General features: G+C 38.2%; 2 protein-coding genes and 1 long non-coding RNA gene across 4 annotated transcripts in view; 1 reads left to right on the plus strand and 2 right to left on the minus strand.

Annotated features, from left to right (window-relative positions):
• The first annotated feature begins 10,010 nt into the window (after nucleotides 1-10,010).
• LOC140157376 (something about silencing protein 10-like) lies at nucleotides 10,011-46,313 on the plus strand. Its single transcript, XM_072180552.1, is given in 15 exon segments — nucleotides 10,011-10,121; nucleotides 18,063-18,220; nucleotides 18,223-18,254; nucleotides 22,289-22,499; nucleotides 27,401-27,519; nucleotides 28,143-28,244; nucleotides 28,487-28,543; nucleotides 29,451-29,563; nucleotides 31,757-31,853; nucleotides 33,340-33,472; nucleotides 40,410-40,522; nucleotides 41,705-41,829; nucleotides 43,078-43,168; nucleotides 43,845-43,952; nucleotides 46,084-46,313. Coding segments are annotated over 15 exon segments (1,563 nt in total). The 5' UTR covers nucleotides 10,011-10,107; the 3' UTR covers nucleotides 46,174-46,313.
• A 4,938-nt stretch (nucleotides 46,314-51,251) lies between these two features.
• LOC140157377 (protein DDI1 homolog 2-like) overlaps nucleotides 51,252-72,089 on the minus strand; it is a 23,639-nt gene continuing 2,801 nt past the window's right edge. Inside the window, exons 2-7 of one of the 2 annotated variants that reach the window (XM_072180553.1) lie at nucleotides 68,294-68,527; nucleotides 67,767-67,893; nucleotides 65,402-65,658; nucleotides 54,694-54,797; nucleotides 53,954-54,149; nucleotides 51,252-51,598 (exon numbers count right to left, since the gene is read on the minus strand). In XM_072180553.1, the coding sequence (XP_072036654.1) occupies nucleotides 51,393-51,598; nucleotides 53,954-54,149; nucleotides 54,694-54,797; nucleotides 65,402-65,658; nucleotides 67,767-67,893; nucleotides 68,294-68,527 (1,124 nt within the window). In that variant the 3' untranslated portion in view covers nucleotides 51,252-51,392. Of the gene's footprint in view, nucleotides 51,599-53,905; nucleotides 54,150-54,693; nucleotides 54,798-65,401; nucleotides 65,659-67,766; nucleotides 67,894-68,293; nucleotides 68,528-72,089 lie in introns of both variants that reach the window. The other variant, XM_072180554.1, reaches the window with a different exon arrangement.
• On the minus strand, nucleotides 61,990-64,179 carry LOC140156407 (uncharacterized). Its single transcript, XR_011859555.1, has 2 exons — nucleotides 63,438-64,179; nucleotides 61,990-62,372 (listed from the first exon to the last, which is right to left on the minus strand). It is a non-coding gene; the product is annotated as an uncharacterized lncRNA (long non-coding RNA).

The following is a 72,089-nucleotide window of genomic DNA, read 5'->3' on the forward strand; positions in this document are numbered from 1 at the left end:
ATTCAGTTTCAGATTCGATATGTCTGATGTGCTCCCATATCCCACAAAAAATACTGTCGAAACGCTCAAAACGCTCATTCCAGATCCCTTAAAATTTAATATGAAAATTGGGGGAAAAAATATGGACTGATCCCAGAAATTGAGGAGTGGACGCAAAATGAATTGATTGAAGGGATCATTTGATGGGAGTCAGTTAATAAAATGGGGTCAACAAGTTGAAAACTTGGCCCAGAAGAGCAAGTGAGATATTTTGTTTTCAAAAGTTATTTCTTTCATCACACAAAAAGGAAATTTACATTTCATTTATAATATGCTCCAGTATTTACACATGTTACCATGGTTATGGTTACTCTAGCTCTGAAAATGCTATTAGCCTTTGACCCCTAGCCAGGTTCAGCACAAGGCCGGGTAATTCAAAACCGTCTATACATCTATGTAAGCTTATGTAGATCAAGATGAATCAAGTTATGACATCGGTTCTTACTTTATGCAGACTGGCAGACTCAAAATGATGGGAATTGTGAATTATAAATGTTTTGCCTTTTACTCTGTAACTTTTTTGTCACAGAGAAACGTCACTTACATGATAAATTTAATTATACCTGTTTTGGATGAATTATTTGATGAGAATTAAAATGTGTTAAAACATGAACAACTTGACTATTTCTAAAATTTATACATAAATTATTGCAAAACCAGTATTTGTCCAGGTATTTTTAATACCTTATGTACTTTTAATATATATATTCAGCCCATTTTTGGACCAAATTTTAACACTATTACAAGCTATTCCTATAGCATGTGTAAATAATTTTTCCAAATTGTTATGTTGAATCTTTGTTTTCCATATACCATGTATACATTTCTTAAAAGCTCTTTAGTTACTTTTGGATCCAAAACATAATAATGATAAAATTGGATACTTTATGCCCAATATTTATTGGTCGAGCTATGAGTTTTAACTCGAGTACGCCTCGTCCAATATTTTTAAAACTCATAGCTCGACCAATAAATGTGGGCTCAATCGATCCAATTTTATATCAAAGTTGCACAAAGTTCTGCAAAGTTACGTAAAATTTTGCAAAGTTGCACACAGTTCCTCAAAGTTGCCTAAACATTTTTCAAAGTTGCACAAAGTTCCGCAAAGTTGCATAAAATTTTGCAAAGTTGCGCAAAGTTTTGCAAAGTTACATAACATTTTGCAAAGTTGCTCAAAGTTGCGTAAAATTTTGCAAATTTTCACAAAATTGTACAAAGTTGCACAAAGTTGCACACAATTACTCAATGTTAATGCAAAGTTGCGCAAAGTTCCTCAATGTTAATGCAAAGTTGCATAAAGTTGCACAAAGTTGCTCAATGTTAATGCAAAGTTGCACAAAATTGTCAAAAATTTTGCTAAGTCAAATGACAACTTTGAGCAGTTTTGCACAATTTTGCGCAACTTTGGTCATTTTTGACAATTTTGGACGAATTTGGGCAACTTCCCCTGTGACATGGGGCCTTATATGGAACCCAGTGTTTAACTTTGCTTTAATTTAACTGCTATTGATGACATGAATCCACCTCGAGATAATTCCGTATTATAGTGTTTGTGACCAAAAATTTTCCTCTCGGCAAACGGCACTAAGCATACTAAGTAGGCCTATGCCTATAATAATTGTAGGCCTATTATAGTCAAACACTTCCGCCCATGGTGTCAAACGCTTCGCTTTAACATGTTTAATAAGTCCTCTTTTTGGTCAATCGAGTCAGGTGAACATGGTGAAAGCTGAAAATTTCTCACTTTGTGTAACTTGATAACTCTTTGCTTAATATCTTTGGAGAATAGGAGTCTTTCTTACACCCGTTTATGACCAAAATACACCAAATTAGAATTAGGCTAAGAATTTTAAGGCTTCATTAAGTCTTTTATAGTCGATATTATTATAATTGTTCCTATTCTGGACACTTCTTAGGTAACTTTTTTTTTACATGGAAAACTTTCCTGCGTAAACAGACAATTCCTTTTTTGTGGCCATATGCGTAAACGAACGCTGATCCGGCATCAGATCGCGCGTGTATACCAGGGCGTTGGTACGCACCAAAATATCCATGTACGCAATTAACTACGCATGGTGTCGCAGAAAAGTGCATTTTGACCTATTTTGGTCAATTTACGCGAAAACGAGGTCCGGTACCCCAATTTTTTTGCGCGATTTTAAAGAGCTTTTTGTTTTTCATAACATATATAAAATTAAAAATTTTGTCTCGACAATTTTTTTATACAACGCAAAAGGTGATATATTTTGGGCAAATTGCCGATTTTGCCATTGAAGTGTACAGAGATTTTTGGAAATGTACACCTCTTTTAAAACGGCTGTAGCTCAAAAGTGAGGTCCGGCACCCCCTGTTTTTTTTCCTGATTTATTATCTACACATATCAAAGTACAAAATATGTCAATTAAAAAAAAATTGGTCGATAGGTTTAGTTACGACGGTAAAACCTTAAACCATCGAGATTTATACACCTGTTTCGGTTCCGCACATTCACCGTGTATGCTGTGAGATGTATTATTTCGCGCGCGAAATCTGTGTGATGAAAGTGTATTTTAAAAAATCCCTTTAAAAGGGAGTAGGCCTAGGCCTAAGCCTAACTGACAGCGAAGATTCAAAGGCCACATGTGACATGTCACAGGAGCCGGCCGGGGGGTACTCAAGTTTTGTTTTGGTAGGGACGTGCCGCTGAGAATTTGAAAGTGGACCCATAAATATAGGCCTACCAATTTTTCAAGAAATTTGGACCCATTGATATACCAAAAGTGAAAATTTTCGGCCGAATTTAACCTAAATTGTCTTAGTTTTTACAAATTTTCCCAAAATTTGGGCTAGATTAGGGAAAAATTGGGCTATTTTCCGAAAAAATTAAGAAAATTTTGAAAAAAAAGGACCCATTCATATACCAAAATAGGCTGAAAAAGGGGTTATTGATATACCAAAAGACTGAAAATGCTACCCATATTTGCGGCACGTCCCCGTAGGCCTATGGTCATTTGTACTGAGTACCGGTACCGTACCCCCCGGGGCACAGGGCCGGGGGAAGTTGCCAAAAAGTTGTCCAAATTGTCCCAAAACGTCTGACATTTCACAACATTATATATATATATGGTTACAAAAAAGCCTATAGGCCTATTATAAAGCCCGGGGGGCACTCAGCTATATTGGTGTACACATGCGTGAACAACGGTTTTAAAAACACCCCCTAAACAGGTTCTACCCTGTTTTTCAAAATCACCCCCTAACAGGTTTTTAGCGCACTTCCCCCCCAAAAAAGTAGGCCTACCCCCTAAACAGGTTCTGGTCAAAATTAATATCAACAATACACTTTAATGGAGCTCTCACAATGGCTATAAAGAAAGGAATTACAATTTATTTCAACTAGAACGCAAAATATCAAACTATGAAATCTGGTAGGGCCTACTACTTATTTCCTAGAATTTCCGAAAATTTACCCGCGTTTTGCTGGTTACAAAAAAAAAAAACCTTTTGTTGAAAAACAGCGTTTTTAGACCCCTAAACACGGAACGCGCGTTACGTGTTCGTCGAAAAAAAAGACCCCTTTTTACATGTTTTTTTTTTTTTACGCATGTGTACACCAGCTCTGAGTGCCGCGGGGCCCCCTCGTGGACGCGTGTTATAAAGTGCGTAAAGCTGACATTGCCTGGCGATGAGTGGCCCGGGCCAGTGGCTACATTAAAAAAATCTGTTACTTTGTACAATCTGCGCTCAATTTAGGCGGCCATATGAAATTCATGTTTTGGTTCTCGTCCCCTCCCTCCTCAATTTCTGGGATTTGTCAGATTTTTTTTTAATTTTTCAAATTTTTTTTTAGAATACTTCAGAAGACATACATTTTGTGCACAGGGTGAAGCAATATTGAGTAATTTTGAAAACTTTTGAGCGTGTGTTCAGTAACTTCAGGAAATTTTGAAAAATAGCTTAAAATGTTAAGCAACTTTGTGAAACCTGCTATAATGTTTCAATGTACCAAAAATTCTTTTAGCAAAAATATCATCAAATTTGAATTTCGTTCTGGTAATACCAAAACGAAATTACAACACTGGCCTATGTAGCCCGAAACATCATGGCCCTGAGTTGTGGAGGCCAGCCCGGAGTGCGGGAAATCGTAGCCTGGGGTGTGAGCCACCTCGGGCTCGGGCTCGGGCTTGATGCCCGGCTTGATGGTCTATGGAGCAGTGTAATAATAATCATAATCATGCATAACTCGCAAACGCAAAATCAGAATCAACTACAATTTTGAGAATAAGCTTTTTTCGTGGATATCTAAGGATGCTAGGATCACGAAATTCTCCTTTAAAGGGACCATTGAAAGAAAATATGATTTGGTATCAAAATAAAGCCCATAAAATATAGAATCAATATCTAAAACAATTGAAGAACTAACTATTTTAGAAATAAAAATACAATGAAAACAACGTACTCGATTTACCCCCTTCCGACGCTACATCGCGCGTCATTTATCAAAGTAGAAAATTGGGCGCTTTCCTGATGACGTCATTGTGGTTACGCGTTTTGTGTTGCGTTGACATTTTTGCCGGGATAATTTGACAACAGCGATCGCGATCTAAATATCAGATGCAATAATCATGGTAATACAACCACTTATAATTATTTAAAGGTCAAGTAAAAACAAAATTCCAGTTGATTGTCCACATGTTATCAAAAAGAGGAAGTGGAGGGCCTTTTTATTTATCATTTATTAGTTATTTTTACAATGCAAATGGATCATTTAGGCCTATGTATTATTCCCGGACATTATTACTAGTTGTGTAATTTGTAGAGGAGGATGATAGGATTGAGGATCTTGTTATTTGATGGTTCTCTGAGAGGATGATTAAAACAAAGCCTCTAAATTGAAATGCTTATTGGACAGAAGCAAATCTAAACTATTGACAATATTATTAACTTTTGAAACATTTTAAAAAAGAAGTTTTCCCTTATAATAAAGAAAATATCATTAAACATTTCAGACTCCCTCAATGGCAATGCCATGCGAAAGGAAGTGGGCGGGGACGATCAATTGTTTTTTTTATCATCATCAAGCATATGCAGCTTCCTATTTTACTTATTCATAAATTCAACCCACCGGTCAACATGACCATGATTCCGATGACTTTATGTAGGCCCTACATGGCATATATAAAACCATAAAACTAATTATGAGTAGGCCTATAATAGGCCTATGACATAGTGACGTCGCAACACATAAATTGCAGATGATGTGCCGGCGCGAGCACCTCCCATGGGTATTATTATTATAGGCCTATGTATTTTTTCCGTAAGACCTACCTTAAAAATATTCAAGAGATGATTATTTTTTCCAAAACCTGACAATTGGTATAAAAAAGCTTTTTCTTCCATAAGTTAACTTTCAAAAGTGCTTATTTTCATACCCCAAACAATGCAAAGTAGGCCTAGGCCCTTTTATTTTACAAATGTATTCCCCTATAGGCCTACCATGTGTTATACGGGAGACTTGCCAATATTATTTGAGCCGTTGGCACTGGGGCAGTAGCTGAACGGCAGATGAAGAAGTTGGTTCAGAAGAACATGACATGCAAGCTGTTCTTGAAATAAATTACGAGGAGCGCCTATAAACATACATAGGCCTTCAAAAAGCCTATATGCTACAAACATCAAATGGGAAATATTATAGGCCTACACTTATTTTAATCCATGGATGGTTAGGACCGGGGTAGGCCTACATAGGCTATGCGAAATTGATGTCAGTCATTTCTAAAAACGAAATATCCAGCCAGGCGCGCTGTATTTTACAAGATTTACCCAATCAACATAAACTTTGTAACTGTAGGCCTACCTTTGATAAAACGCTCGGACACTTTGCATTTTCAAGTATCAGTGGGAGTTGAGATTGGATTAGGCCTATAAGCATTTCCATAACGTAAACTAAAGGCTGACAGTAAATATTGTTCATATGATTGTTTGGAGTGACCTTTATATGTTCCTCTCGTGGTTCTTTATCTTCAAAATTGTTTCTCATTTTTCATAGGCTTTTAAAAATAAATAAAAATAAATTTCGGCTTTTATATAATAACGCCTTTTCCCAGATCTCAGGGTTCAAAGCGCTGTAATTTCGCTGCCATGGTACTTATCACAATCAGATCGCATCATCTAGGCTGGATGCTGCCGAACCTGTTGCAAATCTAGCCGCACTTGGATTGTAACATCCACCAATTATCTTTTCAGCTCCCCAAATTTCATTGGGTGAAGGAAGTTTTTGATAACCAAACATTTTTGAGAAGCAGGAGGAAACTGGAGATCCCGAAGAAAACCCGCGAGATCGAGATAAACCAAGTTCACATGAGTCTTTGGGCCGCGCGCCAGGCGAGGAAACAACCGCGCCAACTCGCTCTCTCGAGCCTGACTTTTGTTTTGAACCTGTTCCCATAAGTGTGTCTCTACCACAGAATTAAAACCAATTGTTGGCCAATTTTGTAGGCCTAGCTAGAATTTATATATAGGCCTATCATTGAAGTCATTGTAGCTTTGTAATTTATATTATAATATCCTTTTTAATATATACTTGTTAGGCCTAAAAGGCACATAAAAGTTCATTGCTGTAAACACGTTCATGCGTTGGTTTAGGACCAAGTCTGGACTATGCAGTGTTGCCATGCAGCGGAAAGGATAACCACTTTGACGTCACAGGGGTTGCCACGTGTCTCTGCACATATGAATTGGGCGGAACGACGCGACATTGGGCGCTTTGTCTTTATTTGCTGATTTGGGGGGTAAAATAAAGTAAAATTGCGTTTATCATTTTAGAAATGGATTCTATATGTTATTAGCTTTATTTTGATACCAAATATGTTTTTCTTTCAATGGTCCCTTTAAAGTCATAATGTACGATCTTTTTTCAGAATTTACCTTTATTTTTTTCAAAACCGATTTTTTGGCATATTTGTAATACTTACACATGTTCTAACTTAAATCTATGAGCAAACTGTCAAATTCGTCCTATTTGTAGTAAAACGGACGATTTTCTGTTGGTCCGACATAAAGTCATAATTTTTTAGATTATGACTTTATGTCGGCCACGATCGCACACCGTAGTCTCCTACAAAACTAGCTTGGTTACGCTCCCTCCACATGTGGAGGGAGCGTAACCAAACTGGCCGCGTAGGCGACTAACTCTGAGGCCGCACTCGCTGTCCTAATCCAAATAGTGCGAGATGTTTCGAGTCGGATAGAGGTGAAGTTTATGATGTTGTTTCTTTGCAAATTCCCAATGTTTTTCGCGTCCAAATGTATTGGTAACTTTCATAATGATTGCATATTATCATTTTAGAAGAAAAAAAGAAAAATCTAAAAATTTAAAAAGATCGTACATTAAAGGGACCATTGAAAGAAAAACATATTTGGTATCAAAATAAAGCTAATAACATATAGAATCCATTTCTAAAATGATAAACGCAATTTTACTTTATTTTACCCCCAAATCAGCAAATAAAGACAAAGCGCCCAATGTCGCGTCGTTCCGCCCAATTCATATGTGCAGAGACACGTGGCAACCCCTGTGACGTCAAAGTGGTTATCCTTTCCGCTGCATGGCAACACTGCATAGTCCAGACTTGGTCCTAAACCAACGCATGAACGTGTTTACAGCAATGAACTTTTATGTGCCTTTTAGGCCTAACAAGTATATTAAAAAGGATTATAATATAAATTACAAAGCTACAATGACTTCAATGATAGGCCTATATATAAATTCTAGCTAGGCCTACAAAATTGGCCAACAATTGGTTTTAATTCTGTGGTAGAGACACACTTATGGGAACAGGTTCAAAACAAAAGTCAGGCTCGAGAGAGCGAGTTGGCGCGGTTGTTTCCTCGCCTGGCGCGCGGCCCAAAGACTCATGTGAACTTGGTTTATCTCGATCTCGCGGGTTTTCTTCGGGATCTCCAGTTTCCTCCTGCTTCTCAAAAATGTTTGGTTATCAAAAACTTCCTTCACCCAATGAAATTTGGGGAGCTGAAAAGATAATTGGTGGATGTTACAATCCAAGTGCGGCTAGATTTGCAACAGGTTCGGCAGCATCCAGCCTAGATGATGCGATCTGATTGTGATAAGTACCATGGCAGCGAAATTACAGCGCTTTGAACCCTGAGATCTGGGAAAAGGCGTTATTATATAAAAGCCGAAATTTATTTTTATTTATTTTTAAAAGCCTATGAAAAATGAGAAACAATTTTGAAGATAAAGAACCACGAGAGGAACATATAAAGGTCACTCCAAACAATCATATGAACAATATTTACTGTCAGCCTTTAGTTTACGTTATGGAAATGCTTATAGGCCTAATCCAATCTCAACTCCCACTGATACTTGAAAATGCAAAGTGTCCGAGCGTTTTATCAAAGGTAGGCCTACAGTTACAAAGTTTATGTTGATTGGGTAAATCTTGTAAAATACAGCGCGCCTGGCTGGATATTTCGTTTTTAGAAATGACTGACATCAATTTCGCATAGCCTATAGGCCTACCCCGGTCCTAACCATCCATGGATTAAAATAAGTGTAGGCCTATAATATTTCCCATTTGATGTTTGTAGCATATAGGCTTTTTGAAGGCCTATGTATGTTTATAGGCGCTCCTCGTAATTTATTTCAAGAACAGCTTGCATGTCATGTTCTTCTGAACCAACTTCTTCATCTGCCGTTCAGCTACTGCCCCAGTGCCAACGGCTCAAATAATATTGGCAAGTCTCCCGTATAACACATGGTAGGCCTATAGGGGAATACATTTGTAAAATAAAAGGGCCTAGGCCTACTTTGCATTGTTTGGGGTATGAAAATAAGCACTTTTGAAAGTTAACTTATGGAAGAAAAAGCTTTTTTATACCAATTGTCAGGTTTTGGAAAAAATAATCATCTCTTGAATATTTTTAAGGTAGGTCTTACGGAAAAAATACATAGGCCTATAATAATAATACCCATGGGAGGTGCTCGCGCCGGCACATCATCTGCAATTTATGTGTTGCGACGTCACTATGTCATAGGCCTATTATAGGCCTACTCATAATTAGTTTTATGGTTTTATATATGCCATGTAGGGCCTACATAAAGTCATCGGAATCATGGTCATGTTGACCGGTGGGTTGAATTTATGAATAAGTAAAATAGGAAGCTGCATATGCTTGATGATGATAAAAAAAACAATTGATCGTCCCCGCCCACTTCCTTTCGCATGGCATTGCCATTGAGGGAGTCTGAAATGTTTAATGATATTTTCTTTATTATAAGGGAAAACTTCTTTTTTAAAATGTTTCAAAAGTTAATAATATTGTCAATAGTTTAGATTTGCTTCTGTCCAATAAGCATTTCAATTTAGAGGCTTTGTTTTAATCATCCTCTCAGAGAACCATCAAATAACAAGATCCTCAATCCTATCATCCTCCTCTACAAATTACACAACTAGTAATAATGTCCGGGAATAATACATAGGCCTAAATGATCCATTTGCATTGTAAAAAATAACTAATAAATGATAAATAAAAAGGCCCTCCACTTCCTCTTTTTGATAACATGTGGACAATCAACTGGAATTTTGTTTTTACTTGACCTTTAAATAATTATAAGTGGTTGTATTACCATGATTATTGCATCTGATATTTAGATCGCGATCGCTGTTGTCAAATTATCCCGGCAAAAATGTCAACGCAACACAAAACGCGTAACCACAATGACGTCATCAGGAAAGCGCCCAATTTTCTACTTTGATAAATGACGCGCGATGTAGCGTCGGAAGGGGGTAAATCGAGTACGTTGTTTTCATTGTATTTTATTTCTAAAATAGTTAGTTCTTCAATTGTTTTAGATATTGATTCTATATTTTATGGGCTTTATTTTGATACCAAATCATATTTTCTTTCAATGGTCCCTTTAAGGCTTTAATTGTGAAATCACGGCCGGCGCTGCCTGATTATTTTAATTTATTTGACGGTGCTCCTTGCTAAAAAGAGAACCAATTCTATGATTCCCTACACAAGAAGTCTCGCGTGGAATCGTAGAAAAGAAAGAATTGATTTGAAATGGGTCGTAAAAGGTACATGTAGGCGTCGTATATTTTTATGTTTTTAAGAATTATTTGCAGGCAATGAATCATTCATTGCTGTAAACTTTGCCTGCTAAAAACTAATCAATTTGTAATATATACCGGCAGGCGGCACCCTTTCTCAAGCATGCAAGACAAGGGTGCCAAATTCAGCAGAACTTTGACGATAATGTTGCCTTTTTGGACACTACAATCAGACGTGGTCTAATTCTGCATAAAACCGGGCAGCCTTATTTCTGTAGATCTGCTGCGCATTCAAATTGCATTGTATTGCATCGTAACGTAATTTCATTTGTGTCTATTCTGTCGGTCGGACATCCGGGCTATCTCTAGTCTCGGGCCCAAACTGCATGTGGCTCACGGTTTGTTGTGAACAACAGAAACCGGCTGTGAAGGAGGCTACATAGCGATGTTGCTGGAGTGACCCTCAATTTCGGAGAAAACGACACTCGACCATTGAATTTAATTTTAAGTCTGTCAGTATATAAACGGTAAATCAAGTAAGTTTCTTCCACTCTGAAGACTTAGAAACGGTTGTTTGATTCCACTGACTATTTGCGATCGAAATTTACATAACACCAATGACAGAAATCATCAACAAAAATCAAATGTTTTCACTCGACCGTGAGTCGCATCATCAACCGGAAGTGACGTGGCACGGACCGACAGAATATATGCTAAATTATGTTGTTTACACAACATGAACTCACGTGTTTTCAATCAAATTCGCCGATAATAGGTGATCAAAAGCGATCGGAATGTCACAAAAGTACAGATCGCATTCAGCTTACTTCATATGAGATGATCTTTGGAAAAATACGGCACAATTTGTCTTGGTGCTTGCGGAATGCCATGCAGTAAAATATTAAAACGTTGCGGCAATTCATGATTGACAACTAACAATCGGCGTGTCCTTCGTATCCTCCACTGTCAATTTCTTATCCACTCACTAATCCTCACAAAAGCTTTGTGTTGATTACGTAATATATTGAGGCAAATTGCAATAAGTACAATGAAATAATGAGTAGGGCGGGCTCCGAGGCGGGTTTCTTCTTCATCTAACGTAACAGTAAAATACACAAAAAAAACCCGGCGGAAGCTCGTCGTCTGGCGCTCTAGCTGAAATACAGCAAGATAATGTAAGATAGTAAATGTAAACCTGTATTTTAGCTAGAGTATCTCGAGCTAACTACAATGTACATGTACTTCTTGATCTTGATGTTTAATTTGAATGCATTTTGAAATCATTAAGGGGGAATAATACCCTGATTTTCATCAGTACCCCTCTTCTTTTTTTTCTTGCAAATTTATAAAGTACATTTATATGTTCATCACCTCATGTCATGAACTTATAAAATATATCTACATACAAAGTGTTTTCAAACCATTTTAGTAAGTCATTTTGGCCCTATATATTTTTTGTTTACTGTATCCTGGTAACTGAGATGTGTGTTTCATAACAATCCATAATTTATTCTATTGAACATGTCCAAGTAGAATACATGAATAGAATACATTAAATCCTTTGTTATACTATCTACATGTATAGAAAATGTACTCACTGATTATAAGGCGCGTGAAAGTCGATTCCGAGTTTATCGTCCCCCGCCCGCGTCACTTTTTGGAAACCAAAAACACCCGCGTCAAATTTTCAAAAATGCCAATATAATTCATTATTTTCAAAGTATCAGTGTTTTCACCAGTTTTAGCAATTGGAAACATATATTTTTATTTGTAAAACATATAAATTCATAACTTGGAAGCAAAACCAGGCTCTTTTCTAAATTTTCTAGTCCCTACCCATATAAAAACCTGTTTATAAATAACATGTATGAGTGTGGCTTTAAATCAACATGCATTTTAGGTCAATAATGAAATCTGATGAAATAATGAAAAATGAAAAAGTCACCTCACCAACCCAGGGAAAAAAAGGGACGATAAACTCGAATTGACTTTCATGGGCCTAACACTGAATAAATTAAATACGCCTAATCTCTTCCACATAGACAATTTAATACTACACCATGTATGTATCTTCTATAATGTGTTGTTAGGAAAAGAGATTAAAAAAGGCTATAAGGTCATCAAAGGTCAGGTTATAGACGAATCCAAATAGCCAAGTCATGGTCAGGATTTGGTCGGACATCTTTGGGTAGCCGCTTGCACCAACCTGGTGCTTTGAGCGTCCAATTGTGCAAATAAAAGCCACCTAACACCTAGAGCAGATGCAAGGACGAGAAGTACATCAAAGCATAGATACCGCGTCCGCGTGTAGTTAATCCGATTATTATGTATTAAGGTGTAAAACGGGTGATGGAATGCAGTTTAAAATTTCGCTAAGGCCGAATCATTTCACATTTTGAGTGCATTAGAGCCAACGGCTAGTCGGCTACCCAACTAAAGGCTGCTAGTCAGGTGTAGGAATGCGTGAATTTAGGTTCGTCTATAGGTCAATTGGTTCAGGTCAAATTCAGGCATCAATTTTGAATACATGTGATAGTCTGTGATATCATACATGTCATAATGAGGCATCAATTTTGATAGTTTGTCTGTTACTGGATATATAACATTTGGAAATGTGTGAGGTAGATATACTAAAATACCTTGGGATGTAAATGGTGAGTACAATTTAGATTGCCTAGTTGAGATGGATTGGGCAAATAAATATAAAATAGTTACCAAAATCACAAAAATGAAGCTTACGGAAAACTACCTAATATGGTGGTATAAAAAAAAAAAAATACAATCTTTTTCAACATTGCTGTAATGTGGTTGTGGTAACCTGTTACCTATGGCTTAATTAAGTTTCAGTGAAATAGTGTCATAAGTTCAAAATACAAAATATAGCTCAACATTGAAAATGGAAGCATTTTAACCGGTTCGTTTTTTTCATAGTTGTGGAGCACCAAGTTCATGAAGTCATAAAAGAAATCAGGGACCACTTATATTCCCATTTTACATATCAACATTATTTCCCTAATGTGTTAGCAACACATATCCAAAATTTTAACGAAATCTGTTGATAGTAAGCTTTCCAAAATGAAGTGAATTTAAAACATCAGTGATGTACCACTTTTTGGCTTATACCATTAGAAGTATGTACGCATCATTGATACTGATGCCACCAATTGAACGAGAAGATTTGCCCCCTTCATTTTGCATACCACTTTGTCCAATTTCTTTTTCTCATTTCTTCACAAAATGCAAAAAAAATGCAATGGGTGTAGTACCCCCTTAATAAGAGTATGACATGAATAGGTATGATCATCAAATTTTTAAGTACCGGTACCGTATTTCGTCAAATAGTCGCCCCCCTCAAATAAACGTCCCCACCACTTTTTTCAACCAAGATGTTTCAAAATTCCGATATTTCCAATTTTCCATGCTATCTTGTGTAGTAAGCTTACATTGTACCAAGTTGCTCACATGGTCGGTAATAGCAGCAATAAATGGCGAAAATCTGCATCTGAAACCCGGAAGTGAACCAAAAGTCAGTGTCAAAAGTTCATAGTTCATCATTTTAGCGCGACTTTTAAGCTTACCTAATGATTTTAACGGGAATTGTCGTGCTAAAAATGACCTCTAATAAACGCCCCCCCCCCTTGGGAAAATGTAACGCCCCTGACGAAATACGGTAGTATATTTCACATGACATGGAAATTGTTTTATTTGGAAAGGTGATTATTTAACTTAAAAAATGAGGGGTCAACCATGTCTGTAGGACAACAATTAGCGTGACATCTGCTGTTACGTAACGAAATGTTGAAAATGATTTGCCAAAATATATTATACAGTTTTTTGGAAAACACTAAAAAAATGGAATACACGATGAATAACATGATCACAAGTCATTCTCGCTTAATTCTCGTATTGAGCCCACAGATAAGATTTGAAATATAAGTTTAAAGTAAACAGTAACATGTAAAAATTGAATTATTGCGGAAAAAATGAAATTTTTATAATTATATTGTGCCCGAAGTAGCCTAAAAAATGATAAAACATGCCTGTCACGATCACTAACATGCTAAAATTGTTATAATATCTACAACTCGTCGTATGCTTCATGCTTCTCTGTAGTCATCGACATTAACCAGCGTCAGCTTGTCATGCTTGTATTAAATTTTCAGCGAAAATGATTGGTGGAATACTTGAGGCGTAGGTTGAAAAGTTGCTTTCAGAAAGGCTTTGTGTCGAAATCGTGTGGAACCATTGGTGACTAGTGTCAATAGGAAAATCAACAGTCGGCTCTGTCCATATATCGATTAATAATAGCCAGAATCGTCCAAGTGATGTTTGTTTATTCGTGCAAAATATTATCTTGTTTTACAAAATATTGAGGTAATACAAAGTAATATGACCTCATTTTACTGAAGTACAAACATGTTTAAAAAGATTATTATTGAGTGAGACACTGAATGAGAAATAAGGATTGTAAAAAACACAAGTATTTTATAGCAGGTCGTATAGTCTAGTGGTTGAACAGTTTGCTTTTTGTGCCAGAGACTGAGGATGAAATGGCTCATTCGTGTATGTTTTTTTCTGGAATGAATATTAACATCATCCAAATAATTCAATATCAACTTTTATGCTGACTTTATTGTTTGTACATTGAAAGTATTTTTTACAAGGTAACTCAGTAACCAACAATGGACAATTGGGCCTAACAAAAATAACTTTTGGTTTCCGGTTACATTGCTGAAAAAACTGGGACGGTAGGAAGGAAAAAAAAATTATTTTGAAAAAAAAATTTGATCCATGATGCAATCTATTACCTACCCCAACCTTACGACATATAACTATACAAACCCACCCAAGCCCAACTAACCAAAGTTACCCTAACCCAAAACCCTTGCCCCTTATTAGGGGAGAAATTGATTTCACCTTGAAAATCTGACCTATATTCAATTTTTTATGTTTTTAAATGCATGATTGTGTTAATTACTTTAATTTGCCTCATTTCATCGAATTTGCTATTTTTATTGCTACATAAATAAAAGAGAAACCTTTTTGGAAATTTAAAACAAAAAAATTCTAAAATTCTGAAAACAAATACATTCGAGTGCACAAGTTTTTTTTCTTCAGTTTCTTTCTTGCAGGTTAGAAATTTGATAAATAGGTCATCATATACAAAATTCATGCATGGACCTATGTATCAAATTTCTAACCTGCAAGGAAAAATCTGTTGCACGTAAGAAAAAATTCTTACCCAGAAGAAAAAACTTGTGCACTTTCGAATGTATTTTCTTTGTATTTTCAGAATGTTAGATTTTTTTTTGAAATTTCCAAAAGTATGTGAAAGGTTTCTCCTTTAAAGGGGGGTAACCCTATTGGTTTTGGATATGGATTGTCTTTAAAATTACATATAATATCAGATATCGTCCCCTTTATGCAGCTTTGTGAAAAAAATGAGACATTTTCAGCGTAAATGTGAATAAATAGTAAAATTTGCAATCCAATACCTTGGTATGCGTGAACTGCATTCTGGGCAGGCAAGCAACAACATGTATTCCGTGCGTGTGTGTACATTCCAATACTATAAAGTTGTGACATTAGTTTTCATATACCACTCCCCACAGCCATTTTTTCATGTTCGTCTTTATATCGTTCTTGATAGATTTTTGTGTATAAATCAGCCAATATTGAAAGCAAAACAGAAATGCCCTGACGACAATGCTGCAACCCGGTGCTGCAAATGCCCGTGTTTATTAGCTCGTATTGAACAGAAAATTTTCATTTTAAAATCTTTTTCGTACCGATTCAAAAAAAAAAAAGGAAACAAAATATATTTGCCCTTGCAATATATACATTTCAAATGAACGTAAAAAAGTTTGGTTTAAAAATGGAAAGGAAAAAGAAACCTGCCGCTACCTGGTTTTGAACCGGGTACCACTTGTACAAAAGTATAATGCGCTAACTAACTGCGCCATTCCGCCCCGTTCCACCATCTTGGAATTTTTTAAGATATATACTATCGTCGTAGATCAAGTCTCCGCAGCAGTTAGTGTGGTTCGCTCTTTTCACACAATGTGAATGACGAGAAACCAAACTAGCTGTTGAGGAGACTATAATTATATACGATAAGCCTTCCCAGAATTCCAGAAATTGGTAGCCACCAAGCAAGCTATTTTGGGATGAATTCTCTGATTTCTCCGGAAATACATCAACTTGGTGCGTCAAATTTCAGGATAGTAATGAGAAAAATATGATCTATTTTGTGATACAGGTACCAAAAAGTCATTAACAATGACAAAAATCGGGGGGGGGGGGGAGGATGTTGTTGATCCGGTTATGGACCTTTAATATAATTAGCCCTTAAAATGGCCATTTTGATGAGATGAGGCTAAATAAGGTAATTGAAACTTAATTGACATACAGTGTTCGAATTTCATCTATTTTTTTGTGTAGCAAAAACTGCTACTCACTTTCAGATTTGAGTAGCAATTCCAAAATTGTGAGTAGCATTTTGCTACGTTAATCCAGGTAAATCGAACACTGATGACATATATTTAAATGCATTTTACACTAAACATGCCTAAGTGCGATTTTAGGTGAAATCAGTTACCTCCAATTCCCTCTTTGGGGTGGGGCAAGGGTGTTAGGTTAGTTGGGCTTGGGTGAGTTTGCATAGTTAAAGTAAGGTTTGGGAAAAGGGTTATAGTTTGTGTAAGGTCAGAAAAATATTTAAACAAAATACAATTTGAAAAAGAATAAAATATATATATAGGTCTGATTTTTAGGTGAAATCCATTTTACCCCTAATTCCCTTTTGGGGTTGGGGCAAGGGTTTTAGGTTAGTTGGGCTTGGGTGGGTTTGTATATGTAGTAAGGTTTGGGGTGGGTTAGAGTTTGTGTATGGGATGGGTAGGAAAAACATTAAAAACTTGAAAAAATTTGAAAAAAATGACAATGAAAATTTGTTTATAGGAAAAAATCAGCTGTATAATACGTCGTGTGACAGTAGCCACGCACAGAGATCAACATTTCAACATGTTCAATGTACGACTAGGAATATACCCCAACCAAATTTCATGAAATTTTCAGGCAAGCTAACTTTAGTTTAAATATTTAACATGACACCCATTTTTGAGTTTGGTGCTTTTTCTTGCTTGAGGATATGAACATTTTTGCGATTGTGACTTACAATTTTCCCATCTACTTTGGACGTGTTTATTAAGCTTCTTTATTTTCCATATAATTTAACTTTTACACATTATTTTTTGCTTACACAATTGTTTGATATCTTATCCGTTGTCATGGTACGAAATTTGAGCAAGAAATGACCTGTGTCTTCCATTTCTGGAGCTATTTTGCAAAAACGTGTTTGCTGGTTAAATTTTCATCATTGTGTTGCGTAACACCCTGCTCATCGACCCGTAAAAAATTTCTGTTGAACAAAAGAGGTCACAAAGTTGCCGTCGTACTGATGAATGATCCTAGCATTGAGGTCTAGGTCCTGGCACTGAGCAGGGTATTTCCTGCCCAGGTAGTGTAATCTCGGGCGGGTACCCGTGAGCCCGCCCGAAAATCCCTGGCTTAATGATGACGTAAAGTGAAATACTATGTATACTAATTATGTAAAAGCGTCATCATTCCGTCAACGAGCCAGAAGTTCAAACGTGTCAAATTACCAAAATAACTTGATGTAATGATGTAAGTGGTCTTGGTATGAAGGAATGTATTACGGATGGAAAGAGTATGGTTTGTTTACCCAAAAAATCGGTCAGCTCATTCCGGCGCCATACAGCAAGATAAATGTTGTTTACTTGTTGTTGTTGTTTACTTACAACAACATTTATTTTCAATGCGCACACATGTCTGAAAAGAAAGACTCGATCGTTTGCGTAATTCCCAAAATTCAGGGTGTTTTGTTGTTGTTGCTTACAATTTTGTAGTTTTGTTAACTTCAGAAATACCATTTTTCTTTCTTTTTAGGGGAAGAAGAAATCAGTCAAAGAAGGAGCCGGAATATGATAGTGATGACCCGGCTACATACAAATCTATGCCGACACCGGACCCGGAATCTAGCGAGTATTACAACGATGCTGTGGATGATTTCAACTCCAGGCGGGAAAAGATATCATTGGAAGGTGGATTGGAACCGCAGAAAGCTCGTCAGATAATGAGGTATATTCACATTTCATAGAAGATAGGCCTAGTATATATATTTGAGTTCTTTATAATAAAGAAAGCACTAAAAACTATACACCATTTAGGATAGTTTTTGCAGTATTAAGCCATTTAGGGCACAAAATTTGATTGTCTGCGTTACAACATTTAGGATACATTTCATAGGTTGTCAGATGCGGGTGGGTAGCACAAATGGGGGCCGGACCAGGTTCTAGCTAGAAATTTAGGTTTGCCCGACGCCCGTCATTTGAATAACATTGCCTATCCTAATTTGACCTTTCAAACCTTTCACCAGATTTCTACAGTCCATTGGGGTTTCAAAGAGTTCAAATATATGTTCTACTAAAAGGTCAATAGACTTTCTAAATACCTACAATTATAATGTAGTATCTGTCAAAGGCATTAATTTTTGCCTGTCTCAGGAGCAAACTCCCGGTCTAAAATGACAGGCAGACAGGAGGCTAGCTAAGACACTGAGCCAGACTAAACTTCAAGGGCCATTTATCAAATGTTTGTGTGTGTTCATTGTGCCCACTAAAGATTATTCTGATGGACTTTCATCGAAATCTGAGAGGTTCATCTGGGAACTTTGCATAAAATTGATTGAGATCACTGATGCTGATGCATTACCAACTGGGTCAAGCCTTCAGTTCATCACCCATTCTCTATCATCTTCTCATCCAAGAAGGGTTTATTATCATTGTAACCAGGGGTACATAGCCGTTTTCGCCAAACGTTTGACAAACATTTAGTGATCACAAACGTTTGCCAAACGTTTACGAAAATGTTTGACAAACGTTTGGCTCCTTATCCGTTTATAAACCGTTTGATTATAAATGTTTGACAAACATTGGTGATCGACAATTGTTTGACAAACGTTTTAGTAGCAATGTATATTAAATGAATTAAATAAATGTCTGGCAAACAATTAATAAATACGTCTTGTTAATGTTTTTCCATAAAATCATCAGATTGATGTTTGTCAATTTTCATCAAATAAACATTTCGAAACAAAAGCACATTTTAGATTGAAAATCACATTTTTATACAAAAATCACATTTTTTCTCCAAAATCAAATTTTTCCCCAAAAATCAAATTTTTTCCCAAAAATCACATTTTTTCCCAAAAAAGTAATTTTTTTCAAAAAATCACAATTTTTTCAAAAAATCAAATTTTTTCCCAAAAATGTGATTTTTTTTCAAAAATGTGATTTTTTTTCAAAAATGTGATTTTTTTCCAAAAATGTGATTTTTGGAAAAAAATTGATTTTTGGGAAAAAATTAGATTTTTGGGGAAAAATTTGATTTTTGGGAAAAAATTTGATTTTTGGACAAAAATGAGAGTTTTGGTAAAAAAATATGTGATTTTTGGTAAAAATGTGTTTTTTGTTTCAAAATGGATTTTTTTAATTGTTTGCCAAACATTTATTTAATTCATTTAATATACATAATAATAAAACGTTTGTCAAACAATTGCCGATCACAAACGTTTGTCAAACATTTATGATCAAACTGTTTATAAACGGATAAGGAGCCAAACGTTGTTAAACATTTTCATAAACGTTTGTCAAACGTTTGGCGAAAACGGCTGTGTAGCGCTAGAACTAAACACTCCAGTGTCCGCAGGGACCCCCGAACTTCCAGAAAATTAAAAAGTAGAGTTTGGTGAGTCCGAGTTGCACAAATGCAGCATAAATAGTATGTCTGCAATAGCGGCAGATTGAAAAACTGGGGGTCTGCAGGGACCCCTGAACTTGCAGAAAATTAAAAAACAGAGGGTCCGAACTCTATTTGGGTGGGTCCGGGACCCCAAAAAGCAACCTAGCGCTACCCCTGATTGTAACTAATGGGTGCCATCAGCCCTCGAATTAACCCACGGCACCGACGGCATATTGCCGTGGGTGCCCACCCCCATTGCCGCAATGCCCTCAAAATATGTCCTTTACCGACGGCAGTCACTTGCCGTGCCCCTAAATGAAGTTGCCGTGGGTGCCCTAGCCGGCCAGCCCTGTCCCTGCATTATAAAATCATTTTAAACAAGTACTGGTTAAATCCCCGCAAAATTGTGGAAAATTAAATCGAAAATCTTGAACACGATCGCTATTTTGAGCATCGTAACCCAGCTATCAATCACTGTATACACAATAGTTTGTTGTGAATTAATATTCATTACCCCTACGTAAGCTTACATATTCAGCCAATCACATCGGCTTTTATACATTATCTGGTTGCTAGAAATCTGACATTCTGACTTCATTTTCTCGATTGGTCAGAGAAATACCTTCAACGTACTATCGACCAATCAGAAACGCTGTTAGTAACTAAGACTCCTCGACCTCGTGTCGTGAACAAAATCTGAGCGCTGGGCAAATCAATTGTTCTCTCAATTATCAAACATTGACTTCCCATTGCAAACCGATGGCGATACCCTTCCGGTCTCGTCTTATCTTGTACTAGTCTACTGTAGTAGACCAGTTTAATTTATCATTCCCTAAATTAATCTCTCTGAACTGGAAAACTCATCATTCCTGTTCTGATTCAACAGCTCAGATATCCATGAGAAAACTGGTCTACTGTATTTCGAATATATAATGAACTATGCACTCTATAGTGGGTATGATGTTACCTCATTAAAAATGCAGTCTTGGCTGTTTATGCACATATCCTGTGGTTTTTACCAATTAAGCCGTTTGAATAGCCGTCCAGCGCGTATTATTTGCACAAGGTCCAATGTATACGCTTGACGTCAGCGCACATATACTGCCGATGGTTAAGCTGTCAAATGAAATCTGAATAAAAGTTTACCTGACGCAGATAGAGCTACCCCACGTGGGTTGGGTTCAGTGAACACAGTGGGTTGGGCTAATGCATAAACTTGTATGCTTGCCTATCTGTTATTGGTTAAGATTTACCACCCACATTGATTTTTACTTCATTAACATTCATCTCAGATTCGAGATGAAAGAGGTTGAGTCTATGTGTTAAGATATGGTGGGTCACACAGGTCATATCCAACTACCGCAGTCCTTTTTCTCTGGGCAGGGCAGTCACTGGAGATGTGATGTTTTTCGTCATAGATTTTAAATGGTTTCATGCATGGAAACGTATGAATTGTTTACCAAAAAAAAAAAGGAATGCAGCGCAGTCTAATCTTGTACATGTGAGCCCATCTCTAGATATGTTTTGCACGAAATAGTTTTTATCCCGGCAAATTTTATCAATATTATTACCAAAGTTCACAGCTGTTTCATCGCTGTTTTGAGTCAGTTTTGCAGCTCAGAACTAGGGATCGCAAAATTTAACTAAATTAAACTGTTGATTTCTGATTGCTTTGTATTGCAGTGTTTTAAGCAATCAGGTTAGTTTTAGTGTAAAGTTGAGAGTCGAATTTTACTTTGGTGTCGAATTCAGCTGACGGTATTAAATGCTTTTGCTTTTGAAAAATTGCCTTGGTGCCCTTCTCAAATTTTCAACAGTTGCCTTGATGCCCTTTTGAAATATTACAAATTGCCGTGCTGCCTTGCCTTTTCAGTGAAAATCCACGGCAATTATCAACTTGCCCTAAAAAAGTTGCCGTGCCCCTTCAGATCCTTAATTCGAGCCATGCCTGGCATCTTTAATGGCATTCACATCTTCTAATTATGTGTACCTATTCTATTTTAATTGTACCATGCAATGTGAGATGAAAGTATTTGATTGATTGATTGATTGATTGATTGATTGATTGATTGTTGATTGATTGTGGATGGATGGATTGATTGATTGTGGATTGATTGATTGATTGATTGTGGATGGATGGATGAATTGATTGATTGATTGATTGATTGATTGATTGAAGGTTAAAAAAGAGGTTTTGGAAATCATCTCAAAATCTCATTCACAACAAGCGTGTAAAGAAAGTTGTGGAAAATTAATTGTGAGAAATGGTTTTTTTTCCATACATATAAACATAGAAAAATAAGTAAGTAAATAAATATAGAAATTACTTCAATTATTTATTGTCTCCACATGCATTGAACTCCCTTTCACAGGAAGAAGTTCTCGGACTAGACGATTCCGATTCCGATGACTTGGAAGACAAGATGCGTATGATGAAGAGGAACAAGCACCTTGAAGAGATGGCTAGTGATTTGGAAGAGGAGGGTGAAGAAGGTGAAGATGAGGAGATGCCAGATGCAAAGGCTTGGGGTCAGAAGAAAAAGGATTTCTTTGACACTGACTACGTAGACGATGATTTACCTGGTAAGTCTATCTCGGTGTTGTGAACTAGGCAGTCTTGGGTCCAGTCACAAGTCACTTGAAGAAGGTGAAGATGAAGAGATGCCAGATGCAAAGGCCTGGGGTCAGAAAAAGAAGGAGTTCTTTGACACTGTACGTAGACGATGATATACCTGGTAAGTCTATCTCTGTGTGGTAAACTAGGCAATCTTCGGTCAAGTCACAAGTCACTTGAGGCAAGTCAACATATTAGTCAAGTCGAGTTGAGCCAAGATTTTCCGGTGCATTATCAATTCCGGTTGGTGAACTTATTTTGGTACTCAGTCAAAATAAAGATTTGAATCTCTTGTTTTGACTCAAATCTGTTACTTTGTGCCAAGTCAAGTCATGAAAGTCGAGTCCAAGTCAAGTCATTGTCAGTGATGACTCAAGTCAAGTCATTTTCAGTGGCAGATCGAGTCCAAGTCGAACCATTTTGGGTTCCCAAAATCACTGTTGTGTCTGTTGTGAACAATTCTGTATAGCACACTAACAATTAATTGATCAGTTTCAAATTTGCCGCCTTTGGCCCCCATGGACCAGATCGTGTCACATATATATAACATGTTCCTGAAATTTGAAACTGGTTTTAGGACATAACTAGACTACTCCGTAGTTCACTTGCCCATTGTGCATACTCTGGATATTGCATTTAAGTGTAAAACTCCGATTTAATTAATTTGTGCACAATTGATAGATTTTCACAATTGATCATCTTTTCAGTCACCGTACTCCCTCTGTTTGTTACCTTCCCAAGTGGACTTGCGGTTTACATGCTTAACACGGCCATCTATGAGCTTCTATGGATGAGATTGTCGGATTCCTGGCCTACTAAAATTGGCCATGATGTAATGCATCTTTAAATGGATCTGGCTTGTGATTGGTCGCACAGATCTCGTTATGGTTTAAATACTACGGGCACCTGCCATTACCATTAATAACTACATGGTACAGAACTATTCGTCTATTTGATGTCTCACAGCCTGGGGACGGGGCTGTTGAAGAATTCCTCCTGCGTAATCTCTGCGTGTCGTAAAAGCCGACTAAAAGAGGACCATGAAATCTTATGGGCCAGTTGATGTTGGATGGCACCAACAGGATCGGCAGGATCAATAACAGGCTTAACCCTGATACATGGTTAGCCCTGCATCGAGCAGCAGCGATGTAGTACGAGTTCTTGGCGCTCCTTAATATATATATTCAAGGATATCGGCAGTACTCGATTTAGTGATGGGCGTTTTGGCAACCCCAAACATGGCTGTCAATGCTGCAGTGAAGAAGGCAACGGGATACCACTTCACTTATTGCTTCCCAAGAATAATCATGGAAGGTCACAATTTGATGTTATTATAACGTTGTGAAGGGGGCTGTGGAACCTAATGTAGACGGCTCCTCGCCCGGTAGGGTGTCCCATGTAGAGCAGGTGGGCCCAGACCGTCAGCTAGCTACTGTTCGAAATAGTACGGTCATCTTGCGAAAAAGTAAGATCATCAGAGTTGGAACCTGGAATGTGCGAACTCTTAACCAGAGTGGGAAGCTCGAAAATGTTAAGCAAGAGATGACCCGACTTAAAATCAACATACTAGGAATAAATGAAACCAGGTGGACAAATAATGGAGACTTCAAAATCGATGACTTCAAGATGATTTATGCAGGTGGTGACAAGCATGAGAAAGGAGTTGGGCTAATGCTAGATGCAGATATGGCTAAATGTGTGCTGGGCTATTGGACTGTAAGTGAGAGAGTTTTGCTGGTCAAACTACAAGGACAACCTTTCAATATCTTTGTTATTGTAGTATATGCTCCCACAGCAGAGAGCACAGGAGAGGAGATTGATGCTTTTTATGATAAACTGGAGGAAGCAAAGTCTCAGTGCAAATCAGATGAAATACAACTGATCATGGGAGATTTGAATGCAAAGGTGGGGCAAGGACAAGATGGCAAAACAGTAGGCGAGTTTGGATGTGGAGAAAGAAATGGCGTGGTGATAGATGGGTGCAGTGGTGTGAAGCAAACAACATGGTAATCACAAACACTTGGTTTAAGGAGCACCCCAGAAGAATATATACATGGAAGAGCCCTGGGGATCGCACAAGGAACCAGATAGATTTCATAACCATTAATGACAGATTTAGAAGAGCAGTGAAACATGCGAAGACACATCCAGGGGCAGACTGCGGAAGTGATCATATTCCAGTAGTATGCACACTTCGTTGTAAGCTGAGAAAGTTGAAGAGAGCGAAGATCACGAAGAAGGTAGATTTTGAACAGCTGAAGAAACCAGAGATCCGAATGGAGTATTCCATCAAAGTGGAGAACAGGTTTGAGCAACTTACAGGCGAAGGAGAAGAGATGACATGGGAATCAATGAGGGATATCTTGGTTGAAACAGCAGAGGAATGCCTGCCAAAGAAGAAGAGAGAAAGTAAAAGCAAGTGGATGACAGAAGAAATTCTATCAATGATGAGAGACAGGCAAAAGATCATGGACAGGGATTCGAAAGAATATAGAGAGTTGGACAGGCAAATAAAGAAACGTTGCAAGGAGGCCAAAGAGACCTGGCTAGTGAATGTGCCAAAATTGAGAGTCAATTTGGAGAGAATCGGAATGTGTACCAGAGGATAAATGAGATCTCAGGCAGGAAATCAGGCTGTTCAAGCTCTGGGTGCATCAAGGCAAAGAATGGTAATATGCTGGTAGGGAAAGATGATGTAATGAAAAGATGGATTGAATATGTTGGGGAGTTATTTCACGATGTAAGGGACGGTTTGCCAAGCTTTCCGATTCTATTGAGGGTCCAAAGATATTGCAGTCAGAGGTTCGATCAGCTATAAAAATGATGAGCAGAAATAAGGCTGCTGGGCCAGATGGAATAGTTGTTGAAATGATTGAAGCATTAGAGGATTATGGAATTGAGAAACTGACAGGAGTCATCAACAGAATGTATGATGATGGGATATTTCCGGAAGACCTGAGCAAATCAATCTTTATTGCTCTTCCCAAGAAACCTGGCGCTGTGGATTGTGAACAACACCATACAATTAGCCTTATGAGCCATGTTACAAAGATAATTCTAAGAATCCTGTTACTCCGTGCAAGAAGTAGAATAAAACCTGAGATTGGTAAAAGAGCAGTTCGGCTTTGTAGAAGATGCTGGTACCAGGAATGCGATTTATGTCTTGAGAATGATAACAGAGAGAGCGGTAGAGATGCAGAAGGATGTTTTCATGTGTTTCATTGACTACTCAAAAGCCTTTGACAAGGTGAGACATGATCAGCTTTTTGAAGATCTTGGCAGGCTAGACCTGCATGGAAAGGATCTACGACTGTTGCAGAACCTTTATTGGAACCAAACAGCGTGCATAAGGGTGGATGGTGATTGTAGTGAATATACAAGCATTAAGAGAGGAGTCAGACAGGGATGTGTGATGTCACCAGATCTCTTTAATTATTACAGTGAGCTGATTCTAAGGGAGCTAGAAAAGGAAAATGGTCTCAGTATAGGTGGACATAACATCACGAACATAAGATATGCAGATGACACTGTCCTATTAGCTGAGTCTGAGGAGGATCTGCAAAGGCTTCTTGATGTGATGGTTCAGGAAAGTGAGAGGAAAGGTTTATCGTTAAAGTGCAAGAAGACAGAATGTATGGTGGTATCAAAGACTGAAAGCCCAACATGCATATTGAAGGTGAAAGATCAAAGAATTAAGCAAGTTTCCTCCTTCAACTACCTTGGCAGTCTAATCACAGAAGATGCCAGATGTATTAAGGAGATTAAGAGAAGGATTGCACTGGCTAAGTCTGCGTTCTCAAAATTAGACAAGATCCTAAAAACAGTGCCCTCAGTATAGAGACCAGAATTGGTACTCAACTGCTATATCGTCCCTGTATTAATGTATGGAAGTGAAGCATGGTCAATAACAACAGACATTAAAAGAAGATTGGAGAGCTGCGAGATGTGGTTCCTAAGAAGAATGATGAAGATCCCGTGGACTGATAAAGTGTCTAATGACGATGTCCTAAGTAGAGCAAATGTGAACAGGAAGCTGTTACGTGAAATCAGAGTTAAGCAGCTCAAATTCCTTGGTCATATCCTCAGAAAGGATGGTTTCGAGAACCTAGTATTGACAGGAAGAATAGAAGGAACAAGGAGCAGAGGCAGGAAGAGAGTGATGTGGTTATCAAATCTGAAAGACTGGCTAAAAGAAAGGGGAGCTGAACATAAAGCGACAGAGCTTCAGGAGATGGCTTATAACAGAGAATTGTGGCATGACATGATCGCCAACGTCTTAGGATATGGCACCTAGAGAGAGAGACAGAACTATGCGGCCTTTGTGTCGGCGGGAACATGAGCGCGTCTTGTACCATGCTTGTATTTCCAGGCTATGTGCGTGTGGTTAAATTGGATGATAAACAAGTATGATTGACAGTGTTTGTTTTAGGGATCAAAGTTCCTTTTAAAATTCAATGTCCATAGTCTATTTTTAACTGGACTAATATGCGATTAATAAACTGGTAGATTCTAAAATCAGAATTGTTCAGTATTCAGACTGAAGTGCTTATATAATGACATTATGATGTTGCATTCAATAATATAAGCCTCACGAGGCCTATACTTTACTTTACTTTTACTGTCACTAATATAATTATATAAACTTTTTCATAACAATTTTATACTAGTATTTTGATGTAATAAATATCAGTATAATTTCGAGTTCAACTGAATGCTTTCATCATGATTAATAACATGTTTTATTTATCAAAAATCGACTATGGCATAGTCTAGAACATAACTGCATGTGCAAGACACAACAGGTGCATTGGAAGTTATTGTGTGCCAGTCTCTGATAAGCATTAAGTTTATTTGCATGTTTGTTTTTTAGGTGTGGGTGACTCAGAGGAAGAGGCAGCTAGGGAAGAGGAAGAGAGAGAAGCTTTGGCTATACAACAACGCATGGCGGAGACATTGGATGAGGGAGACTTTGGATTAGACCTATTCAAAGTAAGTATATGGGAACAGTGGTGGTGCTACAGGATGGAGGGGGCAAATGCCTCTCATTGCCCACAGTCAGAACTTTTTCCCTATGTTGTCAATATGTCAAATATGTCAACTTTTTGCACCAATTTTAATATAAAATTGATCGGTTGAAACCCATATTTATTGAATCGAGCTATGAGTTTTAAAATATTGGGCGAGGCGTGAGTCGAGTCCAATATTTTACAACTCATAGCGAGACCAATAAATATTGAGCGTAAAGCATCCAATTTTATCATTATTATGTTTTGGATCCAATATTATCACAACTTGGATCCATCAAAACATAATAATTTGCAAAATTTGTTGATTTAGCCCCCAGCTGCCACTGTATGGGAAGAGAGCATGAGATGTCAAAAAGATAATGAGAGAGATGTGAGAATGAGAACAAGACAGGAGGAAATAAAAATCATGATGAGAGAGAGGAAATGAGATGCAGAAAGAGAGAACAAGAAATGGGATTTAGAAGAGGGAGAAATAAAACACCCTAGGAAATTAATTTATAGACCTAAAAATAAAACAACTTGTACCAAGCAACCAACCAATCACGGTTTCTAATCACTGGTCACATGATTTTTTTTAATTTGCAGGCGAAACCTATTCAGAAAGTACAAGAGAAACTTGAGGAGGATGAAGAGGAGGAAAAAGTGACCCTTGACCTTAGTAAACTGTCGAAAAGAGAAAAATTACAAGTGAGTATAAAACCATCTCAAAATGATTACATGGTATATTTATGTAAACGCAAGCACTGAGGACTCACGCACTGTGCAATAGTCTGCTTGCAAATGGTGCAATGATTACATGGTATATATGTAAACGCAAGCAAACTGGTGCAAAAATAGTCTTTGGAAGGAGGTGCCAGGATTCCCAATTGTCTCTAGACCTGGTTTACATTTTCCCAGTCATTGACTGTCTTACATCTCTCTTTTTTCAGATTCTAAAAAAGGAATCGCCTGAATTTCTTGGACTAGTTGAGGACTTCAAAACAAAGGTAGGTGACCAATGCATGTAGTAAATGTTCAAGAACTGATATTGTACAAGGTACTTGGTTAACTTTATAACTGGTCATTTGTAAGCCAAACTACACAAAATAAGCCCCTTTCTTTAATGAGTGTGCATTTAACCGAGTGCATTGTGGGTAATATGCACAAAATATGTAAACAATCCAATATCCTCAATTGAACTTTTCATTAACATGATTAATAACATTGGCAGTTCTGATCTGGCTCAGTAAATTGAATTTACTAGGTGTATGCAAGACCAAACAACCCAGCAAACAAAACATTTTACAGAAAACATTTAAATATCAGGTTATATCATCATCCTTAGGCTGCGGAGCAGGCGACTACAAATTTTCCTCCATCGGTCTTGAGCCATTGCTGATAGTTGACCTTGACTCCCCCAAAAGACACTGGATGTATTTAAAGAACAAGGTTCGTTGCCGTCTGGGTTTCCTCTTGCTATGAGTTGGGACATACAATGCATAATCTTTTACTGGCAATCGTTAGGCAAGCGGAGTATATGCCCTACAAATTTCAGTTGATGAGCCTTTTTAACGTTTTTCAGTTAAAATGTTATAATACTCAGAAAACGTTTTTGAAAACTTTTAAGTGCATAACATTAAGCGTTGACAAAATAGTTTCTAAAAATGTTTGTCAAAAAATATTTTCCTATTTCTTTTTAAAAATGTTTTTGCAGTGTTTTTTCATATAAAACTTTTTAAAAACGTATATAACCCGACATTTAAGTGTTTTAAAACATTTTGACCAAAATCAAATAACGTTTATAAATAACGTTTTTAAACACATTTCTGTGTTTGCTGGGAATATGCAAAACACAAATATTAAGCATTTTTTACAAATTGCTAAGCAACTGTTTCATTGTATGCATGTTTACAGATGCGTGAAGTCATTGATCAAGTAGAGCCATTACACAACATGGTAAAGGATGGACGCATTCCACCAGGGCCAGGAGCGGTGTACATCAAAACTAAACACAAATTGTGTCTAGGGTAAGGAAATATTGATCCTAATTTCACCTTCAAATCATTTCTTTATAGAGTCTATGCTCAAATTTGTAGTAGTGACTGCTGATGTAGTATTTTTGTTCATAATTATGTTCATCCAAATTTCAGATGTAAATGTTATGTATGTAACTAATGTTAATTCAATGCATTGAAATCGTATTGAATTGAAATGAATTTTGGGCGATTTTCATTTCAATGCATTGGAATTGAATTGGAATCGAAATGAGTGGGCTTGGGCATGAATTGAATTGGATTGGAATTGAAATCATCGTGAGCAATGAAGAATTGAATTGGATTGGAATTGAAATCATGTTGAGCGATGAAGAATGAAGTGGAATTGAAATGAAATTCAGCTTTGATTTCAATTCAGCATTTCAATTCACAAGCAGATGTCTGTGATTCCAGATCATTCCACCTGTAAAAAGTGCCCTTCCCCGTTTTGAATTCTGATACACTTCCAGGTAGCTCCAGGTCTAATCACACAAGAGACACACATTAAAAAATGTTGGCACTAATCACAAAGCCCCTATTTTTCTCAAACTCCTAAATTTTTATGCTCAAAAGTCATTGTACATTAATTGAACAAATTGTGAGAAAACCATTAAAGAAAATGCTTATTATCTTTGACAGCTTTTTTCACACTTTTTCAAAAGTACAAGGATTTTGGGTGAAAATCTTAGGAGGAGCAGGAGGCAAGTAGGGGCTATATAGTATCAAAACCTTGATTTTGGACATCTTTGAGGTCAGTGTGAGGACAGGGTCCCATTATCGATCGTACCACACACCTTAAAAGGGCATTTCGTGATCCACAGCCTCATCCCCCCCACAAGCTTTTTGCATGGATATCCACTGAAAAATGTCATAAAAAGAGGATGCTAGGATCACGAAATCCTCCTAAGTTTAGAAAATAATGTGCATGGTGGACAAGAAGTTAAGACAAATATTAGGAACTCAGTCACCTAAGAACTAAGAAGTTCTAAAGTTTCATAAAATAGGACCCAGAGGTCAAGGATCACTCACATTGTTTGAATGTGAAAAGTGAGTTAACATAACAATAAAGTATCTTCTGTTGAAATGCTTTTGTGACAAGTAGTGTATAATGTACTTGATTTTGACTTTGTGTTGTGACAAGTGTTATAAAATTGGTAGTAAAATTTAAAACATGCACTGCAAAAACAGTGTCTAGATATTAAACACCATTCTAGACACCATCTTGTCCTCGATTTGTAAACATGTCTAAATGCTAAACATGTTAAGTAATTATTTTGATGCCGTGTGTTTAGATATTAAACACTTGATATTTTGAAGCTTAACATTTTGTGTTTAGATTTTACATGTGTTTACAAATCGAGGACAAAAAGTGTTCAATCTCTAGACACAGTGTTTGCAGTGTGCCTTTGGTCAATTAACACAAACTGCAATTGTATTGGAATTGGAATTGAATTGGAATTGGAATTGAATTGGAATTGAAATGAATGGTCAGAATTGAATTGAAATTGATTAACTGTTAATTTCACTGCATTGAATTGGAATTGAAATGAAATGATTTTGAAATTGAAAAATTGAATTGGAATCAAATTGAATTAATTCTAAAGCAAGGTGGATTGAATTGGAATTGAATAGCAAGACTCCAGGTATAGAAAGAATTGAATTTGAATAGAATTGAAATCAATTTTCTGGAGTGAAATAACAATACTGGGATGTTAATATTTCTTAGTGTGCTATCAAATAGTATCGTGGCCAGTCTTCAAAATGAGCACTTTTTCTCTTGTCATCTTGTCCAAAAATCACTGGGGACAACCATGATTAGCTATCCCACGGACAATAGGCTTGCATGACTAAATCACGAGTAGTCAAGGTCACGAATATTTGGCGATAGTCGCGACTATGACTAATGATTGCCATTGCCGGCTATATTCTTGAAAATTCAACAAGCAACAAAACTGAAGGTCTAAACAGAGGATAAGGTGACTCATGTGAGTCTTCAGAAATCACCAGTATTAGGTTTCCACGACATTTTCAAAGATTCTCAAAATTCAAGAATAGACATGACATTCATAAAATGTTGTGCCTTTGTAGTTGGTGAGAAAATGAGCAGATTCTGATTCTTTCTTTACTGCAGTAAAGTGTCTCACAAGAAAACACTAAATTGAATGAATATAATGTTTTCTTCTACAGATACTGTCTCAATATTAGTTTCTACATGGTACTTAAAGCCAGACACACACCCATACACAATCACCCAGTTATCGGCAGAATATTGCAGTATAAAAAGGTATGTAACCGGTGACAACTCTCTAGTCCGAAGGTTCCCTAGTCTGAAGGCTCCTTAGTGCGAAGGTTTGCTAGTTCGAACACGTAATTTACCATTCGCTAGTCGGAATTCTGAAAAAGGTTCGCTAGTCCGAATATCGGGTTCCCTAGTCAGAGGGTTCTCTAGTCTGAATATAGAATAAGGCTCGCTAACCCTAAACCCTAACACTAACCCTTATTGTATATTCAGATTAGAGAAACTTCGGAATAGTGAACTTGAGAATATTACATTCAGTGTGGCAACAGATAGTCACACATTTTTCACAGAGTGCCTCCAGAGGTACCCCGCTACAGGGTAGCTCTTGCAGAGGTACACTGGTTTTACTTGTGTTACAGTACAATGCTTCGGAGTAGCCCTGGGGGTAATCCGGTGAAGCACCAGAGTAGATCCAGTGTACATAACAGAGATGTCACATTTCCGGATTTATCCGGATTTCCGGATTTTTCTCAAATCTCAGGTTGGTTGGGTGGGTGGGGGTGTGTAGGCCTATGTATTTCCCTTGGGATAGGCCTACTATTTTAGTCCCAATTTGAAGTGACATCACTCTGTATGTTTAACCTACCGAATTTTACAAATTACTCTTACAATGTATTCTTCATGCACATTAGTACCCCCCCCCCCATGTGGGCCTCCTCCCACATACCCAAAGGGGGGGGGTGTCAAAAATTTAATGAATCATTGTTTTTATATTGCCCATTATATACATCAATTTCAGTCATGTAGGCCATGTTATTAGGCAACAATAAAACTTTGAAGAATGTCTCTTATGTACAAAAGTATAGGAAACTGAACATTTAAAACCACTTTTTTAGGATGAAGGAAGCATTTTTTTTTTAAAAGTCTAAAACAGGTTTTTATGTCAAAAATGTTCTCTTTTGGGGGTGCTAAATCTGCTAAAATGTTTGTTGTCCTGAAATTGTAACTAAAAGCACACTGATCGTCAAGGCCCACGATGGGGTGCCGGATGGTGGGGGTGGGGTGGGGTGGTTTAGGCAGTGGATGCCAAGCACAAAAAATGATTAATTATTGCCTTAGTTTTTTGCTTCACATATATCAGCATCAGCCATATTGGTCATGTAATAAAGCTAAAAAACATTTTTTAAGAGAGTCTCTTGTGCATAAAAGTATAGGAAACTCAAAACTTTAAAGCATGTTTTCTGGTAGAAGGAAGAACTTTTTATTAAAAGTGTAGAACAAAGCCAAGAGCTTTGAAATGTTCTTTTTACCCTCTGAAATGGCCTTTCCTGTGGTGCTAAATGTGCAGAAACCATCTGGATTCAGGGGCGGGGCTTTGCCCCTCGACCCCACCCGGCCGTGTTGGGCCTCGGACCCCCCGGCCGTGTTGGGCGAGAGCTCCGCTCGCTTCGCTTCGCAAGTTCAGGATTTTTTTGGGTCAGCCTGTGACATCTCTGACATAACAACATGTCTTTCCATTACTGTTTCACAGTTGCTGAGTGAACTGGAACCTCTAGATGTGCAGTTTGCTGATGAAATCCACCAACTCCTAGATGAATGTAGAAAGGAAGATGAGGAGACTAATAGGCAAAGTAAAGATGACAAATCACTTCAACAAACTCTAGGTATATATGACAACAGAAGAGATTCTTACAAGTGGATTTATTCCCTCTACGCAGGTGTCGACTGCAGACGACAAGTTTCAATTTTTTTTATTCAAAAATTTCAAAAAAGCTCAAGCAAATGCTTTGTCCTTTCAAACATTAAAGATTGCATATTTATTGCACATGCTTTATGCAACGGCTGTGGACACACTGGTTTGTGCGCGTCATTAAGAGATTGTGATGGGCGTGATCGCATCATCGGTTAATCTGTGCGCATCCTTGTTAAATTGAGTAAAGAAAGCCATTAAAACGTAAATGCAGGACCAAATTGCATGGAAGAAAGAGAAAACGGAGATATATAAACAAAGAAAACATAGATAGTTACGGCAACAGACATAAACAAATTTACTATGGTCACGTCAGACATATTCATGATCCCCCCCTTTTCCAAAGAAATAATAGCCCTGGTAGATCACCGCTTCTGAGATTTTATTGAGCTTGTGCTTGTGCAAGAATGTGTATGGCCCAGGAAATAACCAGGTAGGCAAAGTGAATTTCAGTGGAGTGACAATTTCCCTGATTTCTTATTTTGATTGTGGTGGAGGAAGGTCAAGTAAGGGTAGATCCCAAGATTGTGGACATTCATCTTATCTCCCCGGTGCTGTCATTGGAAAAAAAGGTACATAGTGGCAAAATGGTCCACCCTGGGGGACACATTGCATAAGTACAAAACCTATTTAATTTGGCAAGTACCGTATTCGTTCCAATAAATGCCCATGCCCCAATAAGCGCCCACCCAGAGTATTTTTAATTAACTAAAGGGTACCATTAATGTTGAAGTGAAAGACAGATGTCGATACAGTGAAATAGCTGCAGGACTACAAGTCCTGCGTAAACTTGCAATACATTTTCTGCATCTGAAAAGCTACTAGAACGTCTCAGGACCATTTTATAACAAAAATGCCCCTCATGAAAAAATTAGGTAAATGAGGTAAAAAATAAGCACCCACTCAAAATGACTTTGTTAAGTGCCCTGGGCACTTATTGGAATAAATACGGTACTTCATTATGCAAATGAAGAGCTTATTTCCAAACCGTGTTAAGTCCACCCTCCTTCAAAATTGAGATTTTGATGAAAATGGGCAGTGAGTAACTAGGGCTATCCAGCAATGTGTTTCTTTTTTCCCAAAATTAGTCAAGTTCCGAAATATTGACACACAAAGTATCGATTTTTTTCCAAAACGTGTTAAGTCCAATCCAGTTTTGTAGCAAACTGTGTTAAGTCCACAAACACTGCCCTTGTGGGCAGCTTGTAGGCAAGTAGCACGGCATAGGGCTTCCAATAGTTAATCGCCAAAGTTCTTGTTTGGTCCTGAGACTAGTAGGCCAGCAGATTGAGACTCATTTTAGGGGTGAAGTGGCAACTACCGTCCTACCAGCTAATTTTGGTATTTTTGGAAAGTATGGGTCCTTACCATCTCCCAGATATAAAATTGCCCAAAATATCTGTGGGGGAACATGCTGAAATGACGTCATCAAAATGGCCGCCCAAATTTTAGCACACCATACTGGAAATTACCTTATTTCATTAGTTCATCAAACATTTTGAGTTACTTAAGGTCAGATATGTTATATATCCACTTCGTAAACATTATTTACTTACATACAGTTGATCTAGACACATTGGAACATTAGAAATGATAGAGGGCGCTTTCAATATGGCTGCCAATTAGCCAATTATTAATTTTACATGATTTATTTAGAACAAAACATGACAAAAAACGATCTTTTAAATTAAAATAACATTAATATATACTGCAGATGTTTGCCAAGTAGTATAATGCTCTATTTACCACAAACGAACTATTTTACTGGCCACGGATGTTGTTTTATAACAAATGACGTCATCAAAATGGCCGCCCTAAATTTCAAATTTTAGCACACCATACTGGAAATGACTTCATTTCATTAGTTTGTCAAACATTTTGAGTTACTTAAAGGACAAATATGTTATATATCAAATTCGTAAAATTATCTACTTATCTACAGTTGATCTAGACACATTGGAACATTAGAAATGATAGAGGGCGCCTTCAATATGGCCGCCAATTAGCAAATTATGAGCTTCCCCGTTCAATGCCTGTTGGTGCGCAGGGTCTGAATCTTGTTGTTTCAGTGTTTCTGTCTGCATCAGTTTCTTCTTGCCTATGCCAAAAAATGACGACACTGTGTCGTAGCCAGTGAGGGCGTGAACTACAGGTAGGGCCTAACACACCACAAACTGTTGACAATTTGACAATAGCAATATGAATGGGAATCATTCTCCGCTGGTCAATGATTTTAGTAATCCTTCCAGTCTGTATCCAAATTTCAAGAACCGCTCGCATCCGTGGCATGTAATGTAGAACCATTACATCATTGAATGATTATCCCTCCAGTTGCATTCTAGGAATTCATTTTCTTGTCAAAGTCTATTGAATGGAGCTCATGTGTGGAAAACAACTTTTAAACTTCAACCAAATCTGCAGATGTCACACATTTGGTTGTAAGACCAGATGTGTAGCATAACCATTTGCCATTTGTGACTTGCTTGTTGGATGACAATCCCATAAATGATTTCCATATGGAAGTGGCCGAGCCCCTTCAACCGGATACTTGTGTTTGCCGTTGTCCTTGTCTGCGGGCCCTCTTTCACCTTTTGCGATGTTTCCTCATCATATCGGTCAAAAACAACATGTACCTCTTGTGCAGTTTCAAGCAACTTTGTAATGTTCTTGCGGAAGGCTTCTGCAATGTCTTGGAAGTTCTGTATATTATGTTAAACATTCATGCGTCATAAGTCACCCATCATCATTCGCCCTTTATCCACAGCATTCAACAGGGAATTGCTGATTTCAAAAATAGCTACGAGACCACTGCCTAAATCAACTAGTAATTCAGGATGTGACTCTACGTCGAATGGATCAGTCCTGTTATCTCCCATATGCTCCATATGCTTAAGAATTTGCTGGGTATGAGCTTCATCCTTTGTCATCATTGCTGTTTGTTAGTTCATGTGACTCTGTTATGGTTGACTTTGTGCCACTGCGAATTTGCATTGTACCACTATATTGATCAAGAAGGTGGCATGTCCATCGAAGCACATCAGATCCCCTTCTTGTCAGGCCAATGATGGCACTATCACTCTTGGTATCCTTAATGATGGTGGATTACACTCCCATATCGCTCCATATGCCCTTAAATGTTCCTGGAGTTTGCTTGACTGAAAACCCTTGATTGGAAAACGCCTCTTGAACTGTGTCTGGTAGTGAATATAGCATCTCTGTTGCATTATAGTGATCGCCAACGAGAATAGTTCTGCCGATCAGCCACAAAAAAATAAAGAGAGCGTATTTAACTTGAGTTCTGGGATGCAGTTCCCAATTGCCTTCTATTTCAGCATTGACGTTGCCGAATGCCGATCCCATGTATGTACTCTGCTAAAATTTGTAAGAGGTTCTCTTCAATCAAAGATGTCAGGGGGCCAATGATTTCTGGTGGGACACTGTCATGCCCAATGAAGGTCTTCTCTACATCACTTATCACTCTATTCTCAAGATGCCTTTGATCTTCAAACCATTTTGGGAAGTTTGTGATAATATCTGAACAAGAGCTTCATATACCAGAGTAAGACCTCTTGCGGCTCGATAAAATTTCTTTCCAGGTAACAAAATTTCAACAGTGGCAGGAGCGTACATTTCAGAATCTGCCAACATATCTTTCAGACCAAATCGCCCCAAAGTCGTCCAATACATTAGAAGCGATGTGCCACTGCATACAACTGTTATAACCAAAACCAAAAGACATTATTGACCACACTTTTCATCCAAATCTTTTCTTCTCTTTAGTGTAAACTGTTCTCATGTCAGAAGGAGGTATCTCAATTATGAGTGGATATGTAACTACAGCAACAGCATTTGGATTGTATTGAGATACTGTTGCATTGTAGCCTGTCCGAAATGGAACGACCTGAGTGCACACAATGCACACCTTTCTGGATTGGTAAGTTTCCATGTGGTATTTGACGTAGGAATTCCTATCAAGCTGTTCTTAGGCATCCGCTTTGGTTCTGGTCGATTTATCAGTTTCGCGAAAAATGAAGTATCCAAGCACTTCTGCGTTCTGTACGCTGAAACTTTGTAGATTCTGTTTGTCTATCCGTCAAGGGATGTTCTTGGAATTCTGCTCTTGCCATTTAGTGGTAAAGTTTTTGTATCTACAGTGTCTCCATTGATATTTTCATTGTCATCACCCTCTTGTCTGAAGAGGCTGTCCTGGGCAGAAGTCCTGGTGGTACATACACATCATCTGCAGCATATGCTACATGCTGTCGCTGTTTAAAATCTGCGAAGCTCATCATAGATAGCACACATACCATAAGCATTAAGAGTTTTAATTAAGCTGCTGCTGCCATACTCATGAGGCAGTTGGGGCATGAGCCCAATGTGAAACGGTAGTATTACCTGCTTCTTACCGCGGCGACTGCAGTAGATAAGGCATTCAGCTAGTTTAATGTATCGACGTCTCACATCATCTGACGACTTACATTCTTGATCTGTTGATTCAAATGATTTCTTATCAAAAAGCCACTGCAGAACTGCCTGAAGTGAGACAGGAACAAATGCCGATGATGCGTCAAGATCAATTTCTTGTACATTATTGTACAACTTCTCCACTTCTGGACAAAGTATGCCAACTGCTTTATGAAGTATTTGATCTTTATTTTTTTTCTTGTCCTCCTCATGTTCGTTATTCTCCATCTGGTCAGTCTCAGCAATTTCATCCAGCTTTCTTAGCTAGAAAGATTTTACAACGCAACTGTAAAAAGCTGCACGCGGTGGTGTGTAGTGGTTGTGCATGGGGTGCATAGGTGTTTGCCAGCAAACGGGGACACACACACTCGCACTTCACATTCAAACCGCGGACCACTCTGCAATGTGAGACCGTCTTTGGTTTCTGGAGGTCTGCATACGACCCCAAATGCATGTACAGGGTGTCCCAAAAACAAAGAGGCCCCTCATTGCGCCCTCTTTTTCTCCCATTTCAGAAAAGTATATGTTGGTATATAATGCAGGCTTTACCCGTTAGTTTTAATAAACTGAAACAATTATTTCAATCGGCTCATAACTTTTGAAGATATGCCCTTTTAAAGAATTGTATCCGTTCCGTTTGGAGGCGATTATATGTGTATAGGGGATGGGAGTGAGTGGGGTGTGTGGGGGTGGGGTGTGGAGTGGGGGTGTGTCTGTCTGGCAACCTTGTTGAATTTTATTAGTTTGCCACATTAATTGTAAATAGTGTTTTTAAGTTAAAAAGTTTTTAAGTATGTATATTGCCGTTATCATCCAAATAATAGTTAAGCTAAACATTTTAATAATCCCGCAATCAATCAATCAATCGATATTGGTTAATAAATAATTAATGTAATGTGCAAATTGAAATAATTTATATGGGATAAATAGAGCATTATACCATATACCAAACATCTGCAAAGTATATAAATATCATATTAAGTAAAAGGGGGTAAGTTTTTTAATGTTTTATCTGTTTAAATCATGTAAACTTCATTATTGGCTAATTGGCGGCCATATTGAAAGCGCCCTCTATCATTTCTTATGTTACAATGTGTCTAGATTAACTCTAGATAAGTAAGGTATGTTTACAAATTGAATATATAACATATTGGAACTTTAGGTAACTCAAAATGTTTCAAAAACTGATGAAATAAAGCCATTTCCAGTATGGTGTGCTAGAATTTGTAATTTTGGTGCCATTTTGATGGCGTCATTCCAGCATGTTCCCCACAGATATTTTGGGCAATTTTATATCTGGGAGATGGTAAGGACCCATACTTTACAAAAATACCAAAATTAGCTGGTAGGACGGTAGTTGCCAGTTCCCCCTTTTTTAGAGCACTTTTTGGCCATTCTCTCTTCACCTATATAGTATACATGAATTTGGTCTGCATAAAAAGTTGTTGTTGTTGTTGTTTTTGTTTTATATTAGTAGGCTTAGTTTGTATGGGATTTCTGAAATATTTGATAGATACCTCTAGAAAGACATGAATAGGGTGGGAAGAGAGAGAGGGAGAGGCTGTGATAGTAAAATTAATGTTAGAGGATGGTGGTAGAGTTAGTTTTTGATATTATTATTTTGTATGATTATCAAAATGTGCTACTAAATTCAAGGTATAATTTTAAAGTTAAAGGTATAAAAAAACTTAGGACTTAAAAACTTACGACTGTCAATATGAGATTAAGGTGGCAGTATGGGGGAGGGGGAAATATTTGTGATAATGTGATAAAACAAGTGGATATTTCAGGTCATCACTTATTGTCAGTGAAATGATGTTTATTCAATTCTGAGAAATGCAATTCAACCAAGTTTGAATTTTGAACTATTTTGAACTATTTTAAACGTCAAATTTTGGTAAAAAAATGGGCAGCAGGAGGGGGTTCGAGATGCAAGGTGTTTTGTGGCAAGTTGTGTTTTATAGTAGAGAGAGTCACATTTTGTATGTTTTTGTTATCTTTTAAGACTAGTTTGAGAAAAATATGGTTAGTTCTGTGTTACAGATACTATGTTTTGTGTCAAAATGTGTTAAGTCCATGCCAGAAATTGCGTTTTGTGTCAAAACGTGTTAAGTCCATGCTATTTTTAAAACAAATTAATTCATTTAAAAAAATCAAAAGTCTCTAGATTTTAACTTAACATGTTTTTATGGTCCTATATATGTCACCTTCACTTCACTGTTATTTTATAGAAATCTAACTTTTTTTCATTGCCATAAAGAAAATTACTGATTTTCTTCACAGTGAATCTTGTGGACTTAACATGGTGTGGAAATAAGCTCTTCAAATACCCAATAACAAGCATTATGGCAGCGACTTAATTTTTTTTTTTTTTAACATTCAAACAGGTACTAAAGCAAAGCCTAAAAAAAGGAAAGGGTCAGCCTCTTTGGCAGATGGTGTCCAAGTTGATGGTGTTGATGTCAGTGAAGAACATGTCAAGAAAACAAAGAGGAAAAAGGTATTATGGTGGATGACAGGTCGATAGTCAAGTTCAGTCGGGGATAAGCCCACGATAGGGTGGCCTCACTCAACCAGGCGACCTCGCCGAACAGGGCGACAATGTATCACTGTATACGGCAATATAGAGATTTAACCCCCACTTCACAAAAGCAATTCGTTCTTCACAAAATATTTCTTTGCCTATTTACTTTTGATATAAATATCTAAAATCTCACCAGGTCAACAAAATGTTGGATGCAAAAGGTAAAAAGCAGTAACAATTCTGAAAGAAATTGCCCAATGAGATGCAATTACTGACCGTGTAATTCCTCGCTACATCATATGTGCCGTTGTGCTATTTCATCTAACGAGCAATTTGATTGGGATGCACATAGGGTGTAATATGCGGAGGTTGTAAATAGCATTTATTACCCACAACAGGCTTGCGGGCGAGTGTTAAAATACAGCCATGAATACACCTGGCTGTGTATTGTCCCTTCTATTGTGGTTCAGTGTAGTCATATGTAGTGAACAGTGTATGTTATACAGGCTACTACTACTACTACTACTACAAAGTTCTTAGGGCGCAATTAGCAAAGAAAGCATCGTTGCGCTTACAGTAAAAAACAAATACATAAGAAAACCAGTTCAGAATAAAACAGTTCAGAATAAATAAGTTTTGAGTCTCTGTTTGAAAAGAGTGACCGATGGCGAAAGTCTGATTTCTGTTGGTAATGAGTTCCAGCGCTTAACACCAGCTACAGGGAAACTTGCGATCACCGGCGACACTGATGGATCTATCAGCCAGGAGGCGCGTGGTGTCATTACTTGATCTGAGAGTCCTTTGAGGAATATAAGGAGTCAGTTTGTTGGAGATGTACTTCGGAGCAAGGTTGTTGAGAGACTTGAAAATATACAGAAGAATTTTGAAACTGATGCGTTTATCAGGCTGTATCAGGCTGTATCAAAATTCCCAGTGATTATGATCGTGACTGCCACACTGATCAAAACGCAACATAGGATCTGCATAATTCGTTGATTAATGTCATAAACAGTCATATAACAATACTTTATGGTCATTGCAAGAAGATCCATTGTTTCATTGGGAAGAAGCAGGCTTATGAGTAAATGAGATTTCTGTCATTCCATGTCCATAAATATATATAAAGATGATAAATTTATTTGTCTGTTTTTCATCCAGAAATCAAAAGCAGATAGCATTGGTGCAAGTGGCCTGACAGCTGAGGAGCAGAAAGCCTTGGAATACTATGAAGCTATGGCTAAGAAACTACAGTCCAGACGTGATGACAAGGATAAGGCACTTAAGTTAGTATACACCCTACATTCACCCAAATTCACACACACACACACAATCTTTCTTCAGGAAAGAAGAACACACTGTGTTTGGACTGTTTAGTCTATTTCTTCTTTCCTGGATTATCATTTAAATTGCTTTCAATGTTTTTTCATGTTTGTAATTTATGACAATTGAAATAAATATTATTATTATTATAATGCTAACTCCCTTCATATTGGAATTTAGGTACAATCTGACTAGGGGTGTAAATTAGCCATTATTTGTCTATCCATTTAAACGGACCACAATCCTGTCAATTAACTGTGTAAACGTATGTAAAAAAATATAGATAACACAAGAGTTATATCAGTTGCAGCAAAAAGTTCTTGATGCATCATTTGCAGAGCTTATTACATTTGTGAAATAAACCTAAATTTTATGTTCTACAAAATTACAAATATATTTGGTCAAAATAAACAAGCTATTAGACTTCTGAAACAAGTCGACAATGGTTGATAACAAATGCTGAACCCTTATAAAACAATTTGAAATTATTTAAGAATGCTGACACCCCTAAATCTGACTTGCGTTAGTGAAGTAAAGGATGTATTAAATGCTCATAGGCAGCTCCTTAGGCTATATTAAAAAATCCTTTTCTCTAAGCTCCTGTGCACATTAGGTTGTTTTAGAGTCATTTTTTCCTTTTTTTTTTTCAAACAAAAAGCTGAAAAATAAAACTCAAAAGTTCTTGTCTTTAATTCTGAGATTTTGAGTTCTACGCAAAATAAAACTAAGCCGACATGACAGTCTCTAGTGTAGAACTCAAGATATGGTCTCTATTTGTGATTTATTTTAAAACATTCGTACAGCACATTGTATATGGATATCAAAGTGCATAACGATCATGTTGATGAGAATTTTAAAATTCTCTATTTGAAAAAAAAAATTAAAAACATTGTATTCTGCATTAGGTTTTCAGAAGCTAAGAACTTGGAGACAATAGAAATTTTTAAAATATAAGTAGCCTTATTAAAACAACACACTCATACTTGTGTGTTCAGTAGATGTATTACAGATCAGTAATTAAGTGTTGAAATAAAGTATTATTCAGATTTCCTTTTACAAATTAAGCGTACTGCTAGCCGTCCAGCGCGTATTATTTTGCACATGGTCCAAGGCACACGCTTGACGTCGCGCCCGTATACGCGATGGTTAATTTGTAAAGGGAATCTGAATAATACTTTAGCATTGATAATATCATGTTGCTTTGCTTGTAGGGAGTTACAAGGTGATGATGAAGAAGATGATGGTAACGATGGTGTTCCTGGCGAAGATGAGACAGCTGAGAAAAGAGGCATTTCATACCAGGTAGGACTGATTTGGCAATGAACGTGAAGTTGCAAAGTCCCTGCTTTACAAGGGCCTATTGTTCTATCATAAGTGGTTTTCACACTGAGTGCTTTTCCAAAACTTGCATCGTCCACCACTTTCCAAAAGGGAATGGAGCAGACAGTTGGCATTCCCCATGGATACTAACACAATGCCTCTGAGGTGGTTTGTTTACAGATGACCAGGATTGGTATGATTTAAATCAATTTGTTGGTATTCAGGAGGATCCACCACCTGCCAAAATGAAACCGATCACACAGTATTGGCATTTACCATGGATATTAACCCCAACACCTCAGGGGTGGTTTCATTGTATATGTTCCCAGTCCCTGCCCTACTCCAGGAGAGGCATCAGGGTTAGACACTAACCCTAAACATCCCAAAGCCAAAATATGTTTAACATTAACAAACTCGCTCAAGAATCACTACAATGTCATGGTCAATTTTACCAGTTATTTAAAAAAAAAACCTTTTCAGTCCAGACAGTTTTGGTCTTGCAAAACTCACTTTAGTAATCATTCACCCAGGTGTTCCAGAGTACGGAAAATTGAATTTCAAAGTTGGCATGTCTGGTGCTAGTGGATGACTCTACTCATTGGTAGCACCTGTACACACCCACATCTAACTTGTTTCTATCTTTCACTGCCCTACACAGATATCTAAGAACAGAGGTTTGACGGCACGCAAAAGAAAAGAGTTGCGCACACCCAGGGTGAAAAATAGGATGAAGTACAAGAAAGCCAAAGTGCGACGGAAGGGTCAGGTGAGTGGTTGCATCATTATGTTAATAGCAATAAACATAACATTTGCTCTGGTATTACAAGTAACCAATGATTAGAAGTACATTACTGTTAAGCTATTTAATCGCTAGTACTTAATTTCGCTAATTGCCAATGACCACCATTTTGGTGGGTATTTAATTTCACTAATCCAGCAATTCATGTGTACAATGTAAAGCTGTTAAATTTGCGGGTATTTAATTTTGCGAATTAAAGCCATTTTATAACATTTTCATACAAAATAGATTAGTATTTCTTTGCCATCAGATAAATCCCCTTTTAATTTTGAGCCGAACAACTAAGGCAAAGCAAAGAAAATTGGTATTTACTACCAGCGCTGATGTCGCCAATATGTATCACTCCTTTGGTCGTATTATGGTACAATCCTTAGTTGTGTAGATCACCGTCCCGCACGCCATGTAGGCCTACGTACTGTGTTATGAACATTGTACATGCGTTCGACTAATATTTCCATCGTAATAATTAAACAACGGTTCCTGCGTTTTATTCAAAATCTCGGATTGTACAATTTTGAAAATAGAATGACACAAGTATGCCGCTTATCAAGATAATATCTTTAGCCACCAGCTAAGCTTTGTTCCAATAAAATCGACGGTATACAAGTGAAGATATGGCCAATTATGTAACCTAGTCTTAAAACCGCTTGGGCCACTTTTGTCTAAGTGTTACAAAAGTGAATGAATAGAGTTGAACCATGGACCAGTTGGACGATGCTCTTATGATAGGTAGTTTTAAACAATGGGGTATTCGAAGTGGTAGAAATGATTAGGCTTACATAATAGAATATCTTCTTGATTTTTGAAAGTCACAACTGAGCACTGACATAACAACCTCATTTACTAGAAATCGCGGCTGCAGCTCAACAACTTCAACCCCAATTCACGTTGGAAGAGCATATTTTTATGGTTGTGACATTCGGTAGCACATGGAATCAAGCACATGGAATCAAGCAAAAACCATAACCCTCCCTGTGTGAAATGAACAGTGACATAGATTTCTTTTTGACATGGGGGGATGGAGGTTGATGTCAAATCTGTCAAGCAGAGTGACTGGAGGGAGCTTGCTTCCAGAGTAATTTTCTTGGAACTAATGTGCACAAAGCAGAGGAAATTTGCCATTTTGAAGCTAGAATGTACAATTATGATGATAAACTGGAACACAAATGCCTTCAAATATCCCCTCAGATGGAAATGAAACCAGACATGGGCAAAAATAACATCAATGTTTTTGAAGGTATATGGGAAATGTCATCAACATCTATAACACCTCCCTCTAGTTTGCATCAAGCTTGATTTGTTCCTTAAGCTACCACCTGTGGATGATTGATATCAAGACCCACTGTAAACCAGATTTCATAATAATCAAAGTTATGTGTTTTGCATAGCATGTGAATGTAGAAATGATAATCAGATTAATTATGTTATACTCTACACGGTGTACCCAGTGTGGGCAATTTTAGTTACGAGGCATCACACCCTTATGATTCTCAGTGTGGAGTGTATTCCGTAATTATACCTGATAATCAATGATAATTGATTTTTAATTGGGTGCGCCGTCGGATATCACATTACCGGTGCAGCCGGTCAATGTGTGAAATTGGTCAAGCTTTTGTCAGATGTGGCTCTGACTTCATCAGGACTAAAGACAGAATTGAAAAAGCAAGTCTTCAATTCTGTCTTTAGTCCTAATGAAGTCGGAGCCACATCTAATGAAAGCTTGACCAAATTTCACACATTGACCGGCTGCACCGGTAATGTGATATCCGGCAGCACACCCAAATAAAAATCAATTGTTATAGATCCCATCGTGAAAGCTTATCTACTTACTAATAATCAATGATGCCAACTGGCTGACTAACAAGATGGTTGACCCATCAGTCATTGAGAACACTGAAGGGGCGGAGACCTTTGCCTCTTCTATGTGTTCCATGATCACTAGCACATACCCAAAACTCTTAACACAAAATTTAGTTTTCATGCTAAAGTGTGTTGAAAGGATTAGGTTATAAACCGCTTTTCTTGGAATACTTCCTTGGATCTATTGAATACTCAACGGGACATTAATTTGAATCTCTGCTTTCTTTATTCTCCTCAGGTGCGTGAAATCAGGAACGAGATGCAACGTTATGGTGGAGAGATCAGCGGTATAAGAGCTGGGGTCATCAAGAGTATTAAAATCAAATAGAGATATTGCATTACAGGAGAAATTAGTGGTTTCAGGACCAGTGACATTCTGAATACCTAAACCCAATTATTTTCCCCTCCTTTCAGCAATTTCACTCTTTGTTTTCCTAAAAAGTGGTGTGTTCTCATTATGTTAATCTCAAAACATCTTCACTATAGACCAAAAGTTTCTTTTTCGGATCCAAAAACTGATACTCACTCTGTCACTCAGAAATATTTCCAATTCCGATTGATCACTCTGGTTTTTTTAGATATTAGTAGAAATGGCAACACTGTCTGGTCTTGATGACGTAGCCAAACTTCCTTTCCTCATAGGAATTGAAACATTTCTGAGTGACTATCAGTTTTGGGATCTGAAAAAGAACCTTTTCTATTTAATTGAACTATGAATAATCCTTATGTTAATGGAAAATTTTGTGATGAATAATAAAACTACCACAAAAGAATTATATTAGTAGTATTGTTATATCTTTTATTTGCAAAACACAATGGAATGATGTACAGTATAATATTGTCATGGCAGAGAGAACAAATGCTCAAGATGAAATACGCAGAATTACTCGCACAGAGAAAGTCTCTTTCCTGCCATTGATGTTTAAGGTTGTGCTATCGAGTGTAGCATAACAGATTAACAATCTGGTACCTTTTCAAACTTATCATTTTAAATTACATTGCTCTTTGCAATTACCTGGATCCATTACCCCCAAAATATTCAATTTATTCTGTGTTCAGTCACATGATAAAGACCAAGCTTCACTAAATAATCAGGCACCCAGGAGCCATTTACCCAATGGTCATAACATTTTGGCTCCTGGTCCACACCAAAATCATATGAACCAGGCTCTATACATATTTTTTGTTGTTTAAATAGAGCCTGGTAGTTACAAGCAGGTTTTGTATTTGCTGTGTACAAATGACTCGTAGCTCTTTAAAAATGGCTCCTGGATAATCTCCGGACCAGGAGCTGATTTTCCGAATGTGTGGCTCCTGGGTCAGATCTGCTTATTTTGAGGCTTGATAACGACTTTGGGTGTTAACATAACATGGGGAGATCCAAGCAAACAACTTGGTCCCTATCAAATCCATGACAACTGGATAAACAAATGAATAACCTGATAATGCTACATTTATCATATCAAAATGTACAAAAAGAATATAGAAGAGAATATACCCAAAGAGTACCCAACTCAAATTGCCGCAAGAGCACGAAATTGAACCATTTATTGTGTCTTTAAGTTTGGTTTTGTGCACTCATTTATGGCACAGCAGTTTACATGCGGAATGCAAACAATGACGCTTTAGCAGAATTATCCAGAGGTAACACTGACTGCCCTGCCTAAGCAACACATAACATGGCAAAGTTGGTATTCCTTGGTTCTACCTCTTTCCTTGACACATTAAGGTCACAACTACAGATTAAGTAACATTAGACATTAAGCAACAAATCAATCACAGTAAAAGTGGACATTTTTGCAGAATATTCATTTTCTCTTTCTAAGCAGTTGCTGTGGAAATAACGGCTGGCAATAAGGGATCTGATTTTTTTCTCTCCCTTATTATATTGCCAGTTTGCCTGAGCTTCACTTCTTCATTTATCATACATATTCTAGACATGTATCCATAATTTAATGTCTCACATTGACCAATGTCCAGCTAGGACACAGCAGATAGGCTGCCCCTCTCTTTTATAAAAGTTATTTTATGTGTAGGCCTATACAGTACAAAATTCCAATTGGGGCTGCCTGCACAAGTACTATGTAGTACCAGGGAGTACCAGTGCAGTACCACTACTTGTGGGTACACTGCAGTAGCTACTACACTGCAGTAGCAGTAGTGGTACAATGTAGGTACTCTGTATGTACCAGTCTGGTACCTTGGCGATGGTGTACCTGTGCAGGCGGCCCAATAGGAATCTTGTGTAGTTCAAAGTTGTCAAAGCGCAAAAAATTACCACTATTTTCCCATGGTGAAATTTTATACACACATCAAACATTATACTCTAACCACTCCATCTAATTAAAAATCAAAATTCTGCCTTAATTTTGATGGAGATTACTGCTGTGATATGGCTTACCACAAATCCCCATTGAGACACTAACCAATTAACAGCCCTCTTGGCATACAATGCAAGTAATCATGATCACCGACCAGCCATGTTGCATATAATACAGAGATGTGCAGAACATAGAGGGGGGTTAAGTGACATGATTTACCAGGCATTATACCCAGCTGTGAATCTGGCCAGGAGGGGCTATTATCAATTGGTGAGCAATTTGTAGTTTTGGCTCATTTCTGTTCATAGGTCAAATATCTAATTCTCAATCATGAGAGCACATGTATATGAAATCAAAAATAAAAACATTTACACCTTGGTAAAAGCTCAAGCAGCAATAATCCGTACCAGTCATCAATATTCCCTGTCAATTGACACATGACCTAACTCTCCAACCAGAATCAACACTGGATCTACATCTCTGCAGTTGCTATAGGTGGTCCAATGAGATTGGATGAAATTTCATAAGTTTAAAACATCAGTCCAGTATTTTACTCAAAATTTTCAAGTTCTAACATACATTGCTACATTGAAAAGTAAAGCTGTGTGCACACATATGCTGCACATTAGTCAAATGGGGATGTTACACTCTCCAGAAAATTCAACATTGTATCTCCTCCTTCAAATAGTTCTCATATCCATGAGACAAAATGGTATTCATCTTCAAAGAAAAGATTTGAAATTGTATTTCTTTTTACCATCAACTACAACATGATATGGCACCATTTTTCCACAAACCTTCCTTCCCCCGCCGAAATCCCACTCCTTGCTCATCTTGGATATGCGAGCGAGATAAATGTATACACTATGGGCCAAAATGGTCTCATCCCAATGGCATAGTTCACTAACCTCAATTAAACACTCATAGTGCAAAATTTGACCTCAAGTTGCGAGTATGAGTTTTTACCCCAAATTTTCAAAGGTCATTCAATGAATGTAGAAATATATTGGGGTTAAAGAACTGTGCCCTGATAGATGAACATGTTGTGGATACTAGTGATACTACAATTACTTCATAAACATTTCAAATGATTATTACTCCTTCCTCATTAAATAGTTTTAATTTAAAATTCACCTTTACTGGACATCCAACATGGCTGTTCATGCCATGGTGGCCATCTTGGATGCTCACAGAAAGAACTCTTCCCATTCATGTGATGTGCGTAAGGAAGTGACAAGTTCTCCTATTCAATATCTTATTTCTGACTAGTTATGAAACAGACCTTGTATTTAATTATGACATAACATTAACATAAAACTGGGTCTTGCAATGACAGGGGTGCGATTCAAAGCTTGTGAAATATCCCGAAAATAGTTTAAAAAATCCAGACAAACAGTGTGAAATTTGGCAAAAATACCGTAAAACAGGCTGAAAATCAATATAATTGTGTAAATTTGGGCCATAAGAAGTCTGGGAAATCCAGACAAATCACACCCTGCAATGATCTGATAAGCAGGATCTGAACATGGCACCTTCTGCTGGGAAGAAAAGTCATATAATGTCAGTATTACAGAATAGTACTAACTTCTTTCAAACCACTAATCAAAATGAGGCACATTTTCTATTTGATTAGACTTGATATACTTTCATGAAGGGAATATCTTATTTAATCTTTGTTAACATTGCTTTTGTAAGGCAGAGTTTAAATTATTGAAAGATTTCAAACAACAAAGAATTGAAACATTTTTTGCTGTCAGTATCAAACCTCATCCTTTCATAGAAAGCAAAACTAAACTTCTACGCTACTCAAATTTGGTGCACTCACTGGAGCGCTTTCACCGGGTCAACCGGCATTTTCAGCAGATGTTATTGCTCTGAAGATTTGTTATTGCTAGTGATGTTGTTGAGATACCTCAGATGACGTTGTAGATGACATCAAACAAGATGTTGCGGCACCCCCTGGTTCCTGGGGGGTCCAGGAGATTGTCTAGTTTGACGTCATCTACATCTATGACGCCATCGGAGGTGTCTCGGCAACATCACTGGTGTACCAGAACGAAATTACAACAGTGGCCTATGGAGCAGTGTAATACACATAATCATGCATAACTCGCAAATGCAAAATCGGAATCAACTGAAATTTTGGGAATCAACTGAAAAATGTCACAAAAAGAGGATGCTGGGATCACAAAATCCTCTTCACAAAAATAAGAATTAAAACTGAAACACTTGCAATAGTCTTTTAAACAAACATTTTTGTTATTTTCCTGAACAGAGGTGTAAGTGAAGTAACGATCCACTCCCTGAAAAACATGCGAGCCAAAGGCGAGCACCTCGCCAAAAGGGGGCTTGTCCGGAGAATAGGCTGCAGGGTATCACCCCCCTTTTTGGCCCTTTTTATGACGAATTATCATCATCCAATCCTGGAAATGTAAAAAAAAAAAAAAAAAAATTTACATTGCTGGAATTTTTTTTGGCCACTTTTCCGTAATTCTGGGAATTTCCGGAAGACTTAGACCTCTGTCCTGAAGCAAATTTCTACAATGGCAGTAATGAATGACAATTAACAATCATTGCGTGAATTTGTAATGGGTTTGTGCTGGACCTTAATATTTCTCCTAGGGGTTATCCTGGCCCAACACAAACCCCTTTGATTTCACGCAAACAAAGACCTCAAAACAGTGCACGGTGATTATTGCCGAAGTAAACATTTTGAAAAGGGTGAAATTTACTTTGAGTAGCTTCAACAATTAGTGCAATATCAATTAAACCATTCTCAAGTGCTGATGTGTTCATAAGAGTCACATGAGAGCTTCAGTTTTGGTTGGTTGGGGACCTTACTAGTCTTAGTGTAAACCGCCAGCAGATGATTCACCAACTCAGGACAAAATTTGGTGCATAATACTGGACAGGAGATATCATCAACATTAACAAATAGTCCAAAGTTCAACAAGAATAAAGAATGGATTCCGACAGCATACATTGGTTTAAAAAACAACTTCATTCTGCAGACTGCCGCATACTTGTAGATAGAGTTTTCTCAATGTGTTTGCTTTTTGGGTGAAAAATTGAAAGACGACCTCCAGCCTTTTATGTCCAATCATTTGTGTGAAATCAGAGAAATTAAATGGTCCCTCTTGTGGATAAAAAGTCATCTCTTCAGTATATACACAACATGAACATATAATAAAGGAATATGCACACACATTATCATTGTCCTGGCAACTTAAATGATTTGGCAAAGCGCAAGCGGCGACTTTATCCACATCTCCGTTCTGGATGCCGAGTTCCTGTATTGCTTGTTCCTAGGGAATCCCATTTCTGTTAATCTGTTGATGCTAGATTCTGGGTACTGATGTGAGGCTGGAGAATTTGATGCTACTAGAGGAGGATTGGTGGCTGGCTTTGGGTTGGATGATGCTCCGCTTGGTCCTGTTTCATTGAGACAAACATGGGATTATAAGAAAACTGAAAAAATAGCAATATCTACTTTGATATAAAATTAGACTCGTTAAATCTATTCAACTGGACTCACGGTTTTGAGAGGCAGCGGTTTCACACCTTATCCTAGGTGCATCTTCAGGCCGTCTGTTGGTCTGTCGGCAATTGGTCACTGACCAGTGGCGAGATGGTGTTGCCAGAGGTCGTAGATTTAGAGCCAAACTTCTTTGGAATGTTCTTAATGACGGAAACCGTTGCCTCTCAAAACCGTGAGTCCAGTTGAATAGATTTAACGAGTCTAATTTTATATTTGATTATACCTGGATGAATGACAACCTTCACAAACGTAAAAATATCTACTTTGGTCACAAAAGAAGAGACTGTCATTTTGGAAGGTTTGTGGTGGGAGAGTAGAGTCCTGGAATGGGCAATCTACACTACAAGAATCCTATATTGCGACCGCCTGCACAGGCACACCATAACCAAGTTACCTGACTGGTACACACAGTACCAATGCGGCTACTGCACAGGACCCACAATCAGTGGTACTGTATTGGTACTATACTGGTACCAGGTAACTACCTTGGTGATGATGTACCTGTGCAGGCGGCCACAATAGGAATCTGGAAGTGTTTAGTTTTGTGATAGCACAAATTAAGTCATATTGTTTTCATCCATAACTTTTACCCTTGTAAATAAGATCTGACCAATGAACAGGGTCCAACAATTTGCCCCACAAAACAAGTAACTAGCAAATTGGGTGGAGAAAAATAGCAAATTTCATGAGGGAATTGCACAGAAAATAGCCGAATGAGCGGAAGCTTGATCATTTTGCATGGAATTGCACAAAAAATTGTACAAAAACCCTACATTTTGCTGAAATTTGCCACAAAATTGGTGCATTGTATGGTCAAAGTCAGATTGCAAAGATAATGAGGTAGATCCTTTTGTGTGTGCATTTCGTTTGGTCAAATATCTTTTCATTGTCATATAAGTTCAATTGGAGGCAAAAGCATTTCAGAAAGAATTGAACCAAGTGATATGCATTGTACACAATAAGTCACTCAAGGCTAAAGTAAAACACTGAAGACAAACACAAATGAAGCAGGAAACCATAAAAGAAAACAACAGCTGCAATCCATAACAGAGCAAAGCAGGGGGATGCATGACATCAGCTTTTTAAATGTCTGCACCAATTCTTGCGTTTCACAACGCTTGGTCGAGGCCAAAATAAGCAGTGCATCATGGGAAAATGAGTCGACATCCAAAGCCCGCGTAATACGAATACAATACAGGAACATGCATTATTGTGGGTTTAAATATCATTATAATGATGTTACATGCGAATGCACACTAAAACTACAACTATAGTAGATCCATTTTCTATCTATTGATCACAGGGAATCCTTTGTGGAGCTGTTTTCAACATATTTATTAATAGCAGCTAGAACAATGATGTCGAATCTGGAGTCAAAAATTGGACTGCCAAAAGCAACCTCTGGCGGCGCATCGTATTGTGAAACGCGAGAATTGAAGGCTTTTTTGAATCAGATCTTGCTTGGCCAGTTTTCTTTTTTTCAAGTAATAAATCATAGCACAGGTAACTGTAGAAACAAGATTGTAACACTATTCGCCCTTTGCACGGATCCGCCATCTTACTACCAAAACAAGGTTCTCCCTGCAAACGAATGCGCAAAATGTGCATTTTTGTTTCTCACGTTTTTCTAGCAATGCTCCATAAGGCTTTTGCAAAGTGTACACAGTAATTAAGTATGCATTTGATACGTGTAAGCACACACAGCATGCACTTTGCGGGTAGAACATCGTTTTGAGATGACCTTGCCATTGGTGAATACCACTATATTAATAAAAATACTGAACTCAAATTGTATAATACTTCAACATTCAGTCATCACAGTATCTTGCTTTTGTCAATATAATTTTTTAGTCAAAAAATCGCATAGGCAAAGCCAATCAACAACAAAATAAACCATTGCAGAGCACATAGCTTTCTGTCCAAATGTTTCTGATACAAACATTTTTTGTTGGCTTTTATAGTTGTGCAGCCGTAGTAAAAAAAAAGTGCAGTGATTTATAGTGCGCAACACACAGGCACAATGTCTAAACATTGATCCACAAGCCTCAGCGCACTTTACAAATTGTTGTTAACACTACAGCCTCATACCATTCCAAAAACCATTAGACATCAACACAGGGACAACTAAGCACAAATAGATCAAATCAATGACAGCGGCAACACCCAAGTAACCTACACATGTTGGTGGCAACACCATTTACCTTATTAATACTTGTCTTGATATTGCATGCATAGCTACGACTTCATACCTGCTGCAGAAGCACCTGCCTCGGCTGACCTCGCCAAGGCCTCCGCTAGTTGCCTGTCTTCTGCCTCCGATGGACCCGCCTCTGCCTCAGCACGATTTAATCTGGCACATGGGGGTAGGTCTGCTTCTCCCAGGAATGGTGTCTCTGTGCCGGTTGTTCCTATGTGTAGTAAGTTGCGCTTTAGGTCTATTGAACACTTTGAAAAGAGATAAAAGTTGTGTTACCATACGGCTTGATAAGCCTCTCCACAGGTGTCGACACAGGTTTCAAATTTTATTTGAAAATTTGAAAATTGTATATTTTCATGACCATATTTGGAATCAGCATGAAAAATGAATTAACAAGTACAAACAAGCCAAGTATTGGGGGAAGCAAAAAATGTATCCCCTGACAAAAAATGAATGAGAAAAATGGGAAGGCAAAGGAAAAGAAAGAGGAAAGGGAATAAAGGAAGAGAAGTAAAATAAAGAACAGAAGGGGAAGGACAAAAGGAAAGAAGCTCCCAAAAATGTACCAGTGTATCTTCTGTGCTGCCCGTTGCCCACCAACATTTCAAAATGTACTAGTATATCTGTATATATTCCACCAATATTAATATAGGGTCAAAAGAATACAACCGGGAATGTTTTTGACTTTGCTCCACCCCATTTTTTTGCCCCTCTCCACAACCAAGAAAGCTGGCCACACCTCTGTTTGCATATTTGCTATGATGTACCTAATCACTGTCTAGCATGACTTACTTGATGTCTTTTAAGCATGTCTAGACCCAGTAGCATGTCCATGGGTTGGTCCTCTAGAATTGAAAATGATGACTGCAGAAAATCTGTACCTATTTGAATTTGACCTGCAAAGGGGGAAACAAGCAATATGAGATGTATAAACCTGCTCTAATCTCCCTGGCTAGAAGACATTTGAAGTGAGTATCTATTTAAAATCAGTATGACTTGTGTGTACCAGCAAAGGACACATTTATCCAATCCAACCAGACTTCCCCAATAGACTATTCCAATTAATATCCATACACCCCCATGGAAGACATGACCTTAATCTTACACACAGGGTATGGGCTATTCCAATTAATATCCATACACCCCCATGGAAGACATGACCTTAATCTTACACACAGGGTATGGGCTATTCCAATTAATATCCATACACCCCCATGGAAGACATGACCTTAATCTTACACACAGGGTATGGGCTATTCCAATTAATATCCATACACCCCCATGGAAGACATGACCTTAATCTTACACACAGGGTATGGGCTATTCCAATTAATATCCATACACCCCCTATAGCAGACATAATCTTGATCTTAGTGTAGATTTTAAATGGATGTCACCCATTCAGGTATCCCTATGTGGAAGATTAGGGTCATGTCTTCCATAGGGAATTGGAATAGCATAATGTGATGAAGCTAGTCTTTGTCAAAGACCTCGCGATCCTAGGGGGGGCGAGTAGCCTGAGTCCCTGGCCTCTCACTCGCAAAATGGCGGACAAACATGGCGGCGGCTCGTTCGAGGCCTGAGAACGATACGTGCATTTTTCATGGAGGACTTTTTCATGCGCGATGACGTTTTGTTGTCGGCGCGATAAATATCCATATATGGACTTATATAGTCCATATATGGAACACATAATCCATATATGGACTTCTATAGTCTATATATGGAGATCAAACAACGTAGCGCCATTTAAATCGAATTTTGAACACCGATGTGAAATTCAATCACGGCGCCGTGTGGAAGACAAATTTTGTACAGGAATTTAACAGGATATACCGATTTGTGGAATAATAAACAAGGTATAATGAGCGGCAAGTGTTCAAACATCGCTTGGACCAAACTGGAAGTGAAGAAAGAGTTGAACATAATCCGATTTGGAAGAATTTATGTGGATAGTTACCGGGAGTGCCGCTGTGACAGTGTGTGCAGTACTATGATATGTGTACACATGCATGCTATACTTTTACCCCCGACTTTTACATGTCATGATGGTGATGATGGTTGTTTTTTTACGTACTGTCTGCATGGTCTGAGCCCAGTTGAGTGACGACATATTTAATCAGCTCTATTCTAGGATAAAACAAGTTCATTCTTACGGCAGTGTGCTTTCTTATGGTCTGTCTGCATCTCAAGTTGCCGTGCAAAAATGGACATCTCCAATTCAATGCATCATGCATGCAAACCGTCATGACCGTGCGTAAATGTAGCCTGTTACTTCTGACTAGCATGCTAGGCCTCAGTGGCATACACGGCTTCACATTGATTGTACTTGTAGACAGGCCTAGCATCTGACTTGGCAAGAGAATACTGCTACTTGACAATATCGTCGCACCAACCGACAGTGTCACTGCAATCATGCAATGATCAAAACCCTGAGACTTCCATGCAAGATTCTCCATCATTATGCCATGCATGCATGTCAATGTCATTATGTCATGAATGTTGTACCCTGGATAAATCAGTTGATTTGCTATTTACTGTGCCTGATGTCATGATTATTGCCCAGGATTGTTGCATGCCTACAACTTCCAACATGTCCAGGGTCATGAGGTATACTCATGGACATGGTACTGGCACTGACTGGAGTTTTACGCTGATGTTGACAGTGTAATACCATGGCCATGTGATGTCATCATTATTATTGACTGTGTACTGACTGTGACATGGACATGGACATGAGTACTATTTGCCGAGATCTGACTGAACAAACACCAATGCCGCCAATGGCATGTACCGCATGCGTTACATACAATGTGTCATCATGTTAGTAGCTGCAGGCCCACGAAAGAAAAAAACGGTAAGCAAAAACATGACAACAATTCAATTGTAGCCTATAGTTGAACATGATGTCCTCTCCTCTCCCGTATGAGGTTTGGACTATAATTAGGCCCTAGGCCCCTGTTGGCCTAACATATACTACTAGCAAGTCATGACTGTAGTATACTAAAAGTCCTAAGTGATAGCTAAACGTAATAAGGGGGATGTCATTTTCTTCGGCAGAGGGGGTCATGAATATGTAAACAATTTTATGACCCCCTAAAAGAATGCATGCGGGCCTACGAACATTTTAGTCACCAACATTCAATAATTCTATAAAGCCCTATTTTGGGTGTTAACAAATTATAACCCCTATATTTGGTCTAAAATTGTATGACCCCCTTCCAGTATATTCATGACCCCCTATTGCGGGCTGAATTTTTACAACCCCCTATCTCAGGTCGAAAATATTTATGCCCGCCCCCCTTCCGCCTACACAGACTGACTACAAATTATTCATCACTGGAACTAAGGGGGCTGTCATTTTCTTCAGAAGGGGGGTCATGAATATACTGGGGGGGGGGGTCATAGAATTTTGAGACCAAAAATTTTTTAACAACCAAAATAGGGGGGGGGTTATAGAATTATTAAGGGCTGGTGACTCAACAAAATGTGTGCGCAATCTTTTGTTATACGTGCTGTGCGCGCATTCTTTACACTTACGATCAAAATTTTTAACGCGTTTAGCGCCTCCGCTCTAAAATTTGGAGTACGCTCCGCGCCTTACTTCCGCCATGAATAATTTGTCTTCAGTCTGTATAGGCGGAAGGGGTCATAAAATTTTTGACCCTTGCGATAGGGGTTGTAAAAATTTAGCTTTCGCGATAGAAGTCGTAAAAAAATTGACTCGGTCACCGACATATTCATGACTCCTGCGAAGAAAATGACACCCCCACAAAGGCACAAAGCGCAAAAAACTTAAATGCTGAAGAAAGTGTGTGGAGCGTGACTGTTTTGACTGTAAGTGTAAAAGGTGCGCGGAGCGCGTCAAAATTTTGAATCATATAAGTATAGATTGTGCATACATTTTGATCGTAAGTTAAAAAGATTGCCACATGACGCTGTGAAAATTTTAGGTCACCAGCCCTTAATAATTCTATTACCCGATTACCCCCCTAATTTTGGTGTAAAATATTATAACCCCCCTATTTTTGGTCAAAAAATGCTATGACACCCTCCAGTATATTCATGACCCACCCCCTTTCAAAGAAAATGACAGCCCCCTAAATAACCCGAATTACGACCATGTACAAATGATGTAGGCCTACATGTACCTGGGAATACAAATATTTCTAATTTCTTTTCATTTTAATCAAAACAAACTCAAATGATTTTTTTTAAACTCTAAAATCTACTGTTAAAGAAGGCTAAGCATTTTCTGATTTTGACATGGTCTTGACAGGTACCGGTATTAAATTTGTATGTATGAATGAAATACAATAAAATATTAGATCAAGTCGCATCATCACGCATAACAAAAATTATGCGACGAATTTAAAACATTTCATTTGACTTTCTATTTTACTGTGGGTGCACCGTAAAACTCGGCTGTACATTCTCTACGGCGCGGCATAAGCGTGGACTGTGTTATAAATATTGTTCACTGTAACTGCAAATATAAGAAACAAGCCTACCATCCATTTTGAAGTAATTAAAAAACAACAAGTTCACAACAACAACAAAAACACAAAAATCAATGGAGCCTTGATTGACACACAAGCACTTTATTTGCTTTCATGTTCGACGGCTTCGGCAAGGTAAGTTTGGGCTGTTTATTTAGCATGAAATTTGTTACACACGATGATGAACCACAAAATTGAACGTGGGCCTAAGTTTAAAGAAAACAAAGCAAAAATATGCCCAATTAAAACCGGACCGACATAATGGCCGAGTGAAAATTGAAGAAGTCAGAGTATTAAACAGAATCAGAATGGTGAAAGGAAAATATAACAATAACTGAAGCAATAGGCTTATTTAAAACTAAACAGTATTTATACTATTATATAATACTGATAGGGAATATAAATCGCAGGAAAGAAAGCAATTATCATACAAAAAGAACAAGTTTAAAATTCATTAAAATTCCTTTAAAAACAGTTGTTTTATTCACGGGCGAAGTCGGAAGATAATTTACCCGCGAAATTTCCTTAAATGGCAATGCGCCATGCGACGCTTGAAGCCTTGTGAAGTCGCACGCGTTTTATTAATGAGCTCAAAAGTCCTCCACGCTCAGAACAGGTTTGGTGTTCAGTCCTCGTATACAGCACAGTGCAACGGCCGTGCGTATATTCGAGACTGGAGGATTTAGTCTAGGGGGGCGAGCGGCGAAGCCGCGAGCTGAGCGCCAAAGCGCGACAGAGCGGGCGAAGCGCGACAGCGAGCAGCGAAGCGGCCAAGCAGCGAGGTCCCGGCGCGAGGTCTTTGCGCATATAGCATTTACTCTGTGCAAGCATCGAATGTCAATCAAACGATGTCGTCATGGAAAGCCAAAAATAGTACCGCCCTATTTTTGTTGAACACAAGTAGTTCCGTAGTCGGGTCCGTAGTAAAAAGTTCCATTCCAGTCCAGAGAAGATCGTATTTATAATAATATTGCAAGGGCTAAAAACACATTGAAAATAATATTTCGTCAGAAGCATGTCCAAAATATGGTTAAACAGGCAGGTTTTGACTTTTGGATTCAAAACCGAATAATAAAATACGAAAATTCTGTTTGATTTTCAAGCCGGTACAGCGCTCTGATGCGTGTGTAAACCAGCTGTGGCGATCTTTTAATGAAAAATTATAGTATTTTTCCTTCGCAAATACAGTCTAAATAACGATGTTTCACTTTGCCCAACAACTTTATACTTCAGAATATCAAAGATTGATATGTTTTTTCCTGAAAAATAGCATAGTTTTTAGCCAGAACTTCTTAAGATTTTCAAGACCACGGTTTATTTTACCGGACCCGCAATCGGTCCCCTCCATCTCACCATGACAAGTTATCCCGCAAGTTATTTGTGGAGGTCGCGACCTTTCGACTCTTGATTGGACTTTTCCCAAGGTCATCCAAGTGATGAATATTCAATACTTCATGTACTAAACGGGGGGTGGGGGTAGGAGGGGGGTGGGGGGTAGGAGGGGGAGGAGGGGGTTGTTATTGAAAAAAAATAACAATAATTATTATAAAAGGGCAAATAGTATGAAATCAGTGGTTCAAGATAAATTAAAAATACAACTTTTAATCACATCTGTCTTGCAATTCAACATTAATAATTGCAAGTAGGGCCTACGGTAATTACTTAACATTATAAAGGGTGGTGTAATTCAGAGCGGGGCCAATTTAAGGGGGAAAGCAATTAGTGACTGACAGCCCATAGTGGGGGAGGGCAAGAGGGACCCCCCCTCCCCATTTTTTATTACCGCAGTAAGCAATAAGCATTAAAAAAAATCCATTATTTTGGGTAAAATCACTGAATTTTATTTTAAATTTTCGAATTTTTACACCTTCCTCAGAAAAAAAAGCTTGCTCCGCCACTGCAGAATTGTAAGAATTTGGCAAGTTTTTTCGTCTTCAAAACTCCTGGAAATAAAATGGTGCACCCCGAAGCTGCAAAATGTACTGCCTTCTGTCATATCTTGAATTCCATGGCATCTTGGTATTTTAAAAACAGTATTTTTTGTATATTTTTTAAAACATTCAGTAATTCTATTCGTATACTACTAATATGGATGAATGAAAAAAAATCAAACAACACAAATGATACACATGACATGAATTTCCAAGTTTCTGTTACATTTAAAAAAACTTTAATTGATTCGAATGATTCCATTACCCTTTGGAGTGTTGGGAAAAGGTTGTAGGTCATTGGACCATTGTCCGAAATAGGTAAAGAAATTAAGTACATGTATTATTGATCTCTTCCTAACTGCATAGTGAGTGAGCTTGTCAATAATAATTGCATTGCACAAAAATAAAGGTTACTCCAAACAGTTGTGGAACGTATATTAATAATTATGAACTTATCATTAAATTATTATTAATCAGTAATTATTATTGAATTATTATTAATAAAAATTAAATAATTATTAAATAATTATTAGCTACAAATAACAGTTTTTCTCTGGCTTTTTTGCTTTGCACACTTCCTTCTGCCTTGTCAAAGGCAGGCACATAACTTTACCATCATGATTTCATCAACGTACAACAACTTGTTCTGCAAATTATAGTACCCTCAGATTATGTTCAGAAAAGTCTGGCTTTCAAAGTGTTCACAGTCTGCAAACATTTAGTAATAATTTGTGCCCAGGTCTGCACAAACTTTTCAACATTGAAGTTAAGTCAATTTCTGGCAATGTACTGTCAGAACTGTCTGGGGGTGACATTGTTAATGAGAAGCTTTAATAGTATGTGGTTACATTCCCGAGTTCCCATTTCCCCTAATGCAAAAAAAAATGTTTGCTTGTCCATACATATACAGATCACTTTAAGGGGGTACTACACCCCTGGCTAATTTTATGCCTATTTTTGCATTTTACTCAAAAATTATACCACATTGGTGACAAGTAAGATATATATGTATAATATAGGGGCAAGGAGTACAACTACTGCACTGTAAATTTTATTTCAGCACAGTCAACAGTTGTGGGGATACAGTCAAAAATGAGGGAAAACCAATATTTGATCAATAAATCAATAACTACTTGCTTTGAGCTGCTGAATTTTCAGTACAGTAGTTGTAGTCCTTGCCCCTATATTATACATATCTTACTTGTCACCAATGTGGTATACTTATTGAGAAAAATGCAAAAATAGGCATACAATTAGCCAGGGGGTGTAGTACCCCCTTAAGAAGCTGGGTCAGTCGGTCTAGAAAAGTATTTTTTATTTTTATTTAATACCACAATTCCCTGAGTAGGCCTATATAGTTCCACATTTTAGTGTTTTTTTTTTGGATTTGGAGTGTCCCTGGACCTAGAGCTGAATGTTGGGATCATTCATGGTTGACTTTGCAAAAATAAAGAAATAAACATGATTTCAAAATGCATTGGATTTGTATCCATTTTGAAATCATTAATAGACTATGACATAAATACAAATTTTTAACTTTACATATTAAAGACACAATTCAACCAAGTCAACCATGACTGATTCTAGCATTTGGCTGTATTTCCATGGATATATCCGAAAAATTAAATTAAAAACAAAACAAAACATTTTTTTGTAAAAAAAAAAAAAAAAAAGTTTTACGGTCCGGTCTGCCAAGATGGTCGGTCGGACGAGGACAAGCAAACAACTTTGATTTGGACTAATTGCTGGACACAACTCTGTAAATTCCTCAACAGATCGGAAATTAATTGGGAATTAATGTCATGTGTAAGTTGAACAGTTCCCATGGCCTTTTATCCTGCAATATTTCGACATCATAATATTCAATAGCTGTCTGCAATGTTCAAACAGTTGCCCGTCTTGCAGTATGGAGTGCCATGTACGACCAACTCAGTCCAGCTGATAATGTCTTTGTATGTCAAAAAATGTCCTCATCTTAGAAGTATTAATGAGCGAATCCCCAAAGATAACAACTTCCAGAGGCCCAGACCATGGCAAATACCTGTCATTAAAAAAGAAAATATATTGTGATTAATTTACAAGTAATGACTAATAACCAGATAATAATGAGAATAAAAAAATTTGAAAAAATTGATGTTGAGGCGACAAAAAAAACTTTCTACGGGTGGATGAACTTCTCAAGTAGGATCAATTGCCCGATCAGGAAGAAGCTCGACAACACTAATCATTAGCACAGAAAGGTCGAAAAATAAAATAGATTTAAAATTCATAAAAAAGATAAAACATGAAAATGTCACTATCCAAGCTATGTGCTTGCATTCATATGCTTTGTAAAAATATTGTCAAATTCAGATATAACAGAACAAAATTGCAACACAGTGGCCTATCATCGCCTATGGATCGGTAAAAATACACAGCATGCCGAACTACACATAATTTGCTCAACCAATTATCGGATCGGATATCGAATCCATATTTACAATATCGGTATCGGATCGGATATCGGTAAAAAAAATTAAAATTAAATTTTTTATTTAATTTTTTGTGTAAAGTGGACTTTCTTCCCCAAATTTGGACCTTTTAGACCAAAAAGCGTAAAAACCTGATTTTTTGCTTGCTACACTGCAAAATTCTGTAATTTTGAGACTTTTTGTATACATGGGAGGTGCGGTCGCACCCCCTGCGTCTGAGCCTGGCGAAGAGCATATTCACACAAAAGGCGGCCTGTGCAACAGTGCAAGTCTTGAAAAACATTGATGTCACTACTGAACTTGAAATATTAAAGTGAATCAATTTAGCCCGGGCAATTTAGGTAATTTCAAGAATGATGATTTGAAAAGTGAAATGTGTTCTAGTTCTTGTTTTGGAATTTGATAACTATTTTTTGTATTTTTAACGGATCATCAGGTCAGACTTGTAGACCACCGAGGCTATGAGCTATAAAAGGTTAAAATTGCTAATGTGGTGATGCAAGTGGTGATGACACTGTGACTGTCACTGTGAACATGGTGAATCACGAAGTGTCCCTTACATTGTTTCCTGTACAAAATGTATTACTGTGTATGTGCATGGAAATAGTATGAATCTCAGTCAGATACTGACTTACCATTTACATGTTTACCAACATGGGCTTCGTCGACAAACACTCCACTGCAGTACTGTCCACACAATCCCTCTGTGCAGAAGTCTGACATAAAAAGTGTTGTTTCCTGGTCCTCCAATATCAGTTCAGGACTTCTGTTCGTCGTAGGTTGAATGATTGAAAATCCCACTGAATTTCTTCTCACACGGACTGCAACTCGTAGTTCATACACATGTATAGTATAGCTCCCCAGGCTTCGACCGTGAGGCTAGCGTGCCGGCCCGTGCTAGCAGCCTCTGAACAGGCTTCATCGTTGATCATGTTGAGGGAAAACTTGAACAGTAGAGACCATTATATTTATATTAAATGGCTGTATTAAATTTCACGAGCAAGTAGGCCAGTTCAGTAATCAGTAATAATAAATATGTAAACAAATTTACCGTCGCTGTAAAACTCAAATATGCCGGCGAAACTGATCTGACCTCTTGACACAGCGTGCACATTTCTACATGCGCACTATATGATTCACCTTTGAAATCACTACGCAATTTATGAATGGGTTTTTGGAGATCTATTTTAAGGCAGAAAGTATGACATCATCGGCAGCCAATCAGCGGCCTTATTTTCTTCCGGGAGAATTCTCCCGGAATTCAAAGACTAACATAACACACTAAATAAGTGCGAAAAGGCTTTGGCTCAAGCAGAATATGATAGATGGCGCTCTCACTACGGTGCTCTAGCCCAGGTAGCCAAAGCCTTGTTGAAAGGCTATGATGAAGCCCTTGTGGCAGAAAGGAGTCACATCCACATACAGTGAAGTGAATGTGGTAAATTTCTTCTTTGCTCTATTATTCCAGTAACAAACATTCTTAGCAATGCAAACCATTCCTTGTTTGGCTTATGTTTACACTATGATCACTTAGAGCCCAGTTTTGTTAAAATCGGAGCAGAATCCCATGCTTCACCCTTTTGAGCATGTTGCTTGAAATCTGCGAACGCCAGTGTAATTGACCTTAAGGGGGTACTACACCCCTGGCCAATTTTGTGCCTATTTTTGCATTTTTCTCAAAAAATTAGAGCGCATTGGTGACAAATAAGATATGTATATTATTGGGGCAAGGACTACAACTACTGAACTGAAAGTAGTTATTGATTTATTGATCAAATATTGGTTTTCCCTCATTTTTTACTGTAACTCCACAACTGTTGTCTGTGCTGAAATAAAATTTCCAGTGCAGTAGTTGTAGTCCTTGCCCTATAATATACATATCTTACTTGTCATCAATGCTCTATAATTTTTGAGAAAAATGCAAAAATAGGCACAAAATTGGGCAGGTGTTTATTACCCCATTAATCATCTGAGCATTTACGAGCTTGCTTTCTTTCCTTTAACGGAAGCGCTACATGCACGCTTTTCCATTTTGTTAATAAACTCCCACACTTATCACCGATTCCCATGAATGAAGGTCTTATCTTTCATCATATTTTCAGCTTGACCGAGTAGTTAACAAAACTTCAATTTTATACCTTGGGCCAATCTGCCTTTCAAGTAGCCCTTTGTATCTAGAACCAATGCAATCTCTCCAAGTTCAATTTTGAATTAAAAAAAAAACCTCTTGAAATAGAGGCTCAAACTTAGCTTACAGAGCTTACTAAAATCATGTTCACTGCTAGAGCTCTAAGAGAGGTTTTATCTCACACTTATCACCGATTCCCATGAATGAAGGTCTTATCTTTCATCATATTTTCAGCTTGACCGAGTAGTTAACAAGACTTCAATTTTATACCTTGGGCCAATCTGCCTTTCAAGTAGCCCTTTGTATCTAGAACCAATGCAATCTCTCCAAGTTCAATTTTGAATTTTAAAAAAAAACCTCTTGAAATAGAGGCTCAAACTTAGCTTACAGAGCTTACTAAAATCATGTTTACTGCTAGAGCTCTAAGAGAGGTTTTATCACCCAAAATGCTTTGTTTCTTATCAGACTTACCTAAATGTACCCTGCCAATAATCTTCTGAGTGCCTACACCTTTGGCCACGCCAGCCCAACGTTTATCCACTAGTCTCATAATATTACACCTCTCAGCACACGCCTGACTCATAATGGTCATCTGAGCTCCGGAATCCACAAACGCTTTGACAGGATGTCCGTTAACTCTACAGTCTATGTACAACATTATTACTTGTCCAAAACTCTCTGGGGCATGCTCCATTGCTGTCTCCATGTTACTTTCTACATTTTTTAACCTACATTGTACAGAATAAAAAGTAAATTGAGAACTGTTAGAAATGCTCAAGTACATTGTGCATGACAATGTGACAAGCAAAGTTTGTTGTCCTTTCCTACTTCTCACTTTCAATGTTCATATTTTCTTAAAACACTTGTGTTGATTGACAGTTTATCTATGAACATGTATGAGCATACATAGTGACTTTAAGTTGTATGTCACTCAGTTATTAGATTTACACCATTCTGATAACAGGACCATTATTCAGTACTACAGTTTTGGCAGAGAAGATTGGCAGTTGTTTACATTTTGAGAGTGTGTAGCGCGTAAATACGGAAGTGGGTTCTGATTGGCTGAATCAATCGTCTGACAATCATAGCAACAGTCCGATCAATCTGATTGGCTGATTATGCGCCAAAACGTTGGTCAGCGCAGATCGGCGACCTTGAAGGAAACACAAAGCTCCATATATGTAGCTCATTAAAGGTCCGTAACCCGATCGACAGCATCATCCCCCCGATATTTTTCATTGTTGATGAGGTTTTGGTATCACATAATAGATACTATTTTTCTCATTACTATCCTGAAATTTGACGCCCCAAGTCGATGTATTTCGAGAAATCATGAAAAACATCGGCCTTTACAGGCTACCAATTTCTAAATACTGTCAAGTACTTCGGATTTCTGGGTAGGGAATTATGAATGAATAATCAGTCTCCTCAACAGCTACTTTTATTTTGCGTCATTCACATTCTGTGAAAAGAGCGAACCACACTAACTGCTGAGGAGACTCCCCGGGAGACTCCAGCTTTACCGCGGTAGTATATAGCTCCAAAAATTCTGTCATGGAGGAAGCGGGCTAAATAGCTCAATTGGTTAGCGTGTTACGTTTTACCCATGAGGTACTCGGTTCAATACCCGGAAATAGTTCTCTTTTTCCTCTCCATTTTTAACCCAAAGTTTTTTTACATTCATTTGAAATGTACATATTGCAAGAGGAAATATATTTTGTTTCCTTTTTTTCTGAAATGGTACGAAAAAGAGTTAAAAACAAAAAAATCCGTTCGATACGTGCATTTGCAGCATTGTCGTCAGGTCTGTTTTGTTTTTGTCGATAATGGCATGGCTATTGCCATCATTTATACACAAAAATATATCATGAACGATATAAAGACGAAACTGGTTGTGGTTAGTGGTAGGCCTATTATAATAGTGTCACAACTTAGCATTTGCTTAGTATCGGAACGTGACTAGTGGAGCTTGATTGTCATGTCAGTGCACCACGCACGCATACGGCACATGACGGAAGGGAATTACGGCACATGTTGTTGTTGCTTGCCTGCCCAGAATGCAATTCCGCATACCAAGGTATTGGATTGTGAATTTTGCTATTTATTCACATTTACGCTGAAAATGCTCTCGTTTTTCACGAAGCAGCATAAAGGGGACGATATTTGATATTATTATGTTGTTTTAAAGACAATCCCTATCCAAAACCAATAGGGTTACCCCCCCTTTAACAGGGCGTTTGCATCAATCTGAGCAGGGGACTGACATTCTTCTCTGAAACCGAGAGTAAAAACTACATAAACTCAGAGTGATATACTTCTCAGTTAAGGGCAAGTTTTATGGTAATGGCCAAAAACATTTTTGTGAATATTACATTTAACAGCACAATTTCGCACAAAATCTTATTTGTATTTTGTACTTAGGCAAACTCTATGTGCAAATCAGTGGACCTTGCAAGCTAAACAGCAAGATTTAAATAGATATTCATAGATCTACATGTTAACAGAGTGATAGATATTAACAATTTGTCTAACTTCACTTCATGGCCACTAGCAGTCAATTTATCAACCACTAAGAACAATAGGACTATTTAATTGAACCAATCAGAGATAAGATAAGAATAGTCAGTACGGCTGAAGAGGATGAAGCTGAATGATTATGTTGTGAATTCAAATCAAAAGAACTGCATGTATTTAAATGGATAATGCCTGCCCATGGGGTTAAATAAGATAGATGATCATCTGTATATAGACTGTCTCTTTTAATCTTGATTCCCAAAACAAGAGATTATAGGTGTCCTTGTAAGATAATATTAATTGTAAAATAGATTCTACTCACCTAATAGCTTCAGCTATTTGTTCTTGTGCTTGAGCATCAAATGGGTCTGCATTCAGCATTCGTATTCTCTGCAGTTCCCTCTCCGCACGCTCTCTCCTTTGTGCTTCCAACACTTGAGTAAACTTTTCTGTGACAAAAATAAAATTTCATGTCAATTTATAAAATTTCATTTCTCTTGAGCAGAGCTTTGTCTTGGATAAATGTAGACTTGATTCTCTCAAGAATTGTGCAAACATCATTCTTGTATAAGAATTATGCCAGGTCCTTGATATCATTTTACAGACCTGTGGAGACCTAAAGAAGATTTATGCAATTCCTAAAAAGAACCTTTGTGAGAATGAATTCTGAACTTCAGGGTTTCTGCTAGTAAATGTAACTTGCATTTCTGCTGGGAAGCTTTTATATTGGCCCCAAAATTATGTAATAGATAGACCACCATTTGCACTCAGTCAGTGCTAGCCCTGCAACCTGCATCCATTCAGCAATATTTATTGTTTTGTTAGTTTTGACACAAATGTCACCCCTACCTAAACTACCACTCAATAGGGCTTCTGCAAGGGGTGGGTTCCTCTCCTTCAATAAAGCTATCTCATTTGGACTTGCTAACAGCATCTCACGCAAAGTTGCTGGGTCAGGCTCCTCTTGCTGCCGTTGTTGCTGAGCTGCCACAGGAATAGGTGGTCTGATAGTAGCTCCCTGCTGCTGCTGCATGCCACTGGTACCAGGAACATGAATACTACCAAAATCAATTTGTGGAATGCCTGATGATGAAAACAAAGTGCAGGAAGAGTCATTAAAATATGTGTACATAAATAAGATTATATGAGGCTGATCCATTGGTGCAAACAATTTAATTTCTGATATTGATTTTGAAACAGTTTTAGACAATATCTCTACTAGAACTGCTCTTCCTGATTATTGCATAAAAATAACTAGGTCATGCATTGCTACATGTACACAGCTTGATCAGCGAATGAAGAGTCGATGAGACAGAAGGCTAGTCATACACTTGGATTACTTCGTTGCACACTATCGCCTTGTAAACAACAAGTGAAGGCCAAGGCGTACCAAGCTCTTGTCCGTCCGCACGAGTATATGCAGAGACATGGAACCCATTACCCATACACCAAAACTGGAGTGGACTAACTTGAGCAGGTACAAAGAGCTGAAGTTCACTTTTTGTTAGTTGCTGTACTTTCCTACACTACCACCGAAGCCTTCAAGGAAGCCGCCCTGCCTGCCATCAAAGTGATACAGGTACCTGTGGGTTCCAGTCTGCTGTAACCACTATACATTGTACCAGGCTTTTTAATGCACCCTCCAATTTATCTTTGTTTTGTCAGCCAACTTTGCTAGTTCTTGAACACCATACATTTGTATATCTTCACCTGCACCACAAAGTGCTTTATGACTCCAATACTTCACCAATTCCACATTTGGTTGAGAAGTCTAGACACAAATTTGCTCAACGATGATTTGAGGCTAGAGACTATTGCATTTTACATCTCTAGTCCGATTCACTGAAGCATGACACCATGTGAAGCCTTGAAGGCATGGACGTCCAGAAGTAAACACAGCCGATCACGACAGGTGATTGCACTTCCATCAAAATTTTGGGCTGTTCAAAATAGGCAATCTTTAAATATTCAAATTTAAATTTAAATAAAAAATTTCCTGCATCAAAATTACTTTCAACATTTAAAAGAATTTAAAAGAATAATAACATCCGTTGCAAAAAATGAAATGCTCACGGACCGAAAAAATTACTCGAGAACTCTAGCTCAGAATTTGCAATGGAGGTTATTCATTCTGTTGAAATTTGGATGAAAGTTATTTGGATAAAAGTTATTTCGATGAGTCAACTGTATCTTTTGAGCAAGATTTGCCGATGTTTTACCGGACTTTCTTACATTAGAGGATGTCTTGCAATAAATAGACATTACTAAATATTTGTAATTATTATTTCCCACCGTACCCTTAAGTCCGGTGATTGAAGGAAGTGCCGTTATAACGTGAAAACTACCATGAGAGGACATTATCGAAGTATGCATTCGGCAGTGTGTAAATGACCGCTGTTATTTTCACTCGGCGCAAGCGCAGATGGCTCATTTTTAGATGACGTCACCACCATAATCGGTCGGAAAAAGCTTACGACTTTGGATTTATGAATGAAATTTAGCAGCGGAGTTTCCAGAGTTTTCCGAATTATGCAAATACGCAACCTATGACCTTTTTACGTCAGCATATTAATAAGCATCATGGTGCCCACTGAAAGAAAACCCGATGGGAATTAGTCCAATAACAGAAATGTTTTGTAGACTCCTAACCGGAGCGATCTTACCTTTCCGATGTTGATTAAGATACTTCTTGCATCGATCTCGAGATGCGGAAAAAAACCAATAGTCATTTTGTCCCACATAAATGAATAAATAACAAAAAAAACCCGATCCCCAGGTGGACTCACCCAATTGGTGACGTCACACCAGATGATCATCCTTATCCGACTTGGGATCCCCTACCGGACCAAACTTGTAGGGGTGGCGGGGTCGAAATAATCAACATCGGAAAGGTAAGATCGCTCCGGTTAGGAGTCTACAAAACATTTCTGTTTTGGACTAGACTCCATACACCGGACGATCTTACCGTTTCCAATGTTGATTAAGATACTTCTTGCATCAACATCTGAAAGATCGATCTAGCAAGTAACCGACGGATGGAGGTACAAGATTGGTCAGCATCTGATCAGGGATCGGGAGCGGGTAACAATGGTTTTCGCGAGGTCAGAAAATATTTTCCCCCAACGGTCGGGAAAACAAAAAAGACCACATGATCACAGATATAAACCTCCTTACTTATTAAGTTCGGTGGTTAAGAATAGAAACACTGGTTCTTACCATGCTGAGTATTCTGTATAGTCTGAAAACCTGGTACCCGTACACCACCGTATTATGATCGCCCGAGCAATGTCCTGGCAAACCTCCCGCCCCGTCTCTGATTACTAACGAAACGGTAGTATATCGAAGAGAAGGGCGATGGTGGCTTCCGGGACACCGCCTGCCAGATCTCCTCAAGGGACAACCATACGGTATGCCCAAGATGATGAGATTGCTCGTGTTGAGTGGGCCGTGGGGCGCGAAACTTTCGCGATCGCCCGGACTCCACTAACACCTGGACCAGCCACCGCGACAGCGGCTGAACCGAGAGGCTCTACAAGGGTGATAAAATGCGGTCGTGAGTCCCTCGCAAGGCTTGTGTTCGGAGGAAATAGTGCTGCAGTGCCCTTATCGGACACCCCAGCCCATCTTCGGCTCCAGACGAACCTTGCCCAACCCTAGGGATGGAGAGGGACGAATGTCGGTATGTACCGCGCCCGTTCATAGCCACGAGAACAGAGCGCCGAAACAGTGTCGCTCCAGTGTTTGTGAACACGGAAGCCAACTTCGAGACCGTGTGTAACTCAGCACCGCCGTCCCGAAGCCAACGCCAAACCGGAAAGCCATCTTGAGAGTTACGTATTTAAGCGTCGCTTTTGACGGAGGCTCAAAGGGTGACCCTTAAAATAATCTAAGACTGTGTTGGGATCCCTTAGGAGGATCACTTTCCTCTTCGGCAGACACTCGTTGAACATACCGTCGAGGCGTTGACTGAGGTAACCATCGGTTTTGATAGTCGACCCGTCTCGAAACCTCGGTGAATGGAGAGGATAGCTGACTTATAGCTGGCCCCAGTGGCCCGCTGAAGTCTTGCTTGGAACAGCTTCTGATGAAAGTATCCCTCCGCTGCACGTTCCCTGGTAAGGGCCATGCAGCTAACTGCAAGTGCTCTAGTGATAGACTGGGTACCTCCCCTCCGGGCATCTGGAGTAGATCTGGTACCTCGGGGAGTGCACACGGCATTGCCGCTAGCAGAATGACAATGCAGTCTTCCCACCCGATCTTGGCCCCCACCCTCGTGAGTAGTGAGATCGGGGGAATGCATAAGCTGTCATCCCTCCCCAGTCTATGGACAGAGCGTCCACGGTGAATGCTTGGGGGTCCGCGACCCTTGAGCAGTACACCGGCAGTGGATGATTGCGATGAGATGCGAACAGATCTATCGAGGGGTGGTACATAGATCGTCTGAGCGACCTGCGGAGCAAGGGGCCATTCTGTTGGTCCCGACACCCTTCCTTGTGACAGATCGTCCGCGAGGATGCTGGTGACGCCCGCGATGTGTATCGCTCTCATCGTAATCTGCCTGCACTTGCACCACCCTATCAGATGCAGTGCGTGGCTGCGTGCAGGCACAATCGTGGTGGCCTGGAGTCCCCTTGTCTGTTGAGGT

The sequence above is a fragment of the Amphiura filiformis genome, chromosome 7 (assembly GCF_039555335.1).
Source record: "Amphiura filiformis chromosome 7, Afil_fr2py, whole genome shotgun sequence".
Taxonomy (NCBI): Eukaryota; Metazoa; Echinodermata; class Ophiuroidea; order Amphilepidida; family Amphiuridae; genus Amphiura; species Amphiura filiformis.